This window comes from Prunus dulcis, chromosome 3, assembly GCF_902201215.1.
Source record: "Prunus dulcis chromosome 3, ALMONDv2, whole genome shotgun sequence".
Classification (NCBI taxonomy): domain Eukaryota; kingdom Viridiplantae; phylum Streptophyta; class Magnoliopsida; order Rosales; family Rosaceae; genus Prunus; species Prunus dulcis.
This window is the reverse complement of record NC_047652.1, coordinates 4,931,186-4,999,052: the sequence shown is the minus strand read 5'-3', so window position 1 is coordinate 4,999,052 and position 67,867 is coordinate 4,931,186. Positions and strand designations below refer to the sequence as shown.

Below are 67,867 nucleotides of genomic sequence, written 5' to 3'. Positions count from 1 at the left end.
AAAAAATCTTTCCATAATTCTACATAAATTAATCAAAATAATAACTAAAATCAATTAAAGAGAACACCAAATTTATACCAATTAACCACAAAAAATTCATAAATGAAACATCCAATAAATCAAAACAATATAATACAATCATAAATTCAATTTCAATTTAAGTAATTTAGGTTTAGAGTTAGAATTTACCTTGAATTGTGAGGTGGTGGAAGTGGAGGCAAGCTTTTGGAAATGGCGGAGCTGCTGGCAGCGGCGACAATGGAGGATTTGGGGCTTCAAGGCTTGGTGGAGAAGAGGGTTAAAGGTTTGTGGGGGGTGGAGATTGGGGATTTGGGTATGAGGGTTTAGAAAATATGTGTTTTGAGAAGAAAATTCGGGAGGAAGAAGAAGAGAAACTGAGCTGTGTCTTTTTTTTATAACACCTGGGCCAAAACGACTTCGTTTTGGCCAGGTCTTTTAAAAAAAAATTTCGCTGGTCCAAAACGACTCCGTTTTGGCCAGCGAGTTTTAAAAAAAAATTCGCGCGTTCTGGTCCAAAACGACGCCGTTTTGGCCAGCACGTTTTAGTCCAAAACGACGCCGTTTTGGCCAGTCTGTTTTAAAAAAAAAATTAGAAGCTGGGCCAAAACGACGCCGTTTTGGCCAGCTCCTTTGAAACAGAACGCAGCCCCTGTTCATCTTCTTCTTCCTCTTGTCTGCAGATCCCATCTCTCATGGGGTGATACCCCATTTCAAAGCTACCTTGTAGCTTGCTTCCATGGACTCCATGGGGTCGTTTGACCCCATTGACCCCACTGTGGATCCGTCCCTGGTCTTCGTTATAGCGACCATATAAAATGGTTATTTTACCATCCTGGTTTTCTGCGTGTGCTTAAATCTGAATTTTGAACTAAGATTGTGTCACTATTAGTCTATTACTTCCTTCATGGGAGAATTGCATCTCCATTTCCAATAAGTGGGTGAGACCTTGAAACTTCCACAAATTTTTTTTTATTTAAAAACAATCTCTGTATAATTTTTGGGAGTTTGTTTCCTTATTTGCAATTGGTAGGAGTTACAAGTGATCTGGAGAAATGATGGCAAAATGATGACAACTAGTTGAATTTTATTTATTTATTAGCATTATAGCTCATTCCATTAGCCACTTAGTGATCGACAAATAACTTATGATTAGAGAATGCATAATTCAAGCATATTAACAGGTCACTTGATGAAGTGCTATAGTTACAAATGAACATATCATCACAGCATTTCGTTGCATCAGCATCTCTCAACAATCTTCTCAACCATAGTAACTCGCACACACCTTGAGCCATCCCACGATACTCGGCCTAGGCACTAGACCTAGACACCACTTTCTGCTTTTTACTCCTTCAAGTAACAATATTACCACCAACAAATGTGAAATACCCAGACGTAGAATGTCTATCAGTGACTGAACCAGCCCAATCAGCATCCGTATACCCTTCTACATCTGTATGACCATACTTGTAAAACATTAACCCCTTTCCCGGAGTTACTTTCAGATACATCAAGATGTGCATCACAACACCCATATGATCTTCACTAGGAGAATGCATAAACTGACTCACTACACTCACTGCATATGTAATATCAGGACGTGTATGAGATAAATAAATCAATTTCCTCACAAGTCGTTGATAATGCTCTTTATCTGTAGGGACTTGATCAGGATACAACCCCAACTTAAGATTCTATTCACTAGAGGTATCAATTGGTTTACAATATAACATTCCAGTCTCTGCAAGTAAATCCAAAATATATTTTCTTTGAGACAGAAAGATACCATGTTTAGATATGGCAACTTCAATCCCAAGAAAGTACTTCAAATCACCCAATGACTTCATCTCAAACTCGGAAGCCAGATACTTCTGAAAATTTTGCATTTCTGCCTGATCATCTCCAGTCGCAATCATATCATCAACATAAATAATTAAAGCTGTCAATTTACCTTTATGACGCTTTAGAAACAAAGTATGGTCTGAGTTATTCTGTACATACCCAAATTTCTTCATAGATGCTGCAAATCTCCCAAACCAAGCTCTTGGAGACTGCTTCAATCCATATAAAGACTTCCGCAGCTTACACACAACACCATCCTTAGAGGTTATAGGAATACCAGGAGGGAGATCCATGTAAATCTCCTCATTGAGGTCACCATATAGAAATGCATTTTTGACATCGAATTGTAATAAAGGCCAGTCGCGGTTAGCAGCCAGGTACAATACTACACGCACAGTATTGAGCTTTGCCACTAGAGCAAAGGTCTCCAAATAATCTACTCCATAGGTTTGAGTATAACCATTTGCTACCAATCTATCCTTGTAACGGTCAATGGAACCATCATCTTTATGCTTCAAAGTAAACACCCATCTGCATCCAACAGTTTTCTTCCCTCGTGGCAAAGGAACTAAATCCCATGTTTTATTCTTGTTTAAGGTATCCATTTCAAAATTTATGGCATCCATCCATTTGGGGTTAGATAAAGCATCCTACAACTTAGTTGGCACACATACACTAGATAATTAACACAAATATGACACATATGACTTAGATAAACGATGAGTTGACACATAATGGCTAATGAGATATTTAGACTTGGCATGTATATCAGTAGAATATTGTATTTTAGGTTTCCCACGAGTGGTTCGTGGGGGTAACTGATAAGTGGACACAGATAGATCATTAGAAATTTACCTCACTTGATTCACTATCATGAGTAGATTGGGGCACTGGCAAGGCAGATTAGGGTATTGCATCGAACTCATCCATAAAAGAATCACTGTCATTATTTTCAAATACAGGCAACTGGTCACTTGCTTCAGTGTGACTGGTAGTTTCGACACCGAGATCACCTGCTTCATCTTTAGATATGGGCGACTGATCGAGTTCCAAAGGGCGATCAATCGTTTCTTCACAGGGACCACAAGTTTCATCTTCAGATATGGGTGACCAGTCACTTGCTTCAGTGCGACATGTCGTTTCCTTCCTGAGAGCAGTATCTTCAAACACATCATTCTCCAATCCAAGACTCTCCAATTCACTCCCCCTCTCCCCCTGAATTGGAGAGGAGGGAGAGACATAATAGGGCACTTCTTCATGGAAAGTCACGTCCAAAGTAACATGCACTTTCTGGGTAGATGGATGATAACACTTATAACCTTTCTGAGTAGACGAGTAACCAATAAAGACACATCGCAGAGCACAAGAATCAAGTTTACTCCGTTGATGAGAGTAGACATGAACATAGGCAAAACACTCAAAAACTTTAGGGGGCAACTTAGAGACTGAGACAGGGGAAACATGGTCCCCAAACACATCATGTAGGGTCTTGAAATCAAGAATCCGATTAGGAGTACGATTAATCAAATAGGCAGCAGATAAAACAACATGCCCAAAATATGATGGGGAACAGACATGTCCAACATAAGAGAGCGGGCAACTTCAAGTAACTGACGATTCTTGCGTTCAGACACACCATTCTGCTGAGGAGTAAATGAGGTTGTCGTTTGGTGAATAATACCTTGAGCACGGAAGAAAGATGCCAAAGTGTTATTCACATATTCGCCTCCGTTATCAATCCGGAATATTTTGACCTGAGCATGAAACTGAGTAGACACCATAGTACAGAACTCTGGAAGGATGGAAGCAACATCATGTTTATTTTTCAACAAGAAAACCCAAGTGAGTCGTGTATAATCATCAATAAATGTGACGAACCAACGAAATCTGTTCGAAGTAACGCGAGCCGGACCCCACACATCAGAATGCACTAAATCAAAAGGCTTTGCAGTTTTACTGTCACTCAAAGGAAACACAGTGTGATGACTCTTGGCCAAAATACATGTTTTACACTTAAAACTGGGCTCATCACAATAGCGGAATAAAGATGGAAACAGACGCTTAAGGTAGCAAAATGACGGGTGTCCTAAGCGACGATGCCATAACCAAATTTTCTGTTTGTCTTTGACACTGCAACTTTGAATAGTATTAACGACACAATCACGAACAGGTGCAGAAGGCAATGTCAAATTATATAACCCCCATATCCGTTTACCGTGCCCAATCATCTCGTGGGTCTTGAGATCCTGAAAAGAGCAATGCGTAGAAATAAAAGTAGCAGAAGTATTAAGTGTATCAAGTAATCGACCAACAGATAACAAATTACAATGGATATTGGGAATTAGTAACGCACGAGACAAGGACAAAGTAGGAGAGAGAGAGAGATTGTGCCCTCACCAGTAATTGGAGAGGGCAAGCCATTAGCACTAGTTATGTATGGGTCACGGGTGTTACTAGACAACTCATCAAAAAATTTAGCGTCATAAGTCATATGATTAGAAGCACCAGTGTCAATTATCCAAGTATTGGAGCCAGTAACTGGAATAGAATCAGAAACACACAATTTTGTAGAGGCAGCAGCAACATCACTAACAATGGAGTTATCACTCATGATTGCAGCAGAAATTCAACAGATCATGACAGAGTATACAACGGAACACAGCAGATGCACCAATACGGTAAATGCACGAAGACAGGCACGAAGACAGCATAGTACACAGCGAAACACAGCAAAGACACAAATACGGCAGATGCACGAAGATAGGAATGACATGAACACAGTAGAGGCACGAACACTACAACACGACACACAAATCCAAGAAGGCATACACGACACATGTAGAAAAAAAAATATGACGATAAAACACGGGTAGGCACAACACAGAGGTCACCAGAAAAGTTGGCTCTGATGCCAAGTCAAACAATCTGCAAAACCCTACTCTGAGCACTGTTATCTCTTTTATCTGAGGAACTCTCGCAGACAAAAGTATGTATGGGGTTAACATTTAATATCGTTGGAACTCTGCATCACATTACTACTGATACTTCTTAAATCTTCTCGTCTCTTGATTACTTTGAAGTAGTCGAATGCATAAATCTTGCAATTTCAAGCAGGATGAAAACCATATATGCGTTCTTTATGTAGCAATCTTGTCTGTTTTGGTATGTCAGGGAGTGATTTTGTGTATTAGTTAAGAGTTAAGACTGCATGGACTGACATTTGCTTTCTTTTATTCACAAATCAACATGGATTGCTTTCTCATAAATAAAAAACCATGGATTGTTTACATAGAAATTGCATTTGTAATGAGAGTTAATCCTCTAGCTTGGTGGTATTCTATGCTTGCAAATACCAGAAGGTTGGTCGACATGTTAGTAAATTCATTTGCAAAGGTCCTATTTAAAGGCATTATTGTGCTCATCTTAGAACAGATTCATTTGCAAGTCTTATCTGAAGGCATGCTACGCTTTAACATTATGATCCAGTGACCGACCAATTTGAATAGAGGGTAGCGCTTAATACCAATCAACCTTGGATTTTAGTTTAGTTTGTGTGATAACAGGTCACAGGGTAAGATATTAACCATTGTGGCTTTACATATCACAAAGATAAAAAGATGAGTGTAAGGTTTCTAAGAAATCTATTTGGATCAGGTTGGCATGATGTGGAGTGAAGCTTTTATAGAAGCATACTAGGATCCATCACAATCACATCCATGATTGTCTTTTGTATTGAAACCAAGCCCAAAATCTCTAGACCTATTCAATGTGGGCCTATAACAAACCCAAGTTAGCCCCAATTTATAGCCCATATTTACATTACAATCTTTCCTACATATTTTCACGACTTTGTATAAATTTCACACTGTTTTAAAACCCGCAGCATCGCACTGGCACAATTGCTAGTAAATACAATATTATATCAAATCGGATCGGATTTAGCCAAATTTTGATTTGTTCCATTAACTTAACGGGTTAATGGATTTTGAACATAATCCGATTATCGGATAAAATCGTGAGATCCATCTCCTATCAATTTCATCGGATTAAGATCAAAATTTCATCCATTGACAAATATACTCCAAACCCCATTTCTTCCTTCTTCCCCCCCCCCCCCCCCTCCCTAAAAAAAAAAAACCCGATCCCCATCTCCTCCATTGTCGTCGCCGCCAAAATCCTACCGCGGCGTGCACCACCTTTTACACTATGACTCTATGAGATAAAATTCCTAAATCTGCCACTTTTGGTGATGGCTTTGGTGGATTTGGTTGTGGAAGTTGAAAGAGCTAGAGAGGTCGTAGCCATGGAGGCAGAGAAGAAAGGGTGGTCTTGTGCTAGGCTTTAAAGGAGAGAGAAACAGGGGCATATGAGAATGACGAGCCTTTAGGGTTTCTGCTTCTTACAAATTTCCATTATCCTTTTTCGTCTTCTTTTTCTTTAGAATTAAAGGAGGAATCGAATCTAATATGTGATGAGGAACGAACAACTGAGAGTCGTGGATGGTGCGATGCACGTGCTAAAAGTCTTGGGACTCGCCTCTTTTTGATCTTTTGCTAATGATTTGAACCACTTGGGTGGTGGACAAGTGGATTTTGCTTGTTGGGCTGGATTTGAAACAAACATCTAGCCCAATATCCAATATAGTGAAACTAGGGACACCCAAACTTGTCTCTAGACACCCATCTTCAAATTTTTGAATTTGTAATATTCTTTTTGAGCACCTAATAAATATTTACAAAATCTCAACCCTACCCTAATAAAATTCATTTGAAACTTATTAAACAAAGTTGAAAAAAAAAATTGCAATGATTGGTCGCACAACCACCATGCTGGCCGACGAGGTCACCCGCCTTCTTCCTCCATTTTTTTTTCTTTGTTTTTTTTATAAAATTTTTGTACCTGTAGTTTTCAATTCTTTCAAACATATATTATTATTTAGAGTTTCGAAATTTGAGTCATTCTAGATAATATGTTGGGTGCATCATTTATGCGGGCCTAAGTGTCACTAGGCAGACGTCATAAAAGTTAGCTTGAGAAAGTTTAATAGTAATTCACGCGAGCGTGTATAATATATGACCGTTATAGTAATACATATGAGGCTCACATATATAAATGACTAACCTTAGTAAAATTCTTCTATATAGTCACTATCCAACAAATAAGGATGGATCTTTTAAGCTAGGCCCAGTTTGCAGTTCAATTATACTCACTCAACTTACTCAACTTTTGATTTGTGGTAAGGGAATGAGGAATTAATGGGGGTGGGTTGGGGGTGCTCTATCAGTGATAAAGAGTTATTTTGATCCTGATACATAAGGAAGGTAGACTACTTTGTTAGATTGATGCCTGAACTCTTATGTGTAGAGATGCTCGCCTAATCCTCTTCACATTGGGTCATATCCTTGTTTTTAATGATATCTTATTGCTTTTCTTCAAAACCAATATAGAATGACTAGAAATTCCATGACATGTGATGCACATAAGAAAGGGGTTGAATTGATTCAACTTCAAAAATTAGTGAGATGTCTAGACCCACTTTAGTGAGTATCCTACTTCTTGTTTTATGGAAGAACTAAAATTTATACCATTCTAACTTTTATAAATAAATAAAAATTTGGACTAAAAATATATGAAAAATTTCTACCTCTCCTTAGATTAGAGACAATCACTTCTGAAAAAAAGAAAGTAGCACAATACCCCAATGGCAAGGAAAAAAAATAAGAAAAAAGGTAGCACAATACTCCGCACGTGTTACGCACGTGAAGAGACCCGTTCAGCAGAACAGAGCAAGATGGCGGGAAAATACGCAATCCTTCGCTACACAAGACTATATTTCCCCCCACTAGCTTCTAGGGTTTGTAGATTTTAACTTTCCGACCGAAAGCTTCAGTTTCTCGCGAATTTTTTTGCTCTTTTTCTGGTTACCAGCGCCGGAGACTAAAGAGATGCCGACGTACAACATCAGAGGCATCAATGTGGATTTCCCATTCGAAGCCTACGATTGCCAGCTCGTTTACATGGAGAAAGTCATCCAATCTCTCCAAGAAGTAGGCTTCATTTTTCAAGTTCATTTCTTGCTATGAATACCACAAGTTGTTGTCTGCCTTTTCAAATTGTTTTTGTTATGGGGTAGTCTTTGATATTCAGTTTGGTGCTTTTTAAGACGTGTATATGTGATAGAGAAGTGTGTAGTTGAACGGACTTGGGGTCAAATTAAAGATTTCTTTTATAAGGGTAACTCCAAATCATGTAAGGTGTGTGTACCTGAGCTTACATAAGCATACATTTGGATGATTTTGGAGTCAATCTTGAGAATGCTGTTGCTGGGTAACCTTATTTTGGTGCTCTAATAGCATGGATCCTCTTCATGTGGTGTTCTTCGTATTGGCTTTGGTCATAATTAATTTCTGTATGAATATTTTAAAGACTTACCAACATCATTATCATTGTTGTTGTTGTGGGAAGGCTTGCCCCAGTCAACCTGTTGGTTGGGAACAACCTATCCGGAAACGGGTATGGCTGCTTATGTCTTGCCCTTTCCGGACTCCACATTGGCAGGAGGTTTGCCTTCTTCGGATCAGTGGTTTAGTTTGTGACTTGTGTGCACATGTAAAATGCTGCAGAGAAGTAATGCACTGCTGGAGAGTCCCACTGGGACTGGAAAAACCCTTTGTCTTCTCTGTGCCACATTGGCCTGGAGGAAGAGTTTGGGTGTTTTCTCAACCGGTCCTAATGTCAAGATGAGTCAGATCACAGGAGAAAAATCAGGTGTTCCGTTGTCACAGTCCGCGACAAAAGATCTTCCTACCATAATATATGCATCCCGCACTCACAGCCAGATCCGGCAAGTAATTAAAGAGTTGAAAAGAAGCTCTTACAGGTCAGTTATGGTATGATTTTGCACTTATTCAATATTGGTTAAGCCTTGGATATCATTATTACTATTGCTATTATCATTGCTGTTTTTGTTGTTCTCTTCATCCATTTCTTGTATCTATGATATCTATTGATGCACAGCTCAAGTGTTATTTCCTGATATTGGGGTGCCACATAAATGAATGTCCCATGTGCCTTTTCATTTGTTCTTTTCTACTCAAAAGGATTATGCCAGTTTGCAATGTCCCTCAAAAATTGCTGTTCGGGGACTTGCAATCTTACCCATTCTTTTGTAGTTGTTATTTCATTGTATTTTCATCTTTAAATAGTTGGTGCAATCTCAACAATGCTACATATGTTATTGTTGCTTTTCTAGGTTGATGTTCTGTGTACATTGAAGCCTGTGTTATCTAACAAATTTTGAGCTTGTGGAGCAACGTAAACGTTCATTAGCTGCATGTATATTTTTATCTTAGCACCTAATGGCTACATGTGATTTCTTGTCCGAAAGATTTTAACTTGCTTTCGAGTTATTGATAGTGTAACATATTCATTACTTAGATATAACATAGAATTTCTGGCATCTATCTTGATACTGTAATTAGTTGAGTTGTTGGCGATTACCAGCTTGTTTGCTACAGTTGCGTTAGCAAATGTTGCAACTCTAATTATCAGCTGTGAAAATCAGTATTGACACCTAATTTTTTTAGGAATGAATTTATTTTCAGATGTTTTTGGTGGTGTGGAATTATTCTCTATTTGCCCAACGAATTGTTCTTTGTAGTTAGAGTTCTCTGTTTGTTTTCCGTTTGAATTTTAAAAATATAAGGAACTGAACTAATATTTGACAATATGCAGGCCGAAAATGGTAGTGTTGGGGTCTCGAGAACAATTATGCATTAATGAGGAAGTAAGTTTACTACGCGGAAGAACACAGACAAAGGCTTGCCATTTCCTCTGCCGGCGCACTAAGGAAATAAAGGATAAAAAGCGTCATTGTGCTCATTATTCTCGTGGTTCTGGTAAATATTGTGCTTGTTAGTGTACATAGTACATATACACGTATGTGGCTGTCCTTTCTTGTAACGTTAAGTTTTCTGAATTTGAGCACATGTTCGAACAATTTTGGTTATGGAACTTATTCCCTAGGATACTTGGAAACATATTAGCCATTTTGAGTGTCACCATTATTTTACACGACCGGATAAGTGTGGTGTCCTTTCTTGTAATGTTAAGTTGTCTTGAGACTGATAGTCCGCATCATCAAAGCCCTCTCTCCCTCTCCCCCTATATATACGTATCTCTTTATGTACAATAGATTTGACCTTGAAAATTCTCCCAAAATTAGCTGAATAAGATGAATATACAATTCTCCATTCCCCAAAAACCAAAAAAGTGTGGCATTGCTCTACTTTGTTATGAGTATTTAGCATTCAGTTGGATTTTTTTTTGGTAAAAACCTTTTTTATGCTTGTTTCTCTTTCCCCAAATTCCTGATTTGTTCATGCTTTTTTATTGGCTTGCGTGCTTGAGTGTGTGTGCCCCTGTAATCTCTGGAAGTGAATGTGCAGATGAGTTTTGAGTTATGAAATTGCTTAACCTAAATAAGTCCAACTCGTTACTTATTAAAAATAACCTGGATGATATTATTGATGATTGATCTGGTCAGGAAGGTTTAGGAATTTTTTCCTGTGCCATCTACTGCAGTAACTTGACTGCTTCTTCATGGATTTTATTTTGATGTCATAGCATTTAAGAAAATCTAACTTTTATACATGTTGGTTCTTCTATTGTAGGTTACTTAAAGAATAATCCTCATCTTGGAGATGAACCTATTGATATCGAGGATTTGGTGAATACTGGAAGAAAATTAGGGCCGTAGGTTCTTTTGTCTGTGTTCTTTCACTATAGTAAATGATAACTTACAGCCCCCCACCCTCTCCTATTTATTTTAACTTGTTACCACTTTCTTGTAGGTGTCCTTATTATTTATCGAGGGAACTCCATAAGGTTGTTGATATATTATTTGCACCTTATAACTATCTTATTGATCATGGGTATAGAAAATCGCTACAGATAGATTGGAAAAACAGTATTCTCATATTCGACGAAGCTCACAACCTGGTAAGAGATAAAATTTAGTGTTATTTTCGGGCAGGGAAAACTCCAATTTTTTGTAAATATCTGAAAACTATATATGCTGGTTTCTGAATATTGTATTCTTTGTTTTCTCATTGACTCTTGGGAGTTAAACAACTTTGAAACAAATATTCACTTCATATTCGTGCAGAATTCGTAATTTTGAATTATTACACAAGTTTGTTGCTTACATAACCTAAACACAATGCAGGAAAGCATATGTGCAGATGCAGCTTCCTTTGACTTGCCTTCTTGGCTTCTTACAGCTTGTACTTCTGAAGCGAAAAATTGTATTGACCTTTCTATTAAAAGAAGGGAAGAATCAACCGATAAATCACAGAATCCAGATGACTTTGCAATTCTCAGAGGTAAACCTAATTGGCCCATTCGTCAGTATTCAATTTTTACCAAACTTGCCATTTCTAATCAGTAGTATTCCAGTGCATAGTTGCTATACTGGCGATGTTTTGTTATGGGAAAATTGCCTTTTTAAATCCTATTGCAGTGGTTTTGTTGTTTTGGTAAACCCCTTTACTTGACGTTCTCTTTAAGATAGCATACTTTTGTTATTCTTTTAGTCCTTTCTTCGTTATAAAACTTTACCTGGTCACAATTTTTACAATTTAACAATGCATATTTTGCAGCGCTTCTTTTGAAGCTTGAGAAGCGTATTTCTGAAGTGCCTATCGAATCCAAGGAATTGGGATACACTAAGCCTGGGCCTTATATCTATGAACTCCTGGCTGAATTAAACATCACACAGGATACTGTCCCTAAGCTCATTAAAATACTTGAGGATGCTACTGTACTTATGGAGGAAGAAAATCAGAACAAGGCAAATCGAAGTGTCTGCCGGCTGGAAAGCATTAGTGACATGTTTAATTTAATTTTCAGAGATACAGACAATAACCATGCAAAATCCTATCGTGTAAGTTTGGATATTGGTCTGCTAGTTATTATCACCTGGGACTTTATCGGGAGCTTTCTTTACTTCAAATATTAATCTTAGTTGTTAGTCCATTATGTGTAATGAACTAATTGTTTGAATATGGAACACTTTCTGTTCATTTTAGGTTCATGTACAAGAAGTTGAAGCAGCTGCAATTGATGGTTTAAAGGGTAATTGGAGACCTTTTCTGATATTTTGAACTGAGATTCATTGTTTAATGTAACTGTAGTAGATTGATTTTTGTGTTCTAATATTTATTGCATTATAAAAATATTAGATCTGGGATCCTAATGGTGTCATGCACAGTCATTTAACTTGACATATAAAAGATTTTCTTTTGAATCCCATAAGATGTTATAATGTTGTTGATAAAGATTAATGATCAAGCTTTTATTGACTTTTTACTTTTCTCTCCCCTTCGGTCCCTCCAAATCAATGGCTAAAGTGCATTCAAATAAAGGACTACCTAGTTTGAAATAAGGGATGAGGGATTTAGAACTCCAGTTTATAAGGCTCCAAAGTAGAAAGACAATGTGTCATACTTAGGTGATATTTTCAGTAAGGTAGATGTTGATATTCAAGAGTTGTTCTTTAGTTAAAGGGCAATATGCATGCTTGTTAGCTACATACTTGACTGTACTTATGCTTAGGAGAAACTTGGGGAGCAGATTTGGGGCCATGAGAGCTACATCTTAGATGGTAAAACTAAATTAGATCTCAAAATGGGTGGCTCTGCCCCTCCGGGGTTCAAATTTCAGGTCATTTCACAAGTCACTCTAACCAAGTCATACAACATGACTTCCCTAAATTATTCTATGTCAAACTAAACCCAGATTAGCTCAGGAATGTACGTTCTCAGTTCCATGAATCTAGAACTGAGAGGTCTGGCCAGATGCAAGTGTAGTAGACAATACTAAGAGGGAGTGGAAGAGATGCAAATATTCTAAGACGTGATATTAGAAAGACAGGTTCAAGTTAGAGTTCCTCTTAATTTTTGAGCCCTCTGCTGGAATTGGTGAACAAACAATTTGGTGTATGCTATTCTTTCCCTTTGGGTTGTTGTATGCAGATGCTTACCTTGTATATAAAAGAAGCCTTAATTTAGACAAAGCAACAGCAGATGTAGACTTCAGTTGGGTTTATTGTCTTGTGATCAGCTTCCGTTTCAATGAAGCCCACATATGTACTTAATTTTTGTTTGCTGCAGAAACACCTTGTATTCTACAAGATAAATTTTAGGTGTTCTGAGAAGTATTTGACGATTTATGTGTTGTGATGATTATGAATCAGTGTCGGTAGTGGTATCTCTCATTAAACTTTCAGATTGTGAAGTGGAACACTAGGAGTTTGGGGAAAATCGAATGGATGATGAAAAAGAGACGACTTTTTTCAAGGATCATATGTATCCTGTTTTTGTCTTCTATGCAACCAAATAAAGGATTAGAGAGATTGGTTATGTGGGAGTGGAGAGCCATAAATGAGCTGATGAGTATGTGGGGCTTGTCCTTTTTGCTGTAAATCAGCTGATTAGTTTGCTAGTCAGCTTTGTTTGTTATTGACTGAAAAAAGAAGAAGCCTTGTTTGTTTTTTGTCTTATGAAGCGACCTCATTTGAACTCTGCACCAAGCACAGTAGCTTGATCTTTTTAAATTTTCATATTCATGACATGTGATTGATGACATTCTTTCCTGTGATATTGACAATGATATATTTATCCTTCTCGTTCTAGGTAAGGCATCTAGGACACTCAGCTGGTGGTGTTTTCATCCTGGAATTGCAATGGAAGAATTCGCCAAGATGAATGTGGGCTCTATTATACTGACATCTGGCACATTATCTCCCTTGGATTCATTTGCACAGGAACTGAAACTGTAAGTGGCTTTTGTGCAGTTTATTTTCCATTTGGTTTTAGTGTGGCTGGCTTAAATTATTTTAAAGACAATGGTTTATTTGTGTCTCAGAGAGTTCCCTGTGCGGTTGGAAAACCCTCATGTTATTACCCCGAATCAGATATGGGCTGGAGTTGTACCAGCTGGACCTTCTGGTTTCTCTTTCAACTCCTCTTATAGAAATCGCGATTCTCTGGAGTACAAACGGGACCTTGGAAATGCCATTGGTACGTAATGTAATTGCTGGTAATAGTAAAATAAATTGGGATTTTAGTTGCCATTTAACATGCCACTGGTCTCGGTACCACCTATTTTGATAAATGCGAAAGGGTTAATAATTTCATTGAACCCCTGTTCCTCCAAAACACAAAATTTGCTTATTTCATATTTCAATCTTATTATTGGGATGAAATGCTTTTATGAATTCATTGTACTCATGGGATTTTAGATTTGTCAAATACGTCACAGTGGTGCACGGTAATATGTGCGTTAAAATTTTCTTGTATGCATCTGATGTGTAAATAGGGTCATATTAGGCTTAGACATTGACTATATAAGTTAAGTAGAAATTAAATTTGGATGATTTGCATTTGATGCATTGATGATTTAGTCTCATAAGGTTCAAAAGTTGTGTCCTCTTGCTCTTGACATGGAGAGAAAGGTATTTTATTAGGAGACTTGCCTCCTGGACTCAACAGAATACACATAAACACACCTGCAGCACGGTTGTGCACGTACACAGAAAGAACAAGGGCCTAGGAAAGGCATAACCCAAAAGAAAAAAGAAGAATAAGCATACATAGATCTAAGATAAAATACTAAAAACCTCATGTTACCCCTAAAAAACGGATGGTCCATGTGGTTTATTTCATGAGACTTTTATTTCCTGTGGTTTCAGAAAGTGTAACACCGGGTGGTTTTATTTGGACCCCCTTATTTGCTTGGTTAGCCCACCAAATTTCTCTCTTTTTTGTAATTTTATAATTCCAATTATTTAATTTTTTTCCCCTGAAACAAACTGTTTCCCCTCCCCCTCCTCCTCCTCTCATTGTTCCTCTCCTCCCTCCTCCTTCCCTTGTCCTCTCTCCTCCACTCACTCCCTCTCTTTGGCGGCAGTGAGGTGCCTTCCAGTGCCATGAACATGGGGTTTTTTTAATTCTAATTTTGATTAATAGAACTTTTAGAAGCCAAAAGAGGATAGAAAAAGGTTCTGGGCAGCTTTATGGGCATTGGTTTTAGCTGATCTTAAGGATTACTCTTATTCTTCTATAATGTTGGATTTGTTAGCAGCTGTGAAGTGAGATTAGAATTTTTCATATGGTGAGCATGTTTTATTTTACATCCTTTTGAGATGTACTTTCTTGTTTTTACTTGTTTTTTACCAGATTCTTGATACCTTATCCACTCTTTGTAATTAGCTTTCCTACTTTAATAAATTTATGTTTCTTTTCAACAACAAAAAAATAATAAATAAATAAAAGGTTAATTTAGGATAAAGAAAAGATTCAGGGATGAGTGAAAGAGTAAGTTCTTCAACCAAAATAATTTTGGTGGGCTATGTGAAGAAGTAAAGGGGTCTGTAAAGAATGAACCTGTACCATATTTTGTTAACAGCAAGCTGCAAATATACATAACCAGTTTATGCTGATGTCTTTGCAACTGTTGTTCTAAAGAAGAGAGAGAAGTTGGTTGCAGTCTGATGCAACAATTGTTGTAACAAGTTGTGATTGATTCTTCATCGGCTTTTTGTCAGTGATGACTTTTGCTTGTCAGTGACATTGTTTTTTTAATTCAAATTGCATAGTTTCATCTCTCTCTCTCTCTCTCTCTCTCTCTCTCTCTCTCTCTCTCTCTCTCTCCTGAAATTTATCCCCATGATATATCAAGATCATAAAACCTCTTACTACACCAACCACATGAATCTTTCACTGAACCAACCAAAACCCATCACTTGCACAGAATTTTTGGATATCCAAACCCAAAACCCACATCCCACCCAGCAACATTTTCCAGATAATGCTCCATACCAGCTGGCCACCCTTTTGTAAAACATGCTGGGAGATTGTAGAGAGAAAAGATGGTGGGAGTGGTAGTGGTGTTTGGAGCGAGAGAAGATGAATGGGTGAGGGGGAGGCAGTGGTGTTTGGAGTTGTCCTCTGTTAAAGTGCTAAAGTGTCCATTCCTCAATTACTTGTCATGGCAGAAGAAACCACTGGGCACAAACTAAACCCCAAGGATCATCTTTGTTTGGAAGCCCAAGGCATGGCACTGGATTTTGAATCTAAGCACCTAACTTTAAGGAAAATGGAGAGTGTCCAAATTGTAGACTGGTTATTATTGTTTATCACTTACGAAAAACGTAATGTTCTTTGACGTTCATGTTTCAGTCAATTTTGCTCGAATCGTTCCCGATGGATTGCTTGTATTCTTTCCGTCTTACTACATTTTGGACCAATGCATTGCCTGCTGGAAGAATACGGTAAGGAATCAAATAGATTCTGTGAAGAGGTCAAATTGGTTTGCTTTCGTCTTATGACACATTATTTTCTACTTATGCAGAGCCATGCCAATTCAACTACAATATGGGAAAGAATCTCCAAACATAAGAAACCTGTTGTAGAACCTAGACAATCTTCATTGTTTCTTTTGTCAATTGAGGTAACTGACATGATGTACAAACAATCAGCGATTTTTCTTATTTATAAGTATACAGTCTTCCATCACATGTTCCCTCGATTATATTGTTGGCAGGACTATATGGCTAAGCTGAAGGACACCTCAGCTTCTGGTGCAGTATTTTTTGCTGTTTGCCGTGGTAAGGTATGTCTGATTCCTGACTTTTCAGAAATAGTCCAATTTTGTGCTCTGGAAGACTTCTTCATCTTGTGCTGATTGAGGAATATTGACAGACATTTGTTATGAACATTTTTACTGTCATACAATAGGGGTTTTTGAAAATCTACGATATATTCTTAATAAGCTGCTTCAAAACTAAACCTTTTTGTATTTGTCTGGCATCAATCTCGCCTTGTGATGCTTTAATGTGAGATTACTTGATAAGAGCATTTGAACTGCTTGATTTGCATTGGTTACCACATTTTAAGTGGCTCCAAGAGGGTAAGTAGAGACTGGAGATGCTGAAAATAGGCAAATTTTAGAGAGTCAATAAGTTGCACAGGGCATGCTTATTTTATGATCCTTTATTTGGTCTTGTGAAGGGGCTCTTGTGTCTCAATTAAGTCACAAGAAAACTGCCTTGAAATGTGTTATGATTCCCAAAGAAAAACATCTCTTGTGCTGAACATACTATTTTATGGCCTTTATTGCACTCTACTGACACACATGATGAGTGCACAAATTATGAATGACATTGCTATCAATGATAGTTCCAGACACTATCTGCTTTAGACTGCCTATGAGGCTAGAAAAGTAGAAATTAATGCTGAATTGCAGGATCTCGCCCGATTTCAAGAGGCATTCCTATCATAATGTTGATGAATTCTTTCGGTGCTTACCGACACTTATATTCTACTACATGTATTTGCTCTAGACCTCCCTGAAATCTTAAAATAATTTGTCAGGTAAGTGAAGGACTAGATTTTGCTGATCACGCTGGAAGGGCTGTAGTCATTACTGGTCTACCATTTGCCACAAGGAATGATCCTAAGGTTGACAATTCCCCCCATTTTTTCTTCAGATTACTTTTTATATGTGTGCATTATGAAAGTCGTGGCCGTTTTAAAAAGTTGAAGTTGTGACCGTTGATTTTGTGAAGCATTATACCTTTGATTATTGACACTGAGTCATGCTGGTAATTTGTGATTTTATCTTTGACTTTGCTTGAGTGCTAGCATTGATTACAAATGTTGAACATAATATGGAAACTACTGCAAGTGCTTATTTACCTGAATCTACCTCTTAAATGTGATGCTGACTGAGTGAAATTATTGAGAGTTAGGCATTAGACAGAAATCTTCTGCACAAGTTTGTTTACGGAAAGATGTGTTTAGTGAACATTCATTGTGAATAAATTACATATTTGTAAACATACATGCATATAAACATATCTAAACATACAGAACCTCGAATATGATTGTGCGTGTATAACATTATTTTTCATAATAATACTTAGTAATTATCTAGATATTATCAGTTTGGCATATTCTCACTGTATATTTCAATTCGTTACTGTGGTCTTGTTCAAATTTCCACTCTTGTGGGATGACAACATAAAACAGGTTCGTCTGAAACGTGAATACTTGGATCAGCAGGCATATTCCCAGAGGCAAGTATGTAAGGTAATGTCCAAATGTTTGATGTGAGATGCCACTTTAAATTAGTAGGTGCTTTTCCTTGTTTATTTTTCCAATTTTCCTACTAATTTTATCAAAACACTGAAGTTGGAGGTTTTGACTGGAGAAGACTGGTACAATCAACAAGCATTACGAGCTGTAAATCAGGCTGTTGGACGTGTAATCCGTCATCGTCATGATTATGGAGCAATTATTTTTTGTGATGAAAGGTTTTTTTTCCCCGCTGCTATCTCACGACTTGCTGACAGCTTTCATTAAGATTTCATGTTATTTGCTTATCAGATATATTTTTAAAATGCACAATTTTGGTTTAGTGTGAGATCAACTTTACATTCTTTTTCAACCAGATGCTAGTTTCAAAATGTTGATGTTGTAAGTAATTGTGAACTTTTTGATTTTCTTCCACCCATCCCCACGAAACATGTTGAGAATACAATAAAATTCTACTGTAATAGTTCTTTATTGACTAAGCATAGTTCAAATATAACCTTTAACAATTTACTATATTTGACTTTAGTTTTCCAATTCCATAGATCACAAAATTTCGAGCTCTTTCTACAACCTGGCTTTTCTACGAAAAAGGTAGAATTCATTTGAACTAGACTGGATTCTGAAACGATTTATTCAATTCTTTGTTTTTATAGCGTTTACCAGAGATATGAAGCCACTTTGGATGATCTTTAATGTTTATGGGCCTTGCCCATTTTTTATTTTGATTTGTAGATTGTTGTCAAACGCCATGTTGGATTTAGACTCACAAGCTTGTTGTTAAAAAACCTTTCTGTTCTTAATATGTATTCCTCTAAAGATTTTTTATTTTTTTAAAATATTGGTTTTGTTGAGAGTATTGTCCCACATTTGAGAATGGAAGCCTTGCATAAGTGCTTTAAAAGATCTTGGGGCCTCTCCACCCATTGCCAATTGGTTTTGGGTTGGATGCTCACATTCTAATAGGTTTCTATAATCGTTTATGGTTTAATTAGCAACACTGACCTCTTGACTTGTACTTGTATATGTACTTTGTTTAATTTTGGATTTATTAACAGGTTTGCACAACCAAATCGTCAATCTCAAATATCGCTCTGGATACAACCTCATATAAAGGTGCTTTCTATTTAGGAATAACCTTTTGATCTATAAGAAAACTTTTGTACTTATACGTCCTTTTTCAGTGTCACTCCAAATTTGGGGATGTAATTTTTTCGTTGACCCGTTTCTTTCGGGATGGAGGAGCTCGGGATCCTACAAAGCTGAAGTTGTTACAAACTGAAAAATGGGGTAAGAATAGTGCGTTTAAAGAACAAATATCCATTAGTTTTTTTCTCAATATCTGAGGCTTTTAACAATATGGTTAATGTTCCTATGAAAATCATGTATGAAGGGCATATCACATATACATTCTTATCTCATTATAAGTACAAACCAAAACTTACTAGGCTTACAAGTTTTGTGTTATGACCAATGCTCTAATTGAACAGAAAAAGTTTCATGCTTTTGTCATGATGGGAAAACAAGTGCTTTGTTCAAACCATCTACGTGGTTTTGAAATTAGACAATTTCACTAGCAATTTAATTGGGGAAATCCTATGAAGGTATTGCCACATGCATCATTTGAGTGGAAAGATGCGGTCTTAACCCCCCTTCCTGTGGGTGACCTTTCTAAATCCCTGATAAAGGATAAATAATCAAGCATTTGAAGAGACTTTTACACTAGCTTTGACAGTACCACTGGTTAATTTATATATTGTCTTTACATATTCTTTTCCACTGGCTTACACAGTCACTGCATCATTCGTCAAACTCACCTTTCTGTCATATTTTTTCCTATAGATGCAATTTCTACATCAAATTCAGTACTTGATGAGCAGACAAATGAAGCCCCATTCGATCATAAACCATATTCTGTAGGTTCATCAACCTCAGTTCATGGTAGGTCTTTTCTCTCTTGCCTGCACGTTCTGCTTGTGTTCTCCTCTTTTAGCTCTAAATAATACTAACAAAATAGGCTCATGCACTGGCCTGCACTCAAATCAGCTTTGTTAATTATGAATTCTCTTCCCAGTAACAAGGCATCATGTAAACTTGCATTTTCTCTTAATTTAATTCAAAATCATTTACCATGTATATGCAAGGATGTAAAATGGAAGTTGGTAATGCTCTTCGTTGCCTTACTGTTGTGCTTTTATCATACTGGGATCTTCAACTGAATTTCCAAGTACCATTGCGTCTGATTTACCTTTTTTCATTTTATCTGCAAAGGATAAGTTGCAACACGTGACTAAAGAAAATCCATAAGTTATTGTTGTGACATGGACTTAGAATATCTGTTAGCTTTTGGAATTTCTTAGATACTAATGTTTGGGGCCACAAAATTGCATAAATCACTTTGGGATGTAAAGCATCATTTTCTCATGTTTTGTGATGTGACTACCCTTTAATGCTGCAGCTTATGTTGATTACCTTTATTCATTTTACAGGAACATCAGGGAAAATATATGAGTTGAAAACTGAGCAACCTCCAGAAAAACTTTATCTGGATAAATTTCTCCCTCTGGTAATTTTTAATTATTACCTCTGCAGACACTCATAGTTACGTCATAAGTTGTTTTATAGTGTGATATGCTTCTTAGTTATTTGTGCTTGCAGACAACAGCAGTCAGTCAAGACAGCCCTGTGAAGTCATCTTCTTCCCTACTTAAAGCTGGCAGGGACAAACTTTCAAGCCTGTTAGGGGAAGTTCTTCCTGCCAATCGCTCATCTCTTACTTCCTGTAAGGATCAGCCTGTGTCATTGAAGTGTTCAAATAATCTATTCCGAAATGAGAAAAAGCTGCTTATTTGTGAGAGGGAAACTCTGCAATGTCAAGATAGTAAAGTATTTGGTTTTCCTGGCAAAAATGAGAAACAAGGCGAAGAACTAATAACACCTTGCTCTGCAAAAAGGTGTAAATTAAGCACAGAGCGTGACTCAGTACATCTTATTGACAACTCTAATAAGCATTCATCTCTTGCAAAAGATTCTGATTCATATGGTGGTTTTCCCAATATTAAGCTGAGAAGTGAGAGTTCACATATATCTGACAGTTCAAGTTCACAAAATGCCCAAGTTGGTTCAGCATTGCTGCGTAAAGACAAGAGGATCATACAACAGGGAGATGCTGAGTTTCTGAGTAACAAAAACAAAAGTGCAATATCCATCCCTGTGCTTTCTGGTGATAAGGAAACCAGAGGATCTGAGTTCCTAGTTCAGGTGAGCGTTCTGATGATGCAAATGCTTTTTTCTCATAGGCCATGGCTGGAAAGCAATATAAACTATTGATTTGTGTTAATGCATGCTTTTATTCAAAGGACCATTGAGAAGAAACTGATAGGGGATGGCTCATAATGCACATAAAATATGTTTAACATGTTTTCCAGAAACAATGCTTCTTGTTGCTTTAGACTCGTTCTGTTATATTTACAGGTTGGTCTGCATGATGCTTAATTATTTCCTTGTTGCATTGTTTAGTATATTTTAGAACTTATTACCCTGAATTGGATACTAAAGGATTTACCCGGGAACTGCAAATGATGCAGAAAACTGTCTTGTGAACTACTGTCCTGATAATAGTTAAAAGTGTTTACTCCTCGGGAAGATTAGAGACTTGTTGCATGAGTCACAGGCAGTAATTACTTGTTCATTTCCTGGGGCTGTTTGGTGGGGTCACCGCAATAGGCTGAGGGAGGATGGTTGAAAAGTACATACTGAAGCCATGAAGTAGATTTAAAGGGTACTGAAGTTTAACCTATGTGGTTCTGTCCCAAAGAAAGAAAATTACAATTTGTGGAATACTTACTAAGAACAGAGAGAAAAAGAAAGGCTAATGGCCAAAAAAAAAAAAAAAAGAGAAATAAGAATTTCACACTTTTGAAACATCTTCCTCGAGTTTGAGAAACATAAATACATCAATAGTCTACCATTTGTTCACTATGACATTTCCAGAAATAACCCTCTCTTCTTCTAATGGCCTACCTGAATCCCTCGTGTAAATTTGTTAATTCAGTAGCTAGGCATTTGAACTTTATAGAACTTTGCTGTCAGGATTGTGTTAGGTAGTGTTCCTTCTCTGGAATTACACAGTTTTCCTGTTAAATAGTTAATGAACAACTTGGGGTTGTTGGATGTTTTCCTTATGCGTTACAGGTTGAAGAAAAACTTAGCACTTTGGAATATAGAGAATTTGTAAATTTGATGAAGGCACTTAAGTCCAAAGCTATGAAGATGAATGAAGTTTTACAATCCATTGCAAGCCTGTTTTCCGGACGAGAGAGGCTTCCTCTTCTTAAAAGGTAATTCTCCTATCTATACTTCATATATAGACTCATATTTTCTGCTTGGTGAGCATGAAAATGTGGTTCACCAATTGTTGTTTCAAAAACCAACGGCTAACATTTATTCCAAAAGAAAAGCTTTTTTAGAATTTGAATATGAGCTGTTGAATTTTGATGAATGGTTGGTGATCATGAGTTTTATAGTAACCAATGAGTAAAATATCACAAATGTACGTGTGTGTGTGTGTGTGTGTGTGTGTCTCTCTCTCTCTCTCTCTCTCTCTCTCTCTCTCTCTCTCTCTCTCTCTCTGTGTATGTACATAAACACACAAACACAGACTTTGAGTTTGACATATCTTATATCAGGTTCTCACTACTTCTCTGTCACAATTGTCAACAGATTTAAGGATTTTATCCCAGTAAAGTATCACTCTATGTATGAGCACTATTTTCAAACAAATGACGGGCTCTAGATATCCAAGGTAAGGAAATCTAGAATTCTTAAAGACCTGAATTATAACGTTTGCTGCGAATGAGATATAAACTTAAAAGTCCATTCTACTTTATCTGCAACCATAAGATGCTCTAATTTGATAGGTTGATATCTACTTACGTGTACTTAAAAATTATTTAAATTTTTTTAAAAAAAATCCTCCTAATGTAAGGTGTAACAGAAAATTTAGATAGTTCAGATCGTGTTTTAAAAGATGAAATTTGTTGAGGTGCCTAGCTCTAATTTTCTGAATAAATTATTCTAATAAAATACTTGTCATGCAGGAAAATAAAACTCTTAAGAGGGTTTTTGTGTGTCTGGCTCCATAAAACTTCATGAATTTTCCTAGAGCAGTTGGGGACGTGTAAATACTTGTATCATTGTGGTTTACATGATAGAAAATGACAGTTCAGTCGATGAAGAAAGACAGATCGTCAAGTTCAGGGCCTTAGTATCTTTCCTGAAATATACAATTTATTAGTCACACCTTACTTTCTGATTGGTAGTTTTTGCTGGGCTTACCTGAATGTTAAAGCAGATAATTGTTGCCTCTTGCCATTCATATGGATATAAGAGAAGAACCTGCTTTTTAAGGTCAAGCTACTCTGGATTATCTCAATGCTACCGGGGTTTAAGAAACTGCTCTATTTTATGTGAGGTCTCTTGGGCGTAGGAGACTTCGAAAGGATGCTCTGGATCATGAAGCTACAGTTTGTTTTGTGGTTGAATATAAAGCTACAGCTCTAATTGTACATGGAGAATTAGTTGCAAAGGCAGCTTTCACTTTGCTTATTGGCTTCTGCAGCCTTTCATGATGAAGTGAGTTCAATTCAATATACAAGTGGCAAACTGCCACAGTGACCTGGGCGTTGCAAGTATGGCGGTGCCCGGGGACGGTCAAACATTCATTATTCTATTTCTGTTGCAATGTTGTTGTAGCTGCTGCTGCCACAGTGACCTTGTTTATGTTGCCTTTAGAAAAGTTGGTTTTGGTTTTCAAGATCTATTTGAAATTTTGGCTATATAAAAATTCATTCTTGCTCTGCCTCACTTTGTATAATTAAAAGTCCTCGGTGAAGATATGACATTGAAATTGGCTTCTCTGTAGTTTGAAGAAGATAGTACTTTGCAAGCTGTTGATGAAAGTCAAAATCAAGTCTGATGGAAACATTTGACCGAAAATATATAAACCACCAATATTTCCAAATTACCCCTATCCAAAATTTCCTCTTTTTTTTTTTTTTTTTTTTTCTTTTCTTTTAAGGCTATAGTTAGAAACCACATAACTAGAAAAACATAAAAATCAATAATGTTGCATTGTGGCAAATCCAAAACAGAATCTATATGACAAATAACACAAACATTTTATAGAAGAACACTTGCTTGGCTCCTTCCATGTAAAAAGTTATTCTTTCTTACCGATAAACAACAGTTTGACGCATGCAAAAATAACTCATTAAAATTACAAAAAGAGAAGTTTATGCACACATGCCATACTGATTTGTCCGCAAAGAAGAATAACTCCTTACATATAAGAAACTAAACATTTTTATTTCCGATATACATGTCTTTGGGTCACTATTTTTGTCTATAGGATTAATGGGGCAATTCTCTTTTTTAGCTGTTGGCATTATGAAATTATTGTTTCACATTATTGTACTATGCATACCATATCACTTGTACGTCACCGTTATATATATTATATATATCATTGGCCCATCATACTACATACTAAAATAAAGCTCCAAAAAAAATAATTAAATTAAAGATCCTATATATCTGAGCTCCGGGGAACATGTAACAGACAAGACCTTATCAAATATCCATAAAATCTCACCAAAAAGCACAAAACTACAAAAAAATTAAACGATAAACAAAGTCTGTTCATTTTCTTGAAAGCTACATCATGTCTATAATACAAGCAAAGCATTTTGCATGTGAGCACTACCGAGAACAAACCCAGAAAAAATTAACAATCTTTAAAATACATTAATATTTTCTGTATCACCAATCTTCATGTTCAAATTCTTTGCTGAAATCCACGACCCCCTTTTTCTTGCATTTTCAAAATTTTGATGACGAAGACGACCTCTCAGAACTTCTGTCAGAATTTTGACGCAAATCCACAATCAAATCCGAAAAGGCACTTAATATGAACCTGTAAGACTTCTTCTCGTTCAGGTTTAGGTAGCAAAACAGAAGCTCCTCCATGAAATTCCAATCAACCTTTGCATGATTTCGCAGACGGGATTCCACCATGTCCTGCATGGATCTTCGAAAATCGTGGTAGGGGCTTGGGGAGTAGGTCAATACGGCGATGCAGTCGTTGGGAAGCGTGACGTCTTTTGCATGATCATTGTTATTACAGTTCGACGTAGTGGCTGAGTCATTTAGGGTTGGAGTTGAGATTGAGCTTGAGCCTAAGTCTTCGGACATCGTGGTGGTGCTTAGCCGAGCCTCCTCCATGACTGAGCTCGATGCTCGGCCAGGGGACACAAAGAACCGGTGAGAGCCACAAAGATCCACCGCGGGTGGATCGATATTGAATCGAGGGGATTCAAACAAAACCCCGCCTGAGCTTTCAGTGCCGTGATGCTCGTCACGACTTTCCTTCAGGTGTAGAGTTTTATCCCAAAAGGCCTCGGTACGACGGACTTCTTTACCCCTTTTTTCACTTTCATCGTCTTCAACTTCGTCGTCGTCTTTCAGATAAAGTGACCTGAAATTCTCAAACAAAAACTGATCAATATCCGAGAGTGAGGCTGCATCATCGTTGTCGTTGTGGGCGTCCTTTTGGCCACGATTGATGGCAAATGATAGGGTTTTTGGGTGCTTACAACCTGATCGGATCCATTTTCTGGAGGGAAACAGGATTTGTGGGGGTGGTTTCTTTACCTTGGAGAGGTAATCTCGGAGATACTTTTGGAGTTTCTTGGGCATTTTCTTTCTGAGGTTTTTGTGCAATGTGAATGCGATGGCTTTGAGTGAAAAGAGTTTGGAGGTGGAGTGGTTTATAAATAAACAAGCAAAGAAAGTAACATAAGATACGATTGTTTTTGGAAAACGGATGCATTAATTTAGATGGGAATTTTCAGATACTGGGGAGCAACATGGATGGAAATAATTGAACGTATGTGGATTTCTTGACTATTTTTCCGAGATTTTGACCATTTCTGAAAATTTTGGACATGGTAAACTATTTAGGACTGTTTTGGAAGCAACATGATGGGTTTGCTATAAACATTGTAAATATGTTGTATAGCTGGGTTAACTTTTCGATGTGATCGTACCACAATCGTAACACTACATAAATAAATAATTTGTCTAAATTATAACACGTGCATATTTACCGATAAAAAAATTTAAATAAATAACTTAACATATGTATTTTCACCACGTGTTAAAATTTGAGTGGATTAATAACATCTCATCGGAATATTAGGTGGTGTTGCTATCACACTCAATAATCTAATGCTAAATCTAAGGACAATATGTGGGACATTAATAACGTCATTAGCTGGAGTTTTGGATTGAATGATAATAAATTGGGGTGATTAAATTACTTTATAAGTCAATTCATTTAATCTTGCGATTCTATAACCGTCTCTTTTGTTAATTTGAATATATATTCTCCAAGAGTATTGATTTTTAACTTTTCCAAAAGTGCTTTTAATTTCCATCTGTGTTGTTTTAGCTTTGTATTTTCAAACTGCAAACAGTGTGGTTACATCACCATTCGGATCTGGTTTGACATTTAGCCCCAATGATTGAGGTGCTTAATTGTATCCAGCTTTTACGGGTTCAACCATGGACGTCCTCTGTCTATGTTTTTTTTTTGTTTTGTTTTGTTTTTTTTGAAGTGGGACTTTCTCTGTTTAAAGAAACATATAAAACCAAAAAATATTGACTTGTAAATATTAGAATTCAAGTTTAACAATTGTCAAACGATAGTGTATATATATATATTGGTCATACTAGTGTCTTTATATTATTATTATTTATTTTTTTTATAAAGGACGATATTATTTTATTGATAAGAGGGGATAGAAACAAGTACGAAGTAATTATGGTGTTAAATATGGATAAAATTTCTCCCATGATCAAACACAACAACAAGAATTGATTTGTAGATAATCAGACACACAACCCACAAAATGATTAAAATCCATGATTCAGTAACCAAAAGCACCCCTACTCAAACCTAAAATACCAATCTGCCGCGTAATGACAGAAACGGCAAATTCATATTAAAAGGTAAAATGTAAATTCAAATAAAGTCTCTGTATAGCTTAATTATTTTCTTATAAGAAACTTTTCCTATTACCGGTTGTATACAACTAGTTACACCTAAAATATTCTTCAGAATAACAAATTACATTATCTGCAATTACAACTTAAATAAATACGAATCAAAAACACGTATTGGGCGTTCTCTAGTGTCGCATAGTTGGTTTATTTTCTAATAAGCTTATTAGTTCTTTTAATTATTTGTTCAGCATGGGCGAATTTAGATTCTTTTTTTTCTTTTTTAAGAATTGGTGTCGTTGGGTGTATTTATCAAAATTATCGACTGTATTTTTACAAAGCCTTGATCTTTATTTCATTTTTTTTAGGGATGTTGATATTGAATAAAACCATTATTTTTTTTAAAAATAATATAAAACTATAAAGAGTGCACCCAAAACCCTACAAACCAATTGAAACGGACGCAATATTGAATAAAACCAAAGACTGATTTAACAACAATATTTATCTATTTATTTTTAAAACTTTTTTTATGTAAACCTTAGCTCATGGCCCAACTCCAAACCGGTCCAGTAGGTGTAAATAGAGTTCCCTCTTTCGACCCAAAAAAAAAAAAAAAAAAAGAGTTAGCCTCTTGACCAACAAAACGACATCGTAAAGGCATTGATCTCTAACGGAAATACCTGACGGGCACGAACTCGTTGAAAGGCCGAAAGGCTGAAAGGCAAGGCAATAGACAGAGAAAGAATCCAATAATCAGTGGGGAAGGAGATGGCAACGAACAACAACGCGAGCAGAGAAGAGAGAAGAAGAAGAATTGCAGAGAGAGAATCGGATCGTATGGCTCTCATCACCGGCCGAATCCAATCTCTCCCTCCTCCCTCACCGCCACCATCGCCTTCATTACCACCACATGATCGCGCTCTGCACACCCATCGCATCAATGGTACCATTAATTATTTAATTTTTCTAATTGTTTAATTTAATTATTTAAATCCAACCCTTTTCATGTTCTTAATTATGACTATGTAGAATCATATGTTTCATGCTTTTGTTAATTTATAAAATTTATATATATATATATATATATATGTGCATAATATATAATTTTATTTACACTACAGACAAATCTACAATTGGTGGCAAGTTGTCCCTCTTTTCGGTCTAATAAAAAATTTGTGCTCTGGGTTCGTTTGTCTTTGCCTTTGGGTTGGACAGACAAATTGGAGCAAACCATTAGGCGATATAAAGGGTCTGGTTTGGTGGGTCGGTCTAGATTGGATTATTTCAATTAAATTAGACTATTGTCTTGTTCATTGTTTGGTGAACCTGTAAATGTTGGAACTAGACTTATTCAATCGGACAAGTATCTTACAAATCTAATCTAGAGGTTGATTTCGTAAGGACTGCCTTCGACTCAATTCCAATCCAGTGCAGCGGAGCCACCAAGCAAGTTATTAGACATTTATCCCAACCGATGTGAAACTACTGTTTCTATTTCATATGGAGTTTGAATAGATTAATGGGTGGTTTTCTTATCAATTTTCCTGGTTTGCAGCTGGTACTGAGGGTAAGGATGGCACCCCTGCAGATTCTACATTGCTGAACGTACATGGAGCTAGCAATGAAGACGTTTCAAGGCAAAACAATGCAGAGACTGGAAGCCAAGATGGACCTTCATCTTGTCAATGTGACATAACTACAAACACTTTGCAACCCCATGGTGTTGATGGCACCACCCAAGTTCAACCACAATTGGGCACATCAATAGTTCAAAAGGCACCACCAACCGATACAGAACTTGCAATCACACATAGGAGGGCAAGGTTTTTCACTTCGAAACGATTAAACTCGTGCATTGTAGAATCGGAGAGCATGCGCATTTTCTGTGCTCTCATAATAGCATTCTTGGTAGTGTTGTCTTATGTTGATTATGCGTTGTTTGGAGTGAACTTGGTGAAGTCGGAGAGCGTTGTGGCCTCAAGGCCTCTGTACATTATACTGCTTACTGACGTAACAATTGTTCTGGCACGAATGATCCTCGTGAGACGAGAGGATGTAGAGGAAGAAAGAGTTGTAGTCCCTCAAGACGGACATAATTGGGTTGAGGCAGTGAAGCTCTTGGAGAGGGGTTTGGTGGTTTACCAAGCCATTCGTGGGGTTTTCATAGATTTTAGTGTTTATGTTGTAGTTGTTATATGTGGGCTTTCTTTGATGTAGCCTTGGATATATCACTCCAACTGTGTCAAGAATTGTTTTCAAATCTACTTTAGTGTTATACAGAAAAGTGCTTCTTCCTAAACTTGTGATTGTGACAGTTCTAAAATTTAGAACAGCCAGATTTCCCTGTATAATCAACAAATTTAAATAGTTTACGTTTAGATGAAAGTCCAAACAGCAATGGTGCAGCTAAAGCTTACCAACCAGCTTTAAGAGCAATTTGAATCCAGAGCTCATTGTTAGGTGGGTGATTATGGCCACCAGGTAGATAAATATGTTTTTTAAAGAGCACTGTTATGAGAGCAAACCATTCGCGATATATAAGGCCTTGTTTGGTGGTTCTGCTTCAAATGAATTATTGAATTAAATTGGACTAATCATGTCCACTGTTTGGTGAACTTATAAATGCTAGAACTTGACTTATTAAATCGGTAAACATTCAAACATATTATGTTTCACAAGCCTCGTCCAGAAGGTGAGACTCATAAAGACTACCTTAGACTCAATTCCAATCCAGTCCAACCAAACCACCGAACGAGTTCTTAGACATTTATCCCAACTAATGTGGGACAAATGCTCAACAAAAATGTGAAAATAATTGCTATCTAATAAAGGAGAAAACTACTATTGCTATTTTTCATCACTTTCTTCAGCTACACGTACTCTGACTATCACAGCTACCAAACCAATAACGGTACCATTAAAACAAGTTGCAAAATTAAAAGAATAAAAAAAAAAAGGGAAAAAGAGATTTGATAATAAGAGTCTTTTTTGCTATATACTCAAAATAACTTCCTATGAATTATGTCATGATAAGCTTTTGGGGCCTAATGGTTGTCTATGATCGAAACCTTCAACCCTCATCTCCACATTCCGGCTAGGGTTACACATGAAGGACAGTTTTAGCTTAATATACATTGTTGACATTCCCCGATAACTCAAGCTTATGGGGCATACATAGGTACGTAGTGTCTAATATTATGTTGTGCCTTTAGTTTTATCAGCCAAATTTCCTGTTATTTATACATTTCTGTCAGCTGAAATGTAATAATGTGCATATAATAAACTGTTTTGTGGTTGACTCAGTACTTCAGCACACAATTGATATAACCAATGCAGAACATTCTTATAGTAGTGTACACACGAATTTCCTGTGACAAATGAGACAAGAACACGTGTATAAAATAATATTTGTTTTTATGAAATTTAGGGTTACAATCTCTGTATTGAATCCTTTGATTCGATCTCCAAAGTGTTTAAAGAAAATTTGTGTTTGATACAAGGGTCGTAGAGACTTGATCTTGATCAAATGGGTAGCACAAGCTTGTTTGGGTATTTCGGATTTTTCTAGAGTGGAGGAACCGGGACGTATTTGTTGTGTTTGGTGGCTCTTCCAAAGTAGGGTAAAGAATGTAGAGAGTTTTCTGTTTCTTCTGAATACTAGGTTTTTCTCAGGCTCTTTCCTTCGTCTTGAGGCCTCCTATTTATAAGCCCCTACAGGATGCTTGAACGAAATAACTTTCCTTCTTTAAGACTCTGTTTTGTGGAATTCTGATTTGATTTAAAATCAATTCCAATAATTTGGCAATTTAGCCAAATTATCTTTGATTGATTGACTTGATTAATATTTGATTTAAATAAAAGTCAATCACAGAAGATTCTTTCTTTTAATTTTGTCTTCACTTTGAACCGTTTGATGCACTCCGTCGGATGTCAACATGTGTCACTTTTGACAACTAATCCGAATTTGATGAGTGGTACGCCACATGAACAAATTATGAACCCCATAATTTAATCAACCAAACTCTATTTTCTCACTTAATGAAATTTAATTCACCAAAAATTCCATGTCTACAAGTCGTTCTCCAAGTTCTGTTCAAGTTTCAACTGTTCAAAGCTTTTTTTGCCCCTACTAGTACTAGAATAGGAATTTCTTTTGAATAGTCCTGTCCTTCCTTCCTTTTGTCGGTATAACAAAAGTCTCATATAATCTTATTCTGTTTGCATTGCAGAGCAGCCAGGCTCATGCTCATGAATATTAATTATTTGTTTTTCTTTTTCTCTTTTATTTTTCTTTATGGGTTTGATGCATATACTATATTTTTAACCTTGGATTGTTTGTTTGTTTGTTTTTTGGGTTGCATACACCTCTATCAATTTCATACCTTCGTTAGTTTGTCCGTCAACTCTAGTCTTTAAATCATGCACGTATGTTCAGATGAAAGTCCAAACAGCAATGGTGCAGCTAAATCTAACGAACCAGGCTTTAAGAGCTCTTTGAGCCTAGAGATCAAGCACGAGTTAAACAACAAATTTTGTTAGGTAGGTGATTAGTTTTTTTAATAAATGAAGACTGAAAACTAAAATGGTTATGAAACGACGGGCCATTAGTTTCTAGCTTATGTTCAAGCTGGTTTTGCTGGTGTGGCTCGTCAAATCAAGCACTCAAAATCCAAAAGACCATTAGAGATGCTCTTAAAGGCGTATAACAGTTATTTATGTGTCGCATCTTAACCATTTAAGTTTTATTTATTTTAAAAAACAGTGACTATGATTTCTCATATAGAATGGCAAAGTTAAGTTCAACCTTTTGAGAAAGACAAAGTAGTTTATCTCTTTGCAGATGAATTTAATATTTTGGTCGGATTTGGTGAATATAGTTGAGTAAATCTGGTAAATTGGATGGAACAATACGCTTTAAGCATTTACCATCGTCATGCCTTTCAGCTGCTGAGGATCAGCTTGGTGCCTGCTGCCCTTCAAAATCATTAAATGAGTTGCTGTTCTTGTTATGGGACCAATTCAAGCCTTCAAGATATCCTTTGGACCATTTATGTATACCATACACTTTGCCCAATAAAGGAATGCTTGCTGAAAATGATAGGAGTGTGTGTAATTGCATCCCTTTCTTCAGCCACACGTACTCTGATTCTCTCATCTACCAAACCAGTAACGGTACCATTAAAACAAGTTGCAGAATTGAAAGCACAAAAGAAAAGAAGATTTCATAATGTAAGAGTCTTTTTGCTACACTTAAAATAACTGCCTATGAATTATATCCTTGATAAGTTTTTGGGGCCTAATGGTTGTCTGTGTTCGAAGCCGTCAACCCTCATCTCCATCTGCTAAGAAGAGTTACACGTGAAGGACGGTTTAACTTGATATACATTGTTGACATATTTCTCGAGAATTCAAACTTATATGGGCCATAAGTTCTGAAAACTATATACATTGTTCTCCAAGTCTCAAAATCAATACAGTTTTGTTGTAAATTCAAGTCTCAACTGTTCAAAGCTGTATTGATTTTGAGATCTATACACACTGGCAGATGTGCCAAATTGCATATGTATATAAACGTGTTGACGCCATCAATGCTTAGAAACCCTACTTACTTTTGGTTTGAACAATTTTGAGAGAAGAAAATAATTTTTCTGAAATGAAACATGGGTCTGAGTGAGTAAGGACATCCCAATTCAAACAGTGACCCACTGGTCTTCCAACCTAAGTATGAAGCACATGCATGCTTGCTTATATCTACTTTTTGTACACGTATTAGATGGCAGCGGTCCACACTTTTCAATTGGTAGCAGCAAGGCATTTAATGGTTTTGTTTGTTTGGTTCCTGACTATAAAGAAAAGTCATTCTGTCAGCAGCAGCAGTCCAAAAAAGCAGCTGTGGCTTTGCAATTGACGTGCAGACAGAAACGTACTCTACTGTATTATAATTCTACACAGATTTGTTTTAAATTTTTCAATAATTCAACTGGAAAAGGATAATAATTCCCAACTAATAACATATCCTGCTTTTCAAGATCAAGATGCTGTTAACTTTGCAATTTCATGTGCTTTTTACTCACAAAAAAAACAGGCCATGTAACTTTACACATGGTTTCTCTGTTTTTCTCGTATGTTGTGCGCTTTCACTTGTCATTGTTTCTTCTTTTGATGTAGTTTATCTTGATCAGTAAAAAAAAAATAAAAAGAAAGAAGAGAAACTCTAGACAGAGAATAAGAAGAAGAAGATGAGCACATTCCTGAAATTAATTAATTCTAACAAAACAAGATATCATATAGCTAAACCTACTAACTAATTGCAGAAAAGGAGAGATAATCAGATGGCATATATCAAGAACAAGAAAAACTACAGAACTCATACAACTTAATTCTGAAGCTAATACGGTAATTAAATACTTTGAGAGAGAGAGAGAGAGAGAGAGAGAGGGCCAAAGCTAGCTGAACTCAGAAATCAAACACTAACCAACCAACCAACCATTCTGTTTTTCTTTCCCATCAGCTGCCTACACTCTGAGTCTGATGGAAAACCCTAGATGGAACAGCAAACCTAGCTGAGAAAGATCGAGAGAGGAAATCGGGGTCTGCCCACATCAAACCCTGATCGAAATTCTTCGAATACGTGTAAGGATCATAAGGAACATGGACTTGTTGAGCACTGGTTGAACAATCAAATAGCAACCTCTTCTTCTCTTTCTTTATTTTTCTCCACAACATTCTCCACCTAACTGGCACATGAACCTTGGATTGATCTCTAGTAATTGCCAATGCATTGAGGGAAACCATCTTCTCACACCCAATTTTCACACAGATGTAGCTGAGGTCCATAATGTGGAGGGAAAGAGGAGCTCAAAGTTGGTCTTTAATTTTCAGAACAAGTTATAATAGAGGATTGCATGCTGATTTCTACTGGGACTATTTATAGTGCAGGAGGGGAACACTTTCTGAGGCTTCCCTATCCCTATATTTATTATGTGTGTTGTGTTTGCAGTGAAACCCCAGCATCTCTATGTACAATAATTTAGTTGAGCAGCATTACTTGGACTTTTCAACTAGAAAACAATAGAAATTCTTAACCCAGTGAACAAGAATTTACTGTCTTAGCAGTGAGCACCCAGAAGGATTCCCTTTGCTCAGAGCATTAAAGACATGTCTTTTGGAATGCTGGACTGGACTAGCCACTGAGTAAGTACCAAAGGGAAATGGAAGGCCCAATTGAGAATAAAGTTCTTTTATTAGCTGGGTCCGATATGATAGTTGTGTGGTTGCTTGGGCAAATACTTTTTTTAATTTTAAATACAAGTGATATTTAAAGAGAGGAAATTCGAACACAAAATTTTAGGTGCAGGAATAACCGCTCAATCACCTTACGATGTTAAGTTTGTATCCTATCCTCTCCAATTTGACCTAAAGATTAGAATCCAAAAGTTTCATAAGATTAGTGCTCCAACAAACTAGTTAAAGTGGTGATTTTGTGAGTCACTCAACATTTGCTGAGGAGGAGAGAGAAATTAGCATAAAGTTCAATCCTTCCATGGCTAACGAATCATAGCAAATAAAAAAGCTTGTTTTACATATCCAAAATGCTCATCTCACCCCATTTTGATAAGGGTTGAATAATTTTGTTTTCCTACAGTTATTTTACACACACAAATTGCCCTCCCCTTACCAATACAGTATCCCATTTCATAATCACACATGACATGCAGTCCGCATATATGCATGTTGCGATTTGTGAATTTCACAGAGCCCCAAGTTTTCTCAGTGTGTAAATGATTGCATGGAGCAAACACCAAGCCCATGACCCATTGAAGCTTCTAACTTGCTGCGCCCAACTTCGTCACTACATTGCAAACACAAAACAAAGAAAACCAAATCTATTAATGCTGTTGCATATAAGAATTATTTTACATATCTATGGTATCAGCAGCATAGTCAATGAAATATGGTATTAGCTTTTCGCATTTCCATTGTGAGTTTATGAAAAGTTTTAAAATACTCATTTTAGTGTGATAAAAGCTAAATTGAGAGTGTGGAAATCGCTACTTAAATAATTAACTCAAACCAGGAGATCACATAGTAAGACTAATCCAATTTGTTTGACCTACATAGTAAAAGAAGTTTGATCTTTGTGACACTAACTCAGACTTATCTATTACTTAAGTTAAAAAGTAGCGTAACGAGTTTATTTTAATCAGCTCTGATCATTTTAGATCATATTTTTATATGGTATTTAAGTACCACACTATGCTGCAAATAAAATGTACATACCATATCGATTAATGAATAAATCTCATTAAATGTTGGTCGTATGCATCTCTTGCTCACCTCGTAACAATTATGTCGCAAAATTGTCTGATTCACTGTGTTCACCATGACTTCACACGACACCCTTGCCTGCCAAGTTTCCCAACCAAAATCACAAACATTACTTCAAGTCTTTCTTTCTTTAACAATAAATCATTAACCAATCTCAACTTAAAACCTTAATTAATTTAATTAATTATACTCTACAAAACTAATTAAGCTTACGTACCTGCAAAGGGAACTCAAAGAACAGGAAGCCCAGCCGCCCGTGGACCTCCGTAACAGTATCAAACGGTACCTTTCCTTTAGCCAAGTCCTCGAGCAGGAGCACCACGTCAGAGAACACCCCGACCCCATTGAATTCCACCTCCGCTTCCATGTAGGACGAACCAAACGCCCGCACGTGACCCCGCTGGAACGTCACGTGCCCCAGACTCCTCCCTCTGTACCCAACCGCCACCTCCAGCGCTTCGTAGTCCATTCTGTAAACGTCGCCGTTTCGGACCTTAATCGTCACTAACATGGACACGTCGATGGCCACGTGCGGGCGCGTGTGGACTTGGACTCTGTTAAGCCGCAGCCGTACTATCTTGAGGGAGGGATCGGACGGCCAGAAGAGGAACGCGGAGCAGCTGGCGGCTGCTAGGACTAATAGGAGAGTGATGCCGAGGCAGATTGTACGACGTCGTCGTGGGAGGTGGGAGTGAGGAAGTGATGCTGGTGAAACGACGTAGTTTTGGTCGGAGAGTAATGGGATGTATTGAGGTGGTGGTGGTGGTGGTGGTTGTGAGTTGGGGGTTGCCATGGGGGGTTTTTGTTGTGCGTGTGAAGTTGGGTTGGGAGATGGGTAGGTGTTTAGAGTATTTTTGGGTTTTGTTTGGATGCACTTTTGAGGGGTTTTGTTTGGATGTGGGGAAACTCCTGTGGGGTAGAGTTGTTGCTTCCAAGTTCCTAGTTCCTAGTTATTTTCATATCGGACATGATGTAATTTTCAAACGTTCCTTTTATCATTATGAGTGCTACAATACAAGGTACCTTTTGTTTGTGTTTTGTTTGAAAAAGGATTAGCAGCCTAATTCAAAAGAAAAAAAAAAAGTTGGGTAACGGTCGGGAATAATATTATGGAGGATATTAAGCAATTTTTAGTTCAAGTAAATGTTAAAAAAAATGTGTTTTGAACCTCGTTGTTACAATAGAACAACATATATGAGCGAGAGCTGGGTTTGCTCTATTGATTGGAATATGGTTCATGGTTCAATTTGGTTAAGTGAGATTTGCTCTATTGATTTGAAGTGGATTCAGTTTGAGAGTCACCTTGTCGTAATGAAAGTCTTATCACACTCTAAAAACGAGTTTTTATAAATAAATAAAATCTAAAAGTTACCCCCTACTTTGATAAATGTCAATTTTTATAAAAACTTTCAAATATAGTCAAAAACTGAGTTAAATATACTCAAATGCCCTCGAACAAAAACCCAAATAAACCTAGAAACTAACAAAATAAACAAGACACCACTATCCCCGCCTATCCCAGTCGCCACCACTCTTCTCTCCCCTATTTCTTTCTTTCAACAACTCACCACCTTGTCAACCTCCACGCCAAAGCCACTTTCCCAACCTCAAAATTCTTACTATGCTAAGTTTCTTTCTTTGGGAAATCTGGAAGACCAGATGCAAAGCTATCATGGAAGGTTATAGAATTGATCCATGCAAAGTGGTTGAAACAGCAGGTAAGGCAAAAGGTGGAATTTCAGAAAGTGTGGCAAGGTAATGCAAATAGTGTGACAAGCCGTTCCCCTTTAATTGGCGAGGTCTGCTCGTGGGAGCCGCCGCCAATGGGTTTTGTTAAAGTTAATATTGATGGGAGTTGGCAAAGCAATGGTAGAAAAGCTGGTGTTGGAGTGGTAATTCGAAATTCAGTTGGGGAGTTTCTAGGAGGCTTGGCTGCATCACGAGTGGGTCACTCTGCTCTTGAGGTGGAGGCTTAAGCAGCTGTCATGGGGCTGGAGTTTGCGGCCAATCTTGGCTATAGTGATGTCTACATGGAATCTGACTCAAAAACCCTTGTGGACGGGATCAAAGGGGATATAAGGAACCGTGCCTGGACTATCAGGCCTTTTATTGAGGTTATCTAGCGTAGAGCTGATCAGTTCAGAAGTGTTTTTTGGCGTTGGGTTCAAAGGAGTTCAAATCGAGCAGCTCATGAGGCTGCAACGATAGGTTGCCGAGCAGTGGAGCAGGAAAGCTGGGTTACTCAACCGCACCGCTGTCTCTCATATTCCAAGTCCTCCTTAATTTTTGTTTTTAGAGTAGGAGCTTTCCTTCTTTTGCTGGATTGTAGCGATTCAGATGTAAGAGCTTCTGTAGTTTGTTCAGTTTCTGTTTTCTGTGTATTTCCTTGCAGTTGCCTTTTGGCTTGGAATCTAATTCATGGTTGACCCAAAAAAAAATAATAATAAAACCCCCCGCACTTCTCTTTGTTCACCCAACTTCTAATTCAAATTTTCACAATTTCTAAGAAAACCCCACTATCTTCCCAAACTATCCATAAATACACACCCAACAGAAAAAAATAAAATAAAAAACACATCAACCTCACACCCAGCTATCTTGCTCCTTACCATGGATGAATAAATGACTGGTTGTGTGAATTTAGTTTTATTGATTTGGCTGAATTTTGAGCGTGTATGGCTGAGAAGTTATGCAAATTTTTACAGTTTGATCCAGTTGTTCATATGTGCATTAATTGTTGTGTTGTTCACTAAAATCCCTAATTTTGATGTTCCAAGGCATCAGGGTTTTGCCTGTAACACAACAATTGGTGCATGAGACTTATGCTGATTTCGATTTCTCTGCTAGTAGGAGTGAAATAGTTTTGTTCCTAACTCGTCCCTAGTCTGCTGCTGTAATCCATGTACAGCAGAAGACTGATTTAGCTAGCCCCATTGAGAATGTTGACAATTAGAACTTCAGCATGTTGGCAATTACCAGTTTTGGCCCTTGAATTGGTCATATCAGTTTATCTTTGCAGGTCCTTTTCTTTTGGTTTCTTTTGCTAGAAGCAGTTGGGTTCTTGTTGTTCATAGTCTTGGCACTTGATGAAGAAAACAACTTAATATATGAACTCAAACTAAATGCTTGGTTACTTATTGTCACTGCCTTGAAATTCTGTTTCTATCATATACATAGGTTCTAGTTGTCTATGGAGATAAATTAAGTCTAGTTTTGTTGTCTTCCCTAGGCCATGTTTTCAGGAATAAAATATCACTCCACATCCGCTAGCACTTTCTCAAGCAACAGGGTGGTGGTGGGTGGGGTATGTGTATAGATGTACTAAGGTTAAATATTAAGTTTGATGACCTTTTTTGTCTTTTTACACAATAATAAAACTTAAGAGCTTAATGATTTAAGTATTTGAATGAACAAAGAAAAGTGTGGAATTTAAATAGAAAAACTTTAAATAAATACATAAAACACAAAAAGGGGAAAGATGAAAGATATAAAAGAACTCAAATTAATGGAAACAATTGTTAGAGTTCATGCGAGATTCAGAATGAAAACAAACTAATCTCTTACTACGAGCATTGCTGAAACCTGAAAGATATTTAATAAGAAATATATTGAAGAGAGAAAAAAAAAAAAAAAAGAGAAGAAAAGAAGTGTGGGGAAAAATGACAAGAAGATATTGGAAGTTGGAACATCAATTTGGAAGAGATGATGGAAGCAGGAGTTGGTATCTTTTCATTATTAGTTGTAAGCCAGCCAGGAAAAAACAAAAGTGTGAAATAACAAACAACCTTTTTCTTGACGAGAGCAACAAGGTGACAAGGGCAAAAGTATTCAACTTCTACTTCAAGTATAAGAAAACCAATGAAAACACCACCAAGGAAAGGCCAAAAATTCTATTATAAATTTCGTTACCAAGACCCTCTCTAATAATTAAGTTGGTAGTGAAGCGTTGCTCGAAGTGGATTAATTCTTTTGTGTGTTATTTTGGAGTTTTATCATATAAAGATAAAACACTAAGATATAATGATCAATTCCTTCAAAAATTGGATAAATCGATCTATTCACTGTCCGAAAGTGATATAAAATAACTTTTATTAGCTATCTAAGTGCAATTCATCAAATTAAGTTCAACACATTATTAAATAGCACGAACAAACGTGACACGACCTAATAGACTAAGAATTAGTTGGTGACTCCTTGCGCTTAAAAAATAACAACAAAATAGACTACATTTTGGGCTTGATTCTTATTGTAGTGAAGCGTTGTTCTATCCTTCCCTCCCTAGACCCCCATCCAGAAGTCAAACAAAATGAACACCCTCTGCAAGTTGACCTTGGCTTATGTAGTATTCGGCATTTCTCTCTCTGTTTTTTAAATATTCTCTTTTTCTTTTTCTTTTTTCTATTTAAGTGTTAAGATCAAGAAATAATAATTTTTTTGTTTTCTATTCATCCATAAATTTTCTTTTTGTTTTTTCAGACTGCATGATTTTGATAGCATAAGAGAAATAAAATATAACTTCGACCAGCACATGAATTTTGGGTACAATGCAGAGAAATTCATTCATATACTCAGTAGGTCCCATAATATCCAATGGAATCATATAATTAATAAGGCCTTGTGAAGCAGAAAAACTTATTTCTAACAGGTCAATAACTTAATAAAACGTGAAAAAGTTATTTTATATGTCATTGCGCTATTGGTCGGATATAATGAAGAGTATTATCTTCGTTGTATGAAAGTGTTATCCCGACCAATAACACAATGTTATGTTAAAACGTTATAGTGCTATTCCCATAAAATTCTTTCTCTAAAGCAAAGATACATGGGCCCACAAGGAATGCTATCTTCATTTTTTTTCAAAGCTTTCTTCATTGAGAATGGAGAAGTGCAACAAAACTACCAGTCAACAGATAACAGAACTACCAGTCCACTGCTGGGGATTGAGTGTTTTCTTTTCTTTGTCCAATTTCCAGTTCCATCTATTAATTTTCTATGAAAATCACATACAACTTTTATGTCTCTTTGACAACAGCAACTTCTATCTCTCTCTCTTTCTGTAAAGCTCTCTCTTTCCTTCAACCTCGGACAATTTTGATCAAGGTGGTCCAATGGCCAGGCCTGGCAACAAGATCATACAAGCCAAACTGGTGGGTATGTCTTACCCTTTCTTATTTCCAATTCATTACTTTGAGTATTCTGTTTAATTTTATTTATTCTTTTCAATCCCTTAATAATCTGTGCAATAACCCTTTTAGCACATTTGCTACTATAGGTTGGTGCTATAATCCGTTGACTTCTCTAATTCCAATTGCTTAAGAGAAGAACCTTATTGTGTGTATTGCCTAGAATTCAAAATTTGATGTAAATTGTAGATATCCATTTTCTTTTTTTCAACTGCATGCTGGAAAAATTAAACCCCACAGAAGTGCTGATTTGAGGCTCCACCATTTTGAAATTCCCCAATTCATGATTTGCACCCCAAAAAAAGAAAAAGTAATAAGTACAAAGCAGTGTGGCAATTCAAACAGCAGATTTATATCAGCATACACCGGCATTTGTAGGTGTGCCATTCTTACTCTAGACTGTCCAGTAGTTTCTGTAGGAGCTGATCTCTTACCTGTATTTTGAGAAGCATAGACTCTCAGGTTGAATTAATAGCATATTAGGAGAACCTTTTGATTTTTGTTGCATTACTTCCTTGATGAGAGCAGTGCTTACAAGTTACGAGAATGTAGTACAATGACAATTTTCATTTGTAGTTAGTTGAATTGTCCCATAAAGACAGCTCATTTCTAAATTTCTTGAATGTTTCTTATTCAGGTGCTTCTAGGGGACATGGGAACTGGAAAAACCAGCTTGGTATTAAGATTTGTCAAAGGCCAGTTTTTTGATCACCAGGTTTTTGTTGACCTCTTTGTATTTTCGATAAAATCTTTCCTTTTTTCTTATTTATGTGAAATTTCACAACTGAGGATCTGGGTGCTTGTTTTCATGCAGGAACCAACAATAGGAGCAGCTTTTTTCACTCAGATACTGTCGTTAAGTGAAGCCACTGTGAAGTTTGATATATGGGACACAGCAGGACAAGAACGGTATCATAGCTTAGCTCCTATGTACTATCGGGGTGCAGCAGCAGCTGTAGTCGTGTATGACATCTCAAGCACGGTACCTTTGAACCAAACTTCTTATGTTTTGTTCATTCATTCTAATGAATTCCACCCTCTCTTTCTTAAAATTTTAAAAGAGTATATGTGCTTGTGTAATGTATGCAACAGCTGATGACCGTGACTTATGATGTACGTATATCAGATTTAGCTCCCTTAAGTTGCCTATTTCCTGTTCGAGTATAGTAAACTAGCTTCACCATTTTTTAATCCAGATTCCAAAGGTATATAAAATAAAGTAAATTTAGGTTTTCCAAACTTGAATATGGTTGCAAGTTGTATGCTGTAAATTCTGATTTGAAGATTTGAAGGTGATTGCAGGTATTTTCAATTCAATGCTCAGTTATACTTTATTGCAATTATATCTGGTTCACTGATTAGAATGTGCACTGGCCTCAGGATACGTTCACTCGAGCCAAAAAATGGGTTCAAGAATTGCAAAGGCAAGGTGAGACCATAGAAATTGAAAAGTTGTATTCTTACCATGTTTTTCCTTTCTAAACTCTGTTTTAAATATGGAAAACCAAGATACCAATTTACTCACACGGTTGCCCTATACGTATGTAATGTAGAAAGAGTTAAACAAACCAACCTTGCTTTTGCGTATCTCCTCCTTAGTTCCTATTCTCATCTGAAACTTTCAGGCTGTTTGTCACCTTTTCTGGTTTAAAATTGTATTATCTGTATCTTCAATCTGTGGCAGGCCCTGATACGTCTTTTTTGCCTACCCTCTGCTGTCACAAATTTTGATTGCTTTTCTCTGGCTAGTACAATTTGAAACAGCCTGGTTTAGCTCTTTTCTTGCACATATGTCTGTGGACCCTATGTTATATATTAAAGTAGTAAGTGTGTTTTGGAATGATTTTTCAGTTTTTGAAAAATAATTGGTATTTTCACTGTGCTTATTCTGGAATGTTTTTTGTTCTTGAAATGAAACATGATGCATTGTTTATCCTTTCCAGGGAATTTAAGCTTAGTGATGGCGTTGGTGGCAAATAAGTGCGACTTGGAGGCGAAAAGAGAGGTCGAGAATGAGGTATTTGCAGCAGCTTCTCCACAATTTCCCTTTTGCTCCTTCTTTCCATCTGCATGAGTGTGTAGTAAGATGAACGTATTTGCAGTCATATTGACTATCAGATCTGGATGCACAATAACGTTTTGATGTTTGTTAGTTTGGAACTTGTATTTAAATTAAAGGTTTTGTGTTTTATTTTTCTTGTAATTGGATTGCAGGAAGGGGAGCAATTTGCTCAAGACAACGGGATGTTTTTCTTGGAAACATCAGCCAAAACTGCACAGAATATCAATGAGCTATTCCATGAAATAGGTAACTTTCAGAATTATTATCTGAAGATAAAATCTGGTTCGGTTACAACATTGCCTAAGGATAGCAGGGTCATAACGAGGGAAACTTACTTTTTCAAACATTAGACATTGTTTTTGTAATCCAAATTCTAAGCAAGTTGAATTGCAGCAAATAAAAAACGGGCATGAGTCCAGACTTGTTCGCGTAGAGTTGTATCAATCATAATGACTTAGGACCATGTAGAATTGTTGGCATTCAGAAAATTTAATTTGTTTGGTCTAGCATCCTCCAGGTACAATGACAGTATTAACTTGAAGGTCTTCTGTTTTCGATTTTTCGTTCTAACATTCAGAGTTCAGTGTTTAGAATTTCGGATGTGCAATGCTTACACATCATGTTCCTTTCCACCTATGCAGCAAAGAGATTAGCAAGAGCTTGCCCCTCAAAGCCTCCCGGAGTGAATCTAATCAACGAAACACGAGACAGAAGAAGAAAGTCATTTTGTTGCTTGGGGTGACGACCATGCACTGCGGCAGTCTGTTTCTTGAAAGATCCCATTTTGCCTCTTATTGATTCAGGGGTTGTTTTCTTCAAAGTGTTGAGAGGGGGTCTCAAAAAATTGCTCACAGGAAATCAAAGAAGTACTTACCTAAAAGTTTTCAAAAGTTTAAGAACAAACTTGTAACATCTGTAAATTCGTATAAGCTCTGCAGAATATGAATATCCATGCTGCCTTTGATCATCTTATGTGCTTATGTTCAAAGAAACCATATGAAGCATAAAGTGGAAATAGATCCCTCACCAACAAAACACATATGATACAACAAATAGAAATGAATAAATTTATTCAGCATATGACCTCATAATTAAATGAGAGAAATAGATAAAATTAACACAAGACAAACAAAAAAAGCAAAAACAAAATGTTTGCCAAATTGGCCCCTAACTACCTCTTTATGGTTATAGAGTTGTTCTTCTTCCTATTTGGAGGTTATTTAAACTAACACAACACCAGAGAAGCTTGCGCAAGCACGAGGCAAGGTGCGGAAGTTGACTAAGCTTGATCTAAAGTCTTAGCCCATCTATTACATTACTTAACATTATTCTTATCTGAGATAGAAGATCCAATGCTTGAAGTAGAAGTTGGTTCCACCATACAGGTTGGATGGATCTGCTCATCTGTAAAAGGCTTATTCCTCTCTTTTTCTTCATCTTGTGTGTGTTTTGTAACCATCCATCCCTAAAAGATCTAGGTTGCCAACTTCTTTTCAAAATAAAAAGCTGCGTAATTAAGGGATACCGGTTGTATACAAACATGTATCAATCTCACTTGTTCCAAGTCATGTAACGTACTTCGGTTGTATACAAACATGTATCAATCTCACTCGTTCCTAGTCATGTAACGTACTTCGGTTGTATACAAACATGTATCAATCTCGCTCGTTCCTAGTCATGTAACGTACTTGGATCTCATGCCCTCCCATGACCAATATGTTAAAGCTATGTGCCAACTTGACCTCTTTGCAGTTTTGATATACTGGACTATTTTAGACCACTGGATTCTTTCTTTAGAGGGAAGCAAGGTATATAGTCCTGCTTCCATGATTCTCCATTACTCCTATTTCTTTCTGTGAAGTACATAAATGTGGTGGTAAAAACAAATCTAAAGGAGTGGCTTTATTTTATTTTTCAGAAATTTTTATTTAAATAAAACCTTAATTACAACTTCAACCTTCAACAAAATTAACAAAACAACATGTACAGGTGAGTGCAGCCATAGAGATAGAAGCAGCCACGACTGCATTGATTAAAAGCTTAAAAATTAGAAAAAAGAAAACGTTTTTAAATTGTTAAAGGAATACGAAAAAATGGTCCTTCCTCAATATATTGAAATCAACTTCACGTATATGATTTTCAGGGCTTGTCCCATATGAAAATTGCAAAATCCTATAAGTTACTGATAGATACAAATTGACACTAGAATCAGGACAAAAATTATTAAAATGAAAACAAAAAACAAATGGGCAAATTATACATACAAACTTATTCTCTTGCTGAGCTCTGACTTGGACTATGAGGTGATGTAGGCCTCAAGCTTTTGTACATTTCTGAACACGAAGAAGCAAAATCCGACAATGCCCTAAACAGTTCCGGTAAGCGAGATTTAATACTTGCTATCGACTTCTCTCTCACCTGAATGCATAGCCGTTCATAGGCTTCCTCCTCCTCTTCTAACCTCTTCTTCACTATTTCCACAGCAAACTGCTTTTCTGCAACCACATCATTTCGAGTGTGGCCTTCTGGCCCGTCTGGATCTATTTCGTCCGGAATGGTCTTGTGCATATTTTTATTGCACCAGTCTTCAAAATGTCTTGTCTTGCGGGCAAGCTCTTTCCGGGTTTCTTCACATTTGTCCTTCATTTTAATTTCATCCTCTTGGAGAGTCACTATAGTACTTATTACAGCACCAAAGTTATGTATAGCAGTTCTTGCAACATCATCTGGAAGTTTCTCTAGATGATCCTGCCACGCAAGGAGGAGTCCCTGAATGGGGGGTCGTTGAATTCTTGGTGGGGAAGAAACTTTCTCCTTCAAGCTGCTCTCAATAGGGATTAGATTGAGTTTTAACCAATTGTTGAGGGCCTTGATGTACACCTTTTGATAAGTCACAAGCTTCCCAATCTCAGAATGCCACCCTTGCACAACACCAAGCAGCTGGATTGTGCGCTCATGATGGTGCTGACTTGTTTGCTTGGGACAATGGGAGATGTCAAAAGACCTGAGGGCTGTTACCCTCTTTGATTGGGTCTCATGGTGAATTCGCATGATTTCCCACATAGTAGCCATCCTGCAGTCCGTTAATCATTTATTAGTGGTTTCAAATTGTACGTTTGAAGATAGATGCAAAATCCTACAAGAACAGTTCAGTGGTAAAGTCCACAACTACCAAGAGCCTAGCCGGGCAGTGTTCCTTTAAGCTGACTAACCAAAAGATAAATAAACTGGAGCACTCAAATCTAAAATCTAAAATCTACAAAACATTAGGACACCATATATAGGTTTCCTTATAGATATGAACAAACAAGATAATATTTTATAGGTCTTCATAAAGAAGGGTAGCACCATCAACTCATAAGATAGGAGGAAAGGAAATCTTATGTTGAATAGTCTCCAACACAGGAAATATGAATCAATTTTAATTGATTAGTGGACAACTCTCTAGTTCAAGATGTGAATAAACAAGGTACTTTTTTTTAGGCCTTCATAGAGAAGGGTAGCACCATCCACTCATACAATGAAAGGAAATGCTCTCCATCAATATATATATGTATGAAAAGATGCTAGTGTTCTTTTCTTCATTTTTGTTTTCAAAATTTAATTATAAGGCACCCTATTTTCTGCAAAACCTACTGAACCTTCTGCCAGAAACACCTCCTTGCAATATGCAGATGAGGTGTTTGAACTCATTATTTGCAATTATAAGGCACCCAATTTCTCCAACTAATTATTTGCAATTTCATCCTATGACTCATTGTCCCCACCCATTAAACCACCTACAAATCCTTAATCAACCCACAATATGAACCAATAGAATCTTGTTGTATGTTATCAAATGAAAACTCACCCCTCGACAAGCTGAACAAGTTTTGGGTACAACCGTCCGTCTCGTAAAGAGTTTATCTCTGATACTGTTGAATCCATAGACTGCATGTCAACAATGTATCTTGTATGTAGATGACTTACGGCTGCTTTTGCTTTCTCCGATGCTTCAGAATTACCCCGTTTCTTAAGCCTGTTCAGCGAGGCAACCTTCTTTTGGTACTCAAATTTCATAAGCTCACCTGCCTATCCAACAATAGTCAATCCTAAATTAGATTGAGTGCACAAGTAATGAATACTGATATCATTGCGAAGCAGTAGTAAAGTTCAAAGGACCACACTACAGCAAGAGCAAAAACAACAAAGACATTTTCATGAAATTGTGTTGAACAATGTAGTAATTAAACCAGAATATTGATATCAGTGGAGCCCTAAATAGTTAGAACCTTTCAGACTTAGAACCTTTCAGACCTGAATGCGCAACCTCTCTATCTATTTCTCACACGGTTTCTCTACCACAGTGATAGCAAAACGAAACTGATTTAAGTTTTGTTGTACCTTGACTTCGTCATATAGCTTTTTCTCCCATGCCAGCAACTTATCCAATACTGTAGCATGAGTTTCATGCTCATCGGAGTCGAAGTCATCCTTGCCATCATCGACATTTGGAATTCCTCTAAAAGAACGATTCCATGTAATAACACGCATCACTCTGGCAGAGTGATCTATATGCCCTGCAAATGTAATCACAGTAATTGCAAACCAAACATCAGAAAACCACTCAAACATAACAAAACCCAACAACAGAACCACAGAAAGGTGATTGATTACCTCGATTATCAGCAAAATTCGAGTGATAGTGGAGCCTGGTGGCCTCCAACATCTTGGAAACATCATGGGCACTCTCTGAAGCCTTGAGAAAATGGTCATCAAGCTCTGCAAATATCTGCAACAAATTCACACTCCCTTTTGGCGGGGCCTTGGCCTTCTTCAAGCTCTTCCCGACGGACCCACCCCCCACCTCATCCACCACCGGCAGCTGCGGCGCCACCACCACCTCCTCCACTTTCGCGCTTCTCTCCACCTCCACCTCCTCCTCTTCATACTTCTCCACTCCCTCTGGCCTTTCTTCGAACGCCTCCTCTTCTTCCTCATTCTCCACTATCTTTGGCCTCTCATCGTACAACTTCGGCTCAATCTCCTCGGCGTCGGCCAGCGTCGGGGCCGGCATGTCCTCCACTGAGAAAAAGTAGTCATAAGGCGTGTCGCGGTGCTGCGGCAGCGGCGGTACCGTCCTGCTCTCCACCGAAACCGACGGAGACGGAGAAGGCACCGGCGGCGGACCATCCAAATCGTGATCACCGTTCTCCACAACCCCTTTCTTGCTCCGACTGCTCCTACTCCTCCGCCTCAAGCTCTCGCTACTCTCAATCACCTCATCGTCCTCGTCCTCGTCCCCCTCGATGATGGGCTTGGGCTTGGACTTGGTTCGTGGCTTGGGCAGGTCGGGTTTGATCTCCGGCATGCTGGCGGCTCGTTGGAGAGGAGAGGTGGAGAATTTGGGGAGTGGCGGAGGCGGAGGGGGGAGGTTGTCGACGAAAGGTGGCGGGGCGGGGACACCGATGGCGGCTGCGGCGGCGACGGAGTCTAAATTGGGCTGGTGGGCCGGGATATGGGCGGGGTGGGGGGCCACGATTTCGCCCTGGGCGTAGTCGCTTAAGGCGGCGCCGGTGTTCTTGAGGTAGATGGCGTAGGAGGAATGGGCCGCCGCGAAGGCGTTGCGAGACGTCACCGATTCCTTCATGAACTGCTTCCGCTCTTTGCATCGGGACACTGCTTCTTCGTTCTCGATCTTCGACTGGGTGCAGCCCATGTTCGCTATTCAGCTGAAAACGCAGAATTGGGCGTGTAAGAACGAAGATGAGAGATGGAGATTTAGAGAGAGAGAGAGAGAGAGAGAGTGTGTGTGTGTGTGTGTGAAGGGTTGAAGAAGAAGCTTTTTGGGTTAAGTTGAAGAAGAAGCTTAGAGCTTTTACTTTCGAGGCTGCGTCTGTGTCTGTCTGTCGTGTTCTTTCTGCGTTGGATTGGGAAAGAATAATGAGAAAAAAGGGGAAGGGGACAGTCTGGAGGATTCGGTTCTCAGGACAATAGAAACGGCGTCGTTCAGTGCTTGTTAATTGTTTATTTTATTCCCATTTTATTTTATGTTTTTTACTTTGGTATTTTGGAGTGATGTGGTGTGAGGGAAAGGATCCAAAGAGAGGAAGGGACAAGGAAAGGGGTGTTGGGATTGGAGTTCGGATTTTTGGGGATGGGGGATTTTTCAGATTACCAGTTGATTAAACAAAATTAAGAGAGGTTAAGAAGGTCAAACTCACAAGTTAGTGCAGCAATAAAAAAATAAAATTAACCCTAACCTAAGCTAATTCAACCATTTGGTTAAATGTTCAACATTAAAAGAAGTGTAATTTTGAACAAATTCGAACCAAAAATCAATCAGTTTGAATCACTTTTTTACTTGTTTGGCACTCAACATTTAGAAACATGTTAGGAATTGAGGACATCCCTACTTTAACTTTCTCTTCAACAGAAGAAATATTATTTACGGCATGAATGTACTAGATCCTTACTTTATAAAGTTTTTTATTTTTTTATTTTTTTATTTTTTGGTTGGTAAGAGAAAAAAAGGAAGTTATTTGAGTTTGAGCACTAGTTTGCATCTGGTGTTTCAATTTCAAGTGTTTTGGTTTCTTTTTCTTCACGTCATTGACTTGGCACAAGGCCAGATCAATATGAATACCCCTCCCTCCCTCTACTATCAGTCGTTGGTGAATGAGGCTTTTTTTACGAAACTGTTATTGACACTCCAAAATGTTGATCATGCACTCACCGGTTATGTTTTTGTTAAGGTTGGACTCAGTCTAGATTGCCAAAGCCAAACCAGGCCAACCGGTTCGGTTTGGCCAGTTTTCAGGTCCATATATGCCCAGCCCTAGTTTTTATAAACAAATATGAACTTTAGCTTATTTCTAAAAGCCCCTATTACGAAAAAGGTGAAAACAATTAACTAGCAACCTTTGGTGACTATATGGATGGAATTTACAAGAAGAAGGCTTGCATGAATCCAGTCTGAGTGTTTATAATTTTGTTTTGTTATACTCAATCTGCCAAAGCTCAACATCAGTTCCTCTATCATACTCCCTCACATACTGAGGAATCTGTGTAATGTCTATGCATTTTCCCACAAAGCAAGGCATTGAACCACATTCAAGGGCTTCGGAATCTGCATCTTCCATTGAAAACCAAGTATAAGCCGTAAAGATAAAGCAAAAAAAATAAGAAAAAATGAAGTAACAAGCTCATAATATGTATGGGTGCATCTTGATACACGAACAAGCTTACCCCCATCTAACCGCAAAAAACTTCGGAAATGCGAGTAACCATTTGCAACAACATTGAGATCATCAACACTGAAGTTGTAGCGTTTTTCCAATGCTAAGTACAACACCTGAGAAACAAAAACCTAACTGCCATTTACTTGATCAACATATAATGGATGAAAAGGAGTTTCTGAAAAAGATGAGGGACTGTCGAAAACATGGGAATGTAGTCATCACCCTCATTGACACCTATTCTAATCATGATCAAGCTCACTTTATGTACCCATGTAATGGTTGCTTCAAATCCTAAACTTTTGATATATTAAAGGCAAAGAAAAAGGGCAAACATGACAAATTCTCGGAATTCCGTCACCCATGATACTTCAATTCTCCATCCCCGGAAATTCTAAGATTTTGGTTTCTACGTACCTTTTCTGAACCCGAAGACATTAATCTCTGTAAAGTGCTGAAAAACGCATCTGTCAGGTCATCACTGTAGATTACATCCGCAGCTACAAGCAAAGAAGCTTCCTGGGCTGCTTCGACTTCTGAAAAGGTCCAAGAATACCTGGGCAACATCATTAAAAACTGATTTATGTTTGCCAATAAATGATGTTAGGATATAAAAAAATAGCGTTAACTGTTAAGCTACATGATTTAGAATAAACCCAGCAAAGGGAATGCACTAGCAACATGATAAGGAATTATCCAAAATGAATATGTTGTTATTCTGCTAGTTTCTATAAGCAATCAAAGTTGATACGTAATTTTCACCTTTTTCCCAGGGAGGATTCTTCTAGGGTCATTCTTGGGGGCCAGGGTTTCATCCAATCAAGTTCACGTACATGAACTGTAGCTCGATGACTGAACAGTTCAGAATTGAGGTCGACATTCTTAGAACAGTTGTCAAGGACCTCATTCCCATGGTCTGGCACAGAAGGCAACCTTATATTAATCACAAGTTTGAGTTGTATGACTCAAATAAGTAAATCCAACATAACTATTCATGGAACTCCTTAGTAGAAATCATATAATTCATTGAAAGATCAACTTTGATTCCAAAAACCTAGTAACATACACTGAAATGATCCAGCACCCGTTAAAAAGACATTTCTTCTAACCCTTGTTTGAAAAATACAATTAGAAAAACTTTCAAAGAACAAAGAGACATGAAACAATATTCAATAAGTGCAAGGTCACTGTACCTGTTATAAAGACTGTTTTAGCAACACGTGCAAGTAATACACCCACCAACCCTGGTAAAGATAATGAATTCAAATTCCTGTCACTGAACATATAGTGATGTCTCAAATGATGGTCGCAAAATCTTGAATGGATAATGAACTTGTAGCATTGATTCCCAAAACTGTTTGGTGGTATTTTCAGAAACAATTATGGTCAGATTTCTAACATTAGAGTGTTTTCCTCCCCAAACTACAGTTCTCGAAAAATCATGTCGCTTTTCTTCATATTCTTCTAATTGCATTTGAATTTTCACATTTTTAAATTCCTATGGTATAGTTCAGCTATCCAAAATTTGAGGTATATATCATCTCTAGAATGCACGAATAAGCATCGAGTTAATTTAGAATGAATGTTAATGAATCAATGATTAACTATAAGGAGCGAATTCCAGGACAGATACAATATAATCAGTTAAAATAAAGACAGTACTAATGATTATTGTACCTGTACCAGCACCAAGTTCTAATGCGACAGTTCCATCAAGTTCAGATGATGTAAACATCTTATGCAGCAAAAAATCAGATAATAGAAGTTCTGCCCTCCACACCTGCGGGGGCAAGATGAGATTAGCTAGGGATACATTGCAAATAAACCAAACTTAAAAGCTAAAATTAAAAACCAACATCACAAAATTTACTTGCAAACCGACGCTTGGAATTGATGATGTGATATTATGCTGGATGCTCACGCTAGAACTCTGAGTAGATAATTCTGCACATTTTTGTGGAGAAAAAAACACCACAAAATCCCAAAATGATCTTCAAAAATGAATTACATTCTTCTTATCTTGATAAAAAAAATTATCGGAAAAAACGAAATATGGTCTTTATTGTGTAAGAATTGCTGGTTAAGGGATAAAATTCAAAACAAATCAACCAGCAAGCACAAATGCACATGCCCATTCTAATGTACAACTAATCAAGTCTATCTGAAGGAGTAACCCAAACAAACAATCCCAACATGCTCATTGAGAAATTGGGTTGAGGTCTTTAAGATCATAAATGGAAGCAAAAAAAAGTTGTCAAAATAAAAACAAAAGCAGCATGTGTGAGTGGCAAATGGCAACTTACTGTTGCGTCTAGGGAGAAGAAGATCACCATCCTCGTCCAAGCTAATCATTTGATTTGTGGAAGCAGGTTCAACTTGGGAAGTCCCATTGTATCTTATGGGCTCAAGTTCTATGAGTAAGTGATTGTGTTAGAGGCTTAAATATTTCTTCTTCTTTTTTAATCGAATAAAACCTAAAAACAAATGGGCAAAATTGAAACAGAGCAGAGGTTAGGGGAGATTGAATTCAGAACCAGTCGGGATGGAGAAGGTGAAGCGGGAAATGTGGGGTCCAGAGAAACCAGGTGGGCAGCCCAAGTGTACTTCACTCATCACCTGCTCTTCCTCCTGTGAATCTCCGCGGTTCATTTGCCCCATCGTCTCCAAAGACCCTTTCTCCATTGACACCAATCTTACTAATAAACCAAACCCTAACCCTAATTGCAATGTTCCTCTTAGAAGCTAATCCCAATTCTGTGTCAAAACGCTGCGTTGTGCGTTTGCAAGCAAAGAACACTGAATGGGCAGCTAGCCCATCTGGAAAATTCATAAGCAAACTGAGAAATCGAGTTGATACCTTCTTTTTTTACTTTTTTTGGTGTAAAAATACTTGAATACCATCACTTACCACATTTGGAATTTTTTTAAGCCTTTTTTTTTTTTTTTTTTTTTTGGGAGGAACCAAGTTGATTACTAAATCAATATATCCAATTCAATTATAGTACATGAGTGTCAGTTCATGTTATTGTTGGGATCCAATATAACCAAGTTGACCATGTCACCAAAATCAAAACAAATAAAAATAACGACAAACATAAAGAATTAGACCAAGATTTCTATCTAAAATATGTTGGATTCTGAACCCTGAAGTTCAGCCATGAAACTTTTTGATTTTTACAATGAAATATGATTAGTAAACTAATGAATGAATATTGATAGAGATATCAAACTGGAACAAACTAATAATCTTTCCTATAGAAGGTAGAGAATATGATAATGGACATGCACCACGTAATTTTTTTTTTTTACAAACATACACTTCTAATGCTGCTGTCTTCTTTTATATTCCTCTAAGCGCTGCAATTCGAGCTGCCAGTTCATCATACTCCGGTAGTTTCGGGTGCACATGTGCATCTGGTTGCAAGGAATTGATTCTGTCGTGCCTTTTCGGTGCCTCAATTGGAGATGTTGGCTCTGGTGGAAGAGATGATGCTCTGGCTGATGGAGCATCTCGCTGAGATCTTCTGCTTCTGTTCACAGATTCACCAGCATCATTGTCTACTTGACTTAGATTGCCCTTCATCTGTCTCGATTCATAGGGTGCCTGTTTCTTACTGTAATGCATCAAAAGCCCATCCAGTACCCTCTCTTCTTCATCCCTTGGATCATTCCTGTCAAGATTCTCACGACCGGGTGGTGGTTTCAAGTTTTTCCTCCTAACTGATCTTGGTTTTGGATCATCTTCGCCAACTGAAACATCATTATGGTGATCTGTTTCAACATGGCTGTTTAACTTTGTGGGTTCCTCAAAGCTGCTTTCCTTTCTTTCAGGTTTTGGTTTGTAGTAAGGCGGTGGAGCAAATTTGGAGTAGAAGGGCATCTTGTTATCCGCTTCATCCCCTGATGTACTTCCTACTGAACTCGAACAATACTTTGGTGCGTCTTGGGATACATCTGTCGTTGTTTCATCTTCACTTCCTACTGATGCAGTATACTTTGTTCTGTGGCTCAATACGTCCCCAGCATCCTGGTTTTTTCTCTTTGGAAAAGAATTATCCCTACTTTGATGTGATTTCTGCATATCATCATCATTGTCACCTGGAGACCCATATCTGCGCTGTCCCTGCGAAAAAGAGAGGAGACCATAAGAAGCATTAGAATATACATAATGCGGGAACAGAAAAACAGGATAGACGGAAATGTTTGGCATCTAAGAAAATTTGGAAGGTACAAAAGTCCACTCTTCAACATCATTTCTCAAAGGTTAAATTGCCAAAGGCAGGGGCTGAGATAACAATTTGAGGTGACGTATACTGTGAATACATAAGCTTGATATTATGGGCCAGATCACGATATTTCCATTTGATTCTTTCCAGTACAAATAATTTTGTAACAATGATATATAGGTAGACTTACTTGGTCAAGTGGAGATGGAGTATACAGTTTCTGTTCCAAAGCCTTTGAGTCCCATTCAATTGATAACTCTTGTGCTACGTCATGCAATAACTGAATCTTCATCTCCTTTGTAGGAGGCTTTGCCTTCAACCTCTCCACAAGCTAAACACAAAAGATTAAGTGAGTATGCATTTTCTGAGTATAATTTAACTATGAACTTAAAAGAGCAAGTAACAAGTTGTGAATTATTACCTCTTTATTCACAAAAGGTTCAAGGGAATTTCCATATCTTTCAGTAAACATATTTCTGAGGTCACGCAGTTCTGGCAAATCAGCAAATCGTGCTGCAGCGTACATCAAAGATGGAACAGCTTCCCTGCATTCCTCAGGACATTCGCTACAAAACAAAAAACAGATAAGAGAAGGTGGAAAAGTCTATCAAACTTATGATCAGAGACATGTATGGCATTGACAGTTAACTTTGCCAGTGAAAGCAAAGAATATTATTTCGGAAGCCACAAGTACCTCTGGTTTTGCATGAGAGAGAGATTATTTGAGATACATCCAATAAAGTTCTCAGTTAATTCATAGCAGGCAGACATATTTTGCTCAACCAGTAGCCCCTCAGCCTGATTCACAAAAATAATGAAGAGTTAGGCATTGACTAAGATATAATGATTTGGACGCTTTGTGAGTGAACAACTGCTACAAGTATTCAAGCAAAATGAAAATCATGGATCATCTGCTATGTTACAATGAGAGCAACCCATTATTTGCTAGCATAACACATTCAAGAAAGAAGATCAAAGGAAGAGTACAAAAGATAAAAGATAAAAACAAGTACAAAAGACAAGGCACATAAATACATATAGGTGATTTTACCATTTCAATTGGCCAAAATTATTTGTTTCACATGCCTCACGCATATTCATCATGCAAAACAGATCATGCCACCCCTCCCCACATAGAAAGATTTATGAGTAAAAAGAGGGCATAAAATGCATGACCAACATGAGGGTACATGTCATGCATGGATGAAACGTGTGAGGGCAAGCCATGGTGGTGGTGATCAAGATTTGAGACAAAGAGCCGTGACATAATCTCTCTGAATGGATGATGCATCAGATGGAAGCAACAATAACATGCCGCCATTACCGAAATTATGCACAAAATGCAAGCAAACAGAAAATCATCTATTTGTAAAGAAAAACAAAAGGGACAACAGAAAAAGTCTTGAGGCAGAGCATGAAAAAAAGCCTATTTTTCAGGCCACACAAGACCATAAAAAGCAACAAAAAGAAAATAAAATAAACAAAGATCAACAGAACGAGATTAACCAAAACCCAACAACGAGATTGACCAGAAACATACCCTGCCATAGGCATTGATGCCGAGGCCACTCCTCAGAAGATCAGCAATATCATTCTTCAAATACTTCTGCACCGCGCTCCTCTTCTTCTTTATCGTTTCAAACCTCAACTTCGTGATCTTTATATCAGATTTGCTGCATCAAACAGACCCAAATTTAGAAACACAAGAAACAAAAAGCAATGAATTTTTTTAAAATAAAAATAAAAATTCGAGTTGCGTTTGTGCCAAACCATTTGGTGAAAAATTTTGGCTTTCTTAATCCCCTCAACATCTTGATCTCTGAGGACTCTGGAGATGCACAAAGCTGGTAAATAGAGAAAGATGAAAACCGGTTTGAAACCAAGCTTTAATGCAATGCAATGGGTTTTCTAAGAATGCAACAACAAGGTAAAGAATGACTGAGAGATTGAAAACTTGGGGCTCATCTCATCAAGTCACGCCAAGAATCAAATTCAAGAAAACCCAGAAGGAAAGCAAATGGGTATGTTTGGGATTGAAAGAAAGACAATCACTTGAAGCAAGAAACAGAGAGACAATGGGGTTTTCAGCAATTTGGGTTCAAATTGTTGGGCAATTGGGTAGCAACAAAGCCTCTAATTTGGAAGCACCAAGAAGAACAGAGCTCAATAACCAAGAAACAGAGCTGCTATACACACACATATATAATATTCATATATATGTGTATGTATATATCTTTCCTATGAAGAACCTCAACGGAGAAGGAGACGAAGGGTCAATGAACAACCTATATATACTGCCAGATTGAAGCTCTGAGAAAAAATAAAGAACGTGGGTTTTTGCCACGTGGCCTCTCTCTCTGTGTCTCTGTCTCTGTCTCCGTCTCCGTCTCTGTCTCTGAGAGCCTCCCGCTAAAAATATAATTATCGCGCTCTTTTTACTAAAGTCGCTACAAAAAGAGCGAAAATTACCTGGTTTGCCTGTTGAGGATAACGAACATATGAAGGGTATTTTTGGAATATAAGTTTAAATTTTTTTCTCTTTTTGTTCGGGCCTATTGGTTAGGGTTTTGAAGCGGGCGGTAAATGTAAATCCAATCGCAGGCAACCAAAGCGTCGAGAATTTAGTGTTTTATTACTGGATAGATTTGGTCCCAAATTTTTTTATTAAATATATTTTCTTCGATTTCTTTTTTACTATTAATCCTTCTTAATTATTGTTAACTTAATTATACAAAAATTAAAATTAGTTTTAGGGTAAAGACCAGATTTGGGAAAAGAGGCAGGCAATCAACTTGATTAGGTTAAATATGTTCCTAAATTTATGAGATAAGAAGACAAAAATGGGTAGCAGCCCGTAATTAGCTGTCCCTGGCTTAACGGGCCTGCAAGGAATTCTTCAAGTATATCTGGCACATATTAAAAGGTATGCAGCAGCCAAATAATAAGGTTTAACACCTAATCAAGGCACCATGTATGGACAGATATACCTAAACCTCAAAACTCAAGTTGGCGGTTTTTCTAGTTTTTGGTGAAAGGGGTAAGTTCACTCACTTACCTTGGAGTTGGAGAGGAACTTCCTTGTTCCGGTGTCATTCTCCTTTTTTTTTAAGAATTTTGTTGCCCCGGTATAATGGGTCTCTCCTTCTATCTCATGTGATTGGTAACATGAGGAGAGAGATAGAAAGAGAAAGACAATGAAACCGGAGTAGGAAAGTAAGTATTTATCCTCTAAATTAGAATATAGGAGAAGTTAAATATTGTCATTGCTCAAATAAAACTAACTTGTGGGTGTCTTTTGCACAATAAGATAGTTATTCACCACAATTGGAATAGTGTGGTTGACCATTATGCTATGTAAAAGTTAAAGTTTGCCTCTTCAAGAGCATCTTTAGTCACCTAAAAGAGAACCATACTAAAATTCCACCGAATTATGTGCAGGAAAAGAAAAAGAAAAAAGTTACTTTGAAGTTCGAACCACGACTGGCTCACTATAGAATGGAGCAATAATGGAACAATCTAAAATATGTAAACCATTGTTGCACAAATAGAAAAAAAATATTCAACTTTGAGCACTATATGTGGTTTGTTGATGTTTTACAAGTATTTGTTCATTACGTACCTTATAATTTTGTATCTCATAAGAGAATCAGTTGTGATTGACGTATCAGCGAAAAGCACGAATAAAAAAATCGACAAACGTTAAATTCAACAAAATGATAAATCGAAATCCTCTGTATCGAGTATACTCCCAAAATTTCGATTACTAATACGGAAAAAAAGCTGAAAAATACAATTCTAATTAAATAGGTCCTTTATGTAGGGCACCAAACCCTAACTCAACTAGGAAACATAAAATTAACAAAGGAAACCTAATGGAATAAAAACATATTTTAAACTACAACAAAATAAAATCAAAGACTTACCCAAAACCATCTCCTCAAGCAAGCCCAAAATCCCCTTGATGAATTTTGGCTAAACCTTTCCCTCCCACATTTGCTTTTCATTATTTTCAAACTAAGAATAAAAGAAAGCAAAATTCCATTGTATATTATATAAGCTTTGGCCAAATAGTCTGCGTCCTTCTTAAGCATCCATTTGTCACTACCAGGATGTTGCGTGATGGAAGCGAAAGCGAGTCCAGAAGCCTTGTGACCCGGTGGAAAAGTAGTCAAGCTTGCTAGGGCACAGCTGTCTGCAACATATCCCTGCTGGCACAGTGGCACGATATATTTATGACATGTCAGCATATTATCTGTTACTTAAATATAAATATTATTAATTTATAATCTATTTCATTAATGTAGACATCCAACCTAAAATCAATCCGTAGCTCGTAAATATTTTTGTTTTATTAATTTATTTATTTCTATCCACGTAAGATTTATGTTGTTGATTAAGTTGAATTCTTGTTTGAATGTATAATTGGAATTAAGAGTTTTGAGAACATTACATGCTATCAATGGATTGAAAAGAAATGGTTGGTCTTTCTAGAAAGAAAAAAAGAGTGAATCTTGTCGACCAAAAAAGAAAAGTTAATAAAAAGGAAGGCAAGGGGTAGTTGTTTCAACTTTTAGTTGGAAAAAAGGTAACAACTTTGGTTTTGAGCATGATTAATGTACAAAGAATAATGGCAAGGGATAAACCAAGACTTTAGGGTTACAAAAAGTCGTCAAAATGATGCCGAATCATTGTGGTAAAAACATGCTCAATGACCTCAATTACATGCGACTTCTGAGGAAAAATTCATATATAAATTAGGTAGAATATAATGAGCAATAGAGATTCGAACTTGAGATTTTTTATTTGTAAGTTAAGGCCCTTTTTCACTAAGTTAAACCCGTAAACTTTATTTGTCTACATAAATCTGGATAAATTAATATTTTTTATTTGATGATGTATAATTTTCACCTTCCTCCTCAACACTTGAGGAAGTTTGTATATAATATTAAGAAATACTCCCAAGACCATAAAAACCTAGAAACAAAAAATACTTTTTGAGTATCAACAACCTACACTGGTCAATTTAAACCTAATTTGCAGGGCGAAAGATGATATGATTACACAAAGGTTAATAAACTATTATTATTGTTCTAATTATATAAAACACAAAGTCGTGGAATAAAACACAACATTGACCATTGGCACATTCGAACATGAATTCAGTTCCATGCATTCAACATTCATAAGTTGAAATTGCTTTGACTGGTCACCGTCGTAAGGTCTACAATGATCAACGTCTTTTAGTTCGTTATAATAAACAACTGACAATAGCATTTCTCTATAATAAACAACTTTTTTTAATAATAGTCGAATGATTTTGTATTTAAGAATATAGAAAGAACGTAACTTTTCTCTCGTAAGCTCTTACTTAACCAAAACATAAAACCCAAGAGCAGCTGGCAGTGAGTTGGTTGTTGTGATTGTTGCCAATAGAAAGAAAACACTGATTGATTCTCAGAAATAGCAGCTGGCAGGCATAGAAACGTAAATGAGCTGGTTAGGGTTTTGCTATCACACTTTTTGACACCCTTTGAAAAGCAGCTTGGAAAATAAGTCGTTGGGTTTCCTGCACGCAAACTATCAACTTGTAGTTCCCATCACTGTTGGAACTTCGACTTCAGCTAATGCTGCTTATGCCACGTCACATTTTGGCTCGTATGATTGGCCTAGCACCAAAAGACACTATCGTTGTCTTGAATTATATATTGGATGACAATGAGCATTTAATATAATTTAATTATATCGATGGATATAGCCACGTGGCATGTAGGGAATGACGACGACAACAAGTTTTAATGGAGCAGTGGGACAATTCAATCCACATCGGCCATGTCCTCATCACTCACTTTCTTCTTTAGTTAATTACCTACTTGTGTAGATGAATATCATTTTCTGTTATAATTAGGGATTAGAATAAACATGTAGATGTAAATGACTTATAACTCAAGTAAAAGTAAACTCTCATGTAACGTGCTGGTCAATAACGCAATGACATATGTAATATTTTTTTACGTGTCACTGTATTATTGGCCGAGAATAACAAAATAGTCATATTCCCATTACATGTAAGTTTTTTGTTTTTTTTTCTAATGATGGGGATTGTTCCTTGAGGGCATTCTTCATTCTTGAAAAGGCTTGTCTTGTTTTTTTTGATGTTTTCACTCCATTTGGAGTTGAGTTGGGTTCCATATGTAGCCACAAAATGAAGTAGAAATTGCATCTTTATATATGTTAGAAAATTTGTGCCGGCTCATGAAAAATAAGCTGCAATTACTCAAATTGAAATATAATATGCAAGAATGTTGTAGTTCAAGTAGTTACAAGCAGCCTACTTATATTTAAGGGTTTTGTGCCCCCACAATATCACTTATATAAAAAGAAACATAACATATTATAATTATAATATGCATCTTTTGTCTCTCAATTGATTAATTTTTGTTATTGAATATGCATTAAATCTTCAATATGTATAATAATATTGATTTTTTTTTAATCACCAAACAAGTCTGCAACCCAATGTTATGGGATAGTTGGGCCTTAGTTTTGGGCCCATCAGACCTGAGGGCCAGCCCATTTCGTTCTTTTGTTTTTCTGCTTATCCTTGTACCCTATTTTTTACTTGAGTCATATGTATCTTTATTTCTTTACCATTTATGTTTATTTCTTTTCAACTATTTTTCAGTATTTCATAGGATCACTAGTAATATATTCCATCAACATGCCAGCCCATTGGGCTCAAGTATGTTGGACGAGGAACTGAAGGAAGAGGAGCATGATTTTTCATTTTGAGGAGATTAGAAGGAATAAGTTATAAGGTGTTGATATTAATTCTATCATTTTGTGGGGACTATATGGGATAAGTTTTTTTTTTCAGGAGTATTCCATTTTCTACATTCAAATTAAACAAAATTTCTTTATTTCTTAATTCACCATACTTTAAATGTAGGTACCTCTTATCCAATCCAATCTCGTACTCTAAACGAGCTCTTAAGGTAGGCCATGGACATTAAATTTACTGGGACGGCCCAAATTCGATCCAATTTCGGGCCATCGATTTGTTAGCTTAAAAGTGAATCATGGCAAACTTTGTTATTGTTTAATGATGCCTTGATTGATGCCCTAGAGGGTTAGTGGAAAGCCTACACCAACAAGATCACATATCGAACGACTATAAAAATGGTATCGAATGAGGGTCAACCAAGCAAAATGAGCATTTATCGCAAGGGGAAATTCCCGGGTTACCATTGCAATTCTTCAAAAGTAAATTCAACACTATATGTTGCTTGTCTCTACATTCGATCCCAATACCCTATTTTTATGCATACAAAAAACCCCGATCACATTGGCCAACCCAAATGAGGTGCTACCAAAAGCATCTCAAAACGTTGATGAGAGAACTAAAAAGGTAATTTTCTTGAACAAGAAGGTACTCACGTCGAACCAATCGCTGTAATCGCTCTGAGTCGAAATTTCGGGGGAGAAGATCGCTGTGGTAGAGCAAGGTTGTGATGGTGGCTGCCGGCCGAGCTATCAGTGCAGTCACAAGCCTCACCAATGATCCAAGCATCAAATGCACTAGAGACTGCCACAAGTTTTAAGTTGCCACTAATTAATCAAACCACCACTAATTCTAAAACATACATGCAACTTAATTGGTGCATTAAGTTGGTGCAACTAAAACATACCCAACAATAAAAAAACAGTGCTCGAATGAAAAATTAGATGACAAATATTACTAGGAATTTAATTCATCCAGCTTGACTGAAACATAAATACTATGATTGCCAAAGTTGTAAACTTCGATTGAAAGATCACAAATTTAAACACAAGGGGCCTTTCTTTGCTCATATTGTAAGTACAAATTAAAGAAAAAGACTGCACGCCAATCAAAGTTTTTACTACACAAAGAGAGAGAGAGAGAGAGAGAGAGAGAGAGAGAGAGAGAGAGAGAGAGAGAGCAAACCATGGTGATGGGCTGATCACGAGAGAAGAAGATGGGTTGACAAAGGATGAAGAATCAGTTGGAGAAGAGAGAATCTTGGTATTAAAGAAAGAGTTTATCCAATAAAAATATAATTAAAAAATGAGTCACAGACACTCAGAGAGAGAGAGAGAGAGATCCAGAGACGTGGTTTGGATTTTACAATAAATAAAATGTCACAATTTGAGGTGCTGTTGAGGGCTCCTGCCCTTCAATGGGGTTTATATGCCAAACGGTACAAGCTGAAAGTGACTGAGAAACCCAAGACAAATGTTTTGAAATCTGTGTGAGTTATTTGGCCTCCTGCTTTGGGTTTATCGACAACACCCCCAACAAATAAGAAAAAGCCAACAGATTCACACAAAAGGGGTTTTTTTGTTTGGTAAAAATGGATCTTTTGACAATAGTGAAAGCAATAACAAGAACAGAGCCAATTGTGGTCTTCTGCGTCACAAATTCACAACAAGCCTCTTCCTATAAAAGCAACTTTTTTAACTTGGGAAATAAGAAGAAAGCTTCTGAAACAAGTAAACTTGAAAACCAGGAAAGCAATCCTCTTAAACAAAATAAGGAACTAAATTCTTGCACAAGACTTAATGTCCTAATGCGTTGATTGTTGTCCTAATGTGTTGATTGTTAAAGTTATGAGCCAAGAAAGCCAATGCGGGATTAGCACACGGGTTTTGACCCTCTCCTTTCCCCTGCTTGGCACCTAGGATCGCAGGGTTTCTTTCCTCCCAAAGTAAAAAGAAAAAAGAAAAAAAAAAGCTATGAGCCAATAAAAAGAAATCCATATTGAAGCAATAGCAGTCTCTTTCTACTGCATCAGCCTTTTTGTTAGTACCCTTTATATATATATATGAATACTAATGTCATCAATCTCTTGTTTTTTCTTTTTTGGTCGGTCATCAAACTCTTTTAAAATTTAATCGCTTAAAAAAACAATGAGGTTCTTAACGAACAAAGATTTTTTTATAAAAAAAACCATAGGAAATTGTTACATCACTTGATATACAAAAGTTTTGGAATTTTTTTTTTTATGCTCATTGCTAGATGAAGCATAAAATCTTGACTAAATACTAAAGAGACAAGAAATCTGCTGTAATTAATAGAGTTGATTCTAAGGAGTAAATGTAGATTTTGGGCAGTAGATTCATGGTAGTTTTTTCTAACTTAGATCTAGATAGTTTGTATTGTTGTATAAATCCTCTCTATTTAGAGAACAAATCATCAACAAATAACTTTTATTTTAACATGGTATCAAAGCGTATTTGAGTCTAAAGCTTTTTTGGATTTACCTTAATGACACTAATGGCAACTAAACACCTGCCTTTCGAGAAATTATAGTGTGGTACAATCGTACCACGACATCCATATATACTTCTATTTAAAATTTGACGTGTTTAATGAAAATACAAATTTATTTTGTTAGGGAAAAAATAAAGGAAGAAAATAAGTACTAGAGTCATCAAACCCTTTTTCTTTTTGGTCGGTCATCAAACTCTTTTTAAATTTAATCACTTAGTGCAGCAAATTGAGTGACAACTTATTTGTTTTAAAATAAATTTTGGAACTTTTTTATGCTTTTTTAAAATTTTTATGCTTATTGATTGGAATTTGGACTGTATAAGTGCTGGGCCTGATGAGAAAACAATCAAATAAGGAAAGAATGAACTGGAAGTTTACAAACAATTAGAAAACAATAAAACTGGAACTTGAATTAGGTGATAAGCTAGCATTATGTTTCCACGAAAGACTTTGATCCATGAGTCTCAGACCCCAAAAAGTCAGCAACTAGAAAATTTTGCCGGCTAATTGGACTATATGCGTTGATTTGTTGACATTTGACTCTCTACCCGATTAGCCTAATTGATTGATAGCAAACCATTATTAGGCAATGACACAAACCTCCTAGGAGCAAAGCTTTCTTCATTCGGTCGCAAGGGAGAATTTCGAAATAACCTCTAAACATGAGTTACTTCCTATCTTAAAATTCCATGTAATATCAGAAGTTCATTTTTCGGTCTTACCAAATAGGTTACTCAGTCTCTATAGATTTATAAATCCCATGAAAGCCCAAATTCATTGTCCAAGTGGCTCATCCAAACGGCCGCGATATCAGGCCTTTCATCGGGCAATTGGTGTGCGTCTTGGGGTCGCACACCAGCCAGCTATGGGGTTGCATGAGGACCTCCACATCCAAATTTTCGGCCGTCATGGTCACATGTCCCTCCGGTCATCCGCTTCTGCAAACGGGCCCTCTAGGAATTCTAGTTCGTCATGAACATCCAGTCATTCATTCGATGGAAAAAGTTTGGTTCCTTAAAACTGAGGAGCTCCTCCTCACAACAACAAATGGAATTTTGACACTTTTTAAATTCTTTTTAATTTTTTTCCTTTTGAATTACTTTAATCATTTTATCTTTTTGAATTTAACAAGTGTCAAAATTGTTATAAAATAACCTGAGATATGTGCGGATATTGAGCTGTACGTAAAATAGATAAGACACAGCTTTTAACGAGGTTCGGCTATGCCTACGTCCTCGGAGAGCAGCAGCGGTAACCTTTCACTATAAAATGATATGGCTACAACTTTAGTGTTTACAACATATGTGGCTCACTGAATTTTCTCTCTAGGAAAATTTCTCTCTGCTTTCTCTTCTCTCTTTTCTTTTTTTTTCTTCTTCTTCTTTCTTTCCGTTTCTCTTCTTATTTATAGGCTGAGAAAATCACTATTCATCACTATTCATCACTATTCACCCGTGACAGACAAACTCTATCAAAGCCGCCAAATGAACAGTAATGAATAGTAGATCACTATTCACCCGTGACAGACAAACCCTATCAAAGCCGCCAAATGAACAGTAATGAATAGTAATGAACAGTAATGAATAGTAGTGGGCTCCACTTTTACAACACTCCCCCTTGGAGACCACATGTCCCTAGATTGGTTGCTTCATTCAAACCTTGCTTGAAAAAACCCAGTGGGAAAATCTATGCGAAGGAAAAAGAGTACAACGTGCATATGTCCTATGTTAGAGGACTCTTGAATGCTCCCCCTGATTTTGCATGCTCCAACTTGATTGCTTGCAGAGTTGTCGTAATCCGATGCCATGCACTAACTTTTGGAAAGTATATTTCGGCAATGATTTAGTGAAGAGATCTGCCAGGTTATCACTTGAGCGGATTTGTCTGACTTTGATTTCTTGACTCTTCTGGAGCTCATGTGTATAGAAAAACTTTGGTGATATGTGTTTGGTCCTGTCACCTTTGATATATCCTCCTGTGATCTGAGCAATACAAGCTGCATTGTCCTCATTCAGAATTGTTGGAGTGTCTGTTGTTGAGGGTAGGGCACATGTGCTTCGGATGTGATGGATTACCGACCTTAACCAAACGCATTCACGACTGGCTTCATGGAGGGCAAGTATTTCTGAGTGATTGGAAGATGTGGCCACTAATGTTTGTTTTGTTGACCGCCATGAGATCGCAGTTCCTCCACATGTAAATACATATCCAGTCTGTGATCGTCCTTGATGTGGATCAGAGAGATATCCTGCATCAGCATAACCAATAATACTCTGGGCGTTGGTCGATTCACTGGAATAGAATAACCCCATGTCTGTTGTCCCACGAAGGTATCGTAGAACATGTTTGATGCCGGTCCAGTGTCGCCATGTTGGAGCAGAACTGTACCTTGCTAACAGATTGACTGAGAATGATATGTCTGGTCTGGTACATTGTGCTAGGTACAATAAAGCACCTATGGCACTAAGATATGGTACTTCTGGACCAAGGACCATTTCATCATCCCCTTTTGGACGATATGGGTCTTTCTTAGTGTCAAGCGATCGAACGACCATTGGAGTGCTAAGTGGATGGGCTTTATCCATGCCAAACCGTTTCAATACTTTCTCAGTATAAGCAATAATCTCGTTGGCATAATGCTCGATCTTTCAGTCGAGACAAATATTTCTGGAACTCTTGAGAAGCTTTAATGTGTTTGCAAACATATTAATGTACTCACTGAGGCAATTTAGGCATATTAGTATTGAGTACGGATTTTATGCTTTAGGCATATGTCATTCAGGGACTTGCTTCATGCAATTTCAATCCTTTCAAGGATTTTGTTTAAAGGGATTAAACTTTATGACACATTATATAGCTTTAACCCAGCTATGTATACATCTTTAGGGAATCACTTCAGGTGATATGCTCTGTGCATTTAATAACCCTTAAAGATAACATGTTGGTCTCCGTAAATGTGCAATAAATGGAGAAAACCTAACATTCCTTGTTTCTGCCAGAAACATTGTGTCATACAAAGTAGGTATATTCCCTTTTATTCCGAACACCCAAGTATAACTTTCAGTATTAACAAATTTTGGGGTTCGTACTGTGGGTTTGTTCTTTCACGTTCATTCTCATCTATAATGGAATTGCCTCATTCCATTTTGGCCAATGATATTGTCGACATTTAATAATTGAACGTGGTTCCAATCAACACAGCCCATTGATGATTTGAGTAGCTACTCCAAAATCAAAATTTGTCATTCATCAATTCATGATCCCACCATTCTCATGTGCATGCGCATGCATCAATTATAAGCATTTCTTTGCCTTTTGGGTACCCAAGCCACTGCAGGGGGCTTTTATTATGTGAGAATGTGGATTATAACCTCCAATGGAGCGTTATGTTATAGTAGGGCGTGGATAATCTCCATTTAGGGAGTTGGAACATTTAGAACCATATATCTGTCATGCTGCAGGCATGCTACAGATTAATATATATACATGTCAATTAATTTCTGGGACTTTAACCCATACAATTTGCAACGCATTAGGCGTGCACAATATCAATATTGACATGTCAAGGGATTGTCCTTTCGGGACTTCAATCCACATCATTTGCTACGCAACAGGCGTGCATCATATTGATCACTGCTATACCCATATTTTGTTCTTATGGGACTTTAATTTGTGCAGTGTATTATCAATGTATCCAACTTGCAATTTGTAAAATTTGCATTAATAATTCATGGATACATACAAGCCATTCTTTTGGAACAGACTTATCTCCCCATTTGGTTACCTTTCAAGATAAAATATCAAATAAGTATATAAGCATAAAATAACACAAGTATTGCTTACATCCTTAGGTGGGAGAAACTTTTCTCAAGTATCATTCATGCTTGTATCGGCCCAGTAAATATAATGTAGCGCTTGATGATCTAGTTATATCCTGCAAAAGCAAAATCACAATTCTTTTCTCTGTCAAAAACAAATAACCCTCAGAGTTAGGATCACTTCATGGATTCTTTCTTCAGATGTTCATTCTAAAGAAATAAAATCTCTTATGAACAGAGAGTTATAAAAAGAGAAAAAATGATAAAAAAATTGTGATATTGATTGCAAGATAAGGTAAGCAATCAGGGAAGGAAGCTGGTGGGAGCAGACAAGCAGCTCATCAATCAAGGAAGGAAGCTGGTGGGAGCAGAAAACAAGCTCTCAATTCTCCTAGTCTAGAAGGACCTCAGGAGATTAGAGCACAAGGCCGCCTTCACAATTCCCTGATCTTGCAGAAACATGATCAGGGATAGTCTTGCTTCCTGAATGGATGATCAGAGATAGTCTTGCTTCTCAGGCATATTAAGTGCTTAATGATAAGAAAAACAAGTAGATATAACATCATTTTGTATGGGAAAACTGGATGTCTTCTGCAAAGAAAATTTCGTTAGTAACACATTTATACACAAATACAATGAATAGATAGAACCGGTGAATTTCAAA

General features: G+C 37.1%; 8 protein-coding genes and 1 long non-coding RNA gene across 16 annotated transcripts; 3 read left to right on the top strand and 6 right to left on the bottom strand.

Annotated features, from left to right (window-relative positions):
* The first annotated feature begins 7,808 nt into the window (after positions 1 to 7,808).
* Positions 7,809 to 23,873, top strand: LOC117623278 (regulator of telomere elongation helicase 1 homolog). Of its 3 annotated transcripts, XM_034354191.1 has the most exons (25): positions 7,809 to 7,910; positions 8,487 to 8,743; positions 9,598 to 9,761; positions 10,536 to 10,617; positions 10,716 to 10,863; positions 11,090 to 11,246; positions 11,523 to 11,806; positions 11,952 to 11,997; positions 13,557 to 13,698; positions 13,789 to 13,943; positions 16,104 to 16,195; positions 16,276 to 16,374; positions 16,468 to 16,536; positions 17,298 to 17,384; positions 17,955 to 18,014; positions 18,117 to 18,238; positions 19,076 to 19,133; positions 19,202 to 19,307; positions 19,860 to 19,958; positions 20,507 to 20,583; positions 20,676 to 20,971; positions 21,113 to 21,278; positions 22,212 to 22,357; positions 22,740 to 22,821; positions 23,117 to 23,873. In XM_034354191.1, exons 1-24 carry the CDS (start codon positions 7,809 to 7,811, stop codon positions 22,810 to 22,812), a joined length of 3,087 nt encoding a protein of 1,028 aa, XP_034210082.1. In that variant the 3' UTR covers positions 22,813 to 22,821; positions 23,117 to 23,873. The 3 variants fall into 3 exon arrangements, with proteins under 3 accessions (XP_034210082.1, XP_034210080.1, XP_034210081.1); XM_034354189.1 differs by having other exon boundaries at positions 20,676 to 21,278; XM_034354190.1 differs by lacking the exon at positions 22,740 to 22,821 and having other exon boundaries at positions 20,676 to 21,278.
* An 890-nt stretch (positions 23,874 to 24,763) lies between these two features.
* On the bottom strand, positions 24,764 to 25,850 carry LOC117623279 (transcription repressor OFP14). Its single transcript, XM_034354192.1, has one exon. It carries the CDS (start codon positions 25,770 to 25,772, stop codon positions 24,897 to 24,899), a length of 876 nt encoding a protein of 291 aa, XP_034210083.1. The 5' UTR covers positions 25,773 to 25,850; the 3' UTR covers positions 24,764 to 24,896.
* Positions 25,851 to 27,760: 1,910 nt separating this feature from the next.
* LOC117623280 lies at positions 27,761 to 29,458 on the top strand. The gene is made up of 2 exons (XM_034354193.1): positions 27,761 to 28,023; positions 28,636 to 29,458. The coding sequence occupies exons 1-2, from the start codon at positions 27,849 to 27,851 to the stop codon at positions 29,295 to 29,297; spliced, it is 837 nt and encodes a 278-aa protein (XP_034210084.1). The 5' UTR covers positions 27,761 to 27,848; the 3' UTR covers positions 29,298 to 29,458.
* A 5,180-nt stretch (positions 29,459 to 34,638) lies between these two features.
* LOC117620617 lies at positions 34,639 to 36,309 on the bottom strand. Its single transcript, XM_034350739.1, has 3 exons — positions 35,626 to 36,309; positions 35,418 to 35,486; positions 34,639 to 34,932 (listed from the first exon to the last, which is right to left on the bottom strand). Exons 1-3 carry the CDS (start codon positions 36,199 to 36,201, stop codon positions 34,930 to 34,932), a joined length of 648 nt encoding a protein of 215 aa, XP_034206630.1. The 5' UTR covers positions 36,202 to 36,309; the 3' UTR covers positions 34,639 to 34,929.
* A 3,963-nt stretch (positions 36,310 to 40,272) lies between these two features.
* On the top strand, positions 40,273 to 43,625 carry LOC117623289 (ras-related protein RHN1-like). 2 transcript variants are annotated; one of them, XM_034354203.1, is made up of 7 exons: positions 40,273 to 40,559; positions 41,229 to 41,306; positions 41,406 to 41,573; positions 41,972 to 42,020; positions 42,535 to 42,608; positions 42,806 to 42,899; positions 43,295 to 43,625. In XM_034354203.1, the coding sequence occupies exons 1-7, from the start codon at positions 40,401 to 40,403 to the stop codon at positions 43,393 to 43,395; spliced, it is 723 nt and encodes a 240-aa protein (XP_034210094.1). In that variant the 5' UTR covers positions 40,273 to 40,400; the 3' UTR covers positions 43,396 to 43,625. The 2 variants fall into 2 exon arrangements, with proteins under 2 accessions (XP_034210094.1, XP_034210095.1); XM_034354204.1 differs by having other exon boundaries at positions 40,289 to 40,555.
* Positions 43,626 to 44,725: 1,100 nt separating this feature from the next.
* On the bottom strand, positions 44,726 to 48,669 carry LOC117621260 (protein ROLLING AND ERECT LEAF 2-like). Of its 2 annotated transcripts, XM_034351635.1 has the most exons (5): positions 48,515 to 48,564; positions 47,310 to 48,364; positions 47,037 to 47,212; positions 46,504 to 46,724; positions 44,726 to 45,726 (listed from the first exon to the last, which is right to left on the bottom strand). In XM_034351635.1, exons 2-5 carry the CDS (start codon positions 48,349 to 48,351, stop codon positions 44,922 to 44,924), a joined length of 2,244 nt encoding a protein of 747 aa, XP_034207526.1. In that variant the 5' UTR covers positions 48,352 to 48,364; positions 48,515 to 48,564; the 3' UTR covers positions 44,726 to 44,921. The 2 variants fall into 2 exon arrangements, with proteins under 2 accessions (XP_034207526.1, XP_034207523.1); XM_034351632.1 differs by having other exon boundaries at positions 47,310 to 48,669.
* A 943-nt stretch (positions 48,670 to 49,612) lies between these two features.
* Positions 49,613 to 52,724, bottom strand: LOC117621262 (methyltransferase-like protein 22). Of its 3 annotated transcripts, none has more exons than XM_034351636.1 (9): positions 52,405 to 52,724; positions 52,174 to 52,281; positions 51,741 to 51,814; positions 51,548 to 51,650; positions 51,064 to 51,114; positions 50,633 to 50,786; positions 50,288 to 50,426; positions 49,881 to 49,986; positions 49,613 to 49,767 (listed from the first exon to the last, which is right to left on the bottom strand). In XM_034351636.1, the coding sequence occupies exons 1-9, from the start codon at positions 52,550 to 52,552 to the stop codon at positions 49,616 to 49,618; spliced, it is 1,035 nt and encodes a 344-aa protein (XP_034207527.1). In that variant the 5' UTR covers positions 52,553 to 52,724; the 3' UTR covers positions 49,613 to 49,615. The 3 variants fall into 3 exon arrangements, with proteins under 3 accessions (XP_034207527.1, XP_034207528.1, XP_034207529.1); XM_034351637.1 differs by having other exon boundaries at positions 49,613 to 49,761; XM_034351638.1 differs by lacking the exon at positions 51,064 to 51,114.
* A 259-nt stretch (positions 52,725 to 52,983) lies between these two features.
* Positions 52,984 to 58,092, bottom strand: LOC117623392. Of its 2 annotated transcripts, XM_034354348.1 has the most exons (7): positions 58,020 to 58,038; positions 55,867 to 55,940; positions 55,637 to 55,769; positions 54,791 to 54,894; positions 54,518 to 54,662; positions 54,287 to 54,427; positions 52,984 to 53,993 (listed from the first exon to the last, which is right to left on the bottom strand). In XM_034354348.1, exons 2-7 carry the CDS (start codon positions 55,905 to 55,907, stop codon positions 53,211 to 53,213), a joined length of 1,347 nt encoding a protein of 448 aa, XP_034210239.1. In that variant the 5' UTR covers positions 55,908 to 55,940; positions 58,020 to 58,038; the 3' UTR covers positions 52,984 to 53,210. The 2 variants fall into 2 exon arrangements, with proteins under 2 accessions (XP_034210239.1, XP_034210240.1); XM_034354349.1 differs by lacking the exon at positions 55,867 to 55,940 and having other exon boundaries at positions 58,020 to 58,092.
* A 3,191-nt stretch (positions 58,093 to 61,283) lies between these two features.
* Positions 61,284 to 62,229, bottom strand: LOC117623103. The gene is made up of 2 exons (XR_004585083.1): positions 62,060 to 62,229; positions 61,284 to 61,678 (listed from the first exon to the last, which is right to left on the bottom strand). It is a non-coding gene; the product is annotated as an uncharacterized LOC117623103 (long non-coding RNA).
* Positions 62,230 to 67,867: the final 5,638 nt, after the last annotated feature.

Coding starts and splice junctions, on each gene's coding strand:
- LOC117623278 (XM_034354189.1), top strand. CDS start 7,809: ATGCCGACGTACAACATCAGAGGCATCAATGTGGATTTCCCATTCGAA. Junction 7,911..8,486: donor TCATCCAATCTCTCCAAGAA/GTAGGCTTCATT, acceptor AAAATGCTGCAG/AGAAGTAATGCACTGCTGGA. Junction 17,385..17,954: donor CCACAAGGAATGATCCTAAG/GTTGACAATTCC, acceptor AACATAAAACAG/GTTCGTCTGAAACGTGAATA.
- LOC117623279 (XM_034354192.1), bottom strand. CDS start 25,772: ATGCCCAAGAAACTCCAAAAGTATCTCCGAGATTACCTCTCCAAGGTA.
- LOC117623280 (XM_034354193.1), top strand. CDS start 27,849: ATGGCAACGAACAACAACGCGAGCAGAGAAGAGAGAAGAAGAAGAATT. Junction 28,024..28,635: donor GCACACCCATCGCATCAATG/GTACCATTAATT, acceptor CCTGGTTTGCAG/CTGGTACTGAGGGTAAGGAT.
- LOC117620617 (XM_034350739.1), bottom strand. CDS start 36,201: ATGGCAACCCCCAACTCACAACCACCACCACCACCACCACCTCAATAC. Junction 35,487..35,625: donor TCTTTGAGTTCCCTTTGCAG/GTACGTAAGCTT, acceptor GAAACTTGGCAG/GCAAGGGTGTCGTGTGAAGT.
- LOC117623289 (XM_034354203.1), top strand. CDS start 40,401: ATGAAAATCACATACAACTTTTATGTCTCTTTGACAACAGCAACTTCT. Junction 40,560..41,228: donor CATACAAGCCAAACTGGTGG/GTATGTCTTACC, acceptor TTTCTTATTCAG/GTGCTTCTAGGGGACATGGG. Junction 42,900..43,294: donor TGAGCTATTCCATGAAATAG/GTAACTTTCAGA, acceptor CCACCTATGCAG/CAAAGAGATTAGCAAGAGCT.
- LOC117621260 (XM_034351632.1), bottom strand. CDS start 48,351: ATGGGCTGCACCCAGTCGAAGATCGAGAACGAAGAAGCAGTGTCCCGA. Junction 47,213..47,309: donor GAATTTTGCTGATAATCGAG/GTAATCAATCAC, acceptor TTACATTTGCAG/GGCATATAGATCACTCTGCC. Junction 46,725..47,036: donor AGCTATATGACGAAGTCAAG/GTACAACAAAAC, acceptor ATTGTTGGATAG/GCAGGTGAGCTTATGAAATT.
- LOC117621262 (XM_034351636.1), bottom strand. CDS start 52,552: ATGGAGAAAGGGTCTTTGGAGACGATGGGGCAAATGAACCGCGGAGAT. Junction 51,651..51,740: donor TTCCAAGCGTCGGTTTGCAA/GTAAATTTTGTG, acceptor TTGCCCCCGCAG/GTGTGGAGGGCAGAACTTCT. Junction 50,427..50,632: donor GAATCCTCCCTGGGAAAAAG/GTGAAAATTACG, acceptor GATGTTGCCCAG/GTATTCTTGGACCTTTTCAG.
- LOC117623392 (XM_034354348.1), bottom strand. CDS start 55,907: ATGTTGAGGGGATTAAGAAAGCCAAAATTTTTCACCAAATG. Junction 55,770..55,866: donor CCAAAATTTTTCACCAAATG/GTTTGGCACAAA, acceptor TGTTTGATGCAG/CAAATCTGATATAAAGATCA. Junction 54,428..54,517: donor AACCTTTTGTGAATAAAGAG/GTAATAATTCAC, acceptor TTTTGTGTTTAG/CTTGTGGAGAGGTTGAAGGC.